The sequence below is a fragment of the Neovison vison genome, chromosome 11 (genome assembly GCF_020171115.1).
Source record: "Neovison vison isolate M4711 chromosome 11, ASM_NN_V1, whole genome shotgun sequence".
Classification (NCBI taxonomy): Eukaryota; Metazoa; Chordata; class Mammalia; order Carnivora; family Mustelidae; genus Neogale; species Neogale vison.
In genome coordinates this window covers 135,063,852-135,134,954 of record NC_058101.1, presented here as the reverse complement: position 1 = coordinate 135,134,954, position 71,103 = coordinate 135,063,852, and the positions used below count along the sequence as shown (strand labels likewise).

Genomic DNA, 71,103 nt, shown 5'->3' with positions numbered 1-71,103 from the left:
CATTTAAGATTTTAGAAAGGAAAGCAAAAAACACGCAGCTCACAGGTCAAACATAGTGGCCAAAAATCATGTGAAAAAATGTTCCACCTTATTTTTTTTTAAGATTTTATTTACTTATTTGACAGAGATCACAAGTAGGCAGAGGCAGGTGGGGGGCGGTGCAGGCTCCCAGCTGAAGCAGAAGGCCTGATGCAGGACTCTGATCCTAGGACCCTGGGATCATGACCTGAGCTGAAAGCAGAGGCCCCAACCTATTGAGGTACCCAGGCGCCCCAATGTTCCACCTTATTACCCATGTGGGAATAGAAGTTAAACTGGGTATACTGCCAGAGAGGGAGACAAACTGTAAAGCCTCTTAACTAGAGGTTCATATATGTTGATGGTGTTGGATTCAGCTGCCTCCCCTTTCTTAACTCCCCTACCTGTTCTCCAACTGACCAATACCCATAGCTAGGGACATTTCTATAGCCCTTATTCATCAGAAAGACATTACAGAAGATGAAACCTTCCACCTACAACAACCTTAAAGATATAAGGTCAAATTTGTTCGGGGAGGAAGCGATGAGGGAGCAGAAGGCTAGCTAAAGACAAAGACTAGGCTGACACCATGCAACCTCCCCCTCTCCCTCCACACTCCTGGGTGGGACAAGTGTGAAGTTCTACCAGAATCTCCCAACTATCTTAATGTTAATGCCTTGCTAGAGGGGAAAACAATCTTAACTTGACAATAGCAGGGCCTCTGGTATCTTGTAGGTCCTCTAGCATATGAAAGTTCTTTCGAGGGACGCCTGGGTGGCTCAGTTGGTTAGGCAGCTGCCTTCAGCTCAGGTCATAATCCCAGCGTCCTGGGATCGAGTCCCACATCGGGCTCCTTGCTCGGCGGGGAGCCTGCTTCTCCCTCTGCCTCTGCCTGCCTCTCTGCCTGTGCTCGCTCGCTCTCCCTCTCTCTCTGACAAATAAATAAATAAAATCTTTAAAAAAAAAAAAAAAAAGAAAGTTCTTTTGAAAACCTCACTTTTCCTTACTTCCCCCAACCCTGAAGTGCATAATTAGCCACCCCTCTCACAATTCCCGTGCAGCAGCTCTTTCTGCCCATGGGTCCTGCCTCCGTGCTTTAACAAACCACCATTTTGCACCAAAAGGGGGGGGGGGCTCTTAACTATAGGAAACAAGCTGAGGGGTGCTGGAGGGGAGAAAGGGGGGCTGGGGTAACTGGATGATGGACAATAAGGAGGGCATGTGATGAGCACTGGGTATTATATACAATAGATAAATCACTGAACTCTACTTCTGAAACTAATAACACATTATATGTTAGTTAACTGAATTTAAATTAAAAAGAGCAGCAAGAGTGGGATTAGCAATACTAATTTTAGCTAGAGTATGCACAAACGGATATATCAATAATGGTCTAATAAGTGGAAAAACATTCTAAGTGGTAACTTGACCTAATAATTTTGACTCCACCTTTCCTACAAAATTATTCATGTGTGAAAAGTTATATGAGTGAAGGTTTACTTCATTATTTTCTTTTTTTTACAGATTTTATTTATTTGAGAAAGAGAGCATGAATGGGGGGGAGAGGGAGAAAGAGAAGCAGATGCACCCCTCAGCACAGCAGGGAGCCTGATGCAGTACTCAATCCCAGGACCCCGGAATCATGACCTGCCCCGCAGGCAGATGCTTAACTGAGTCTCCCAGGTGCCCCTACTTCATTATTTTCATATTGAGTATATGAAATGAAATGGATTCAGTAGGTGAATCTTTAAAGAAGTTATGATAGATTCATGGCATGAAACACTCAGCAACATTGGCTCAGTGGGTTGGGGCCTCTGCCTTCGGCTCAGGTCATGATCCTGGGGTCCTGGGATCGAGTCCTGCATCGGGCTCTCTGCTCAGCGGGGAGCCTGCTTCTCTGTCTGTCTCTGCCTGCCTCTCTGCCTACTTGTGGTCTCTGTCTGTCAAATAAATAAATAAAATCTTTTAAAAAAAATTTATGTATATACACATAGCAGCATGAAATAATGCCTCTAATATATTGTTAAGTGAAAGAAGCATGTTGTTCAACATAGTTGTATAATGTTGTGGCATTCCAATTAGGTTAAAAATTGTGTGTGTGTGTGTGTGTGTGTGTGTATGAAAGAGAAAACTGAGACAGAAGGATATAAAACAAACTTAATAGTTCATACTGTAAAGATTGTGTAACTGTGGAATGGGAGAATGAAAGGTAGAAGGGTTGAAGGAGAGTAAAATAAAGAATTTTTGGCTTTTTATTCTATTTCTATATTCAAAATTTTTAGAGTGACTATTATTTTCTAATTAATAAAGAAATATTCCATATATAGTAAATTAAAAATGTAAGTTACAAATCAGTATATTTAGTACAACTGCTTTTTTTTTCCTTTTTTTATGATTTTGCTTATTTGAGAGAGAGAGAGGGAGAGAGGGAAGAGAGGGAGAAGCATGGCTCCCCAGCTGAGCAGGGAGCCCAACATCGGGCTCCATCCCAGGACCCAAGCTAAAGGCAGTCGCTTACCTTACTGAGCCACCCAGGCACTCCTACAACTGCTTTTTTAAGTAATAGTGCATGCTATACATACAAAGAAAAGATGGTACTTGAAAGAAAAGATGGTGGGAATACACAAATTTCCCATGTTTCTTCCCTAAACCACACTAAAATAGTAAAGAATTTGTTAAGCATGAACTCAGAGTGACTGAAGAATAGGAGAGGAAACAATTTTTTTTTTTTTTTTAACATAAAGCAGCAAAACTCTTCCAGAGTGTTGCTATTTCTGCTCCAAGTGTGATCTCTGGTCTGGTGCTGGCACCTGCAAGCAGCCCACAAGAAGAGGAGGCTGGAGAGCCAAGACGTAAATCAGCTCTGTCAGTAAGCATTAAGATCAGGGGACTTTTTTTTTTTTTTCCATAGCAAGATTTCTGAATCAGGAAGCAGTGTGCTGATTTAAATTCCGGTGCAAACTCCTTATCTCCTAGAGGACTAGTAACTCTCTGTTAACGGTTCAAGGACTGGCTACCTGAGCGGCAGTGGTTTTCCTTAACTGTCTTTACTCCTTTGCTTCTCTCTTGAACCCACACTTCTGTCTGGCTTTTGCTTCCATTACTCCCCAGAAACTCAAATAGTTGACTAGAGGCTTCCATGTTTCTCGATCACTACTCACCCCTTACTGTCTTGGATCTCGAGAGCATCTGAGTTCATCATGGCCTTCCTGCCATTATTCTAGTCTATTCTATTCATCTATTTATTTATTTGACAGAGACAGAGATTGAGCATAAGCAGGGGGAGCCAGCAGCAGAGGGAGAAGCAGACTCCCCACTGAGCAGGGAGCCCGATGTGGGACTCAATCCCAGGACCCTGGGATCATGACCTGAGACAAAGGCAAATGCTTAACCGAGAGAACCACCCAGGCGCCCAACCTCCCTGATATTCTTGCTTTACTCAGCTACCAGGTCACCATAAACTTTTGGCATCTTCTCACATTCCTGGTGATTTCTTCTTAGTCTCCTTTGCTGTTTCCCCATTTTCTAGACCCAGTGCCAACAGTTATATACAGCAAAATTCATGTTTAGTATGATGTTCTGTGATTTTTTTTTTTTTTAAAGAACAGACGGCACGTGGGTGGCTCAGTGAGTTAAAGCCTCTGCCTTCAGCTCAGGTCATGGTCTCAGGGTTCTGGGATCGAGCCCCGCATCAGGCTCTCTGCTCGGTGGGGAGCCTGCTTCCTCCTCTCTCTCTCTACCTGCCTCTCTGCCTACTTGTGATCTCTCTGTCAAATAAGTAAATAGATGTCTTAAAAAAATAATAATAAAAAAAAATAAAAAGTACAGACAAAGTTGTATGACCTATACCACAACAGTAATAAGTTGAAACTCTGGGGAGGTTGAGATGAGGTGAAGGGGGGGAGGGGAGGTAGTTTCTCTCTCTTTTTTTTTTTTTTTTAAGATTTTTTTTTTTTTTAATTTATTTGACAGAGAGTGATCACAAGTAGGCAGAGAGGCAGGCAGAGAGAGAGGGGGAAGCCTCCCCACTGAGAGGAGAGCCCGATGCTGGGCTTGACTCCGGGATGCTGAGATCATAACCTGAGCTGAAGACAGAGCCACCCAGGCACCCAAGATTATTTATTTATTTGTCAGAGAGAGCACAGCAGGGGGAGTGGCAGACAGATCAGGCAGAGGGGGGAAGCAGACTCCCTGCTAAGCAGGAATTTGATTCCAGGACCCTGGAATCAGGACCCAAGCTGAAGGCAGCTGCCTGACTGACTGAACCACCTTTCCCCTCTATGTTACAGTTTAAAAAAAAATTTTTTTTAATTTGTAAGTAAACTCTACACCCAATATGGGGCTTAACTCAAGACCCCGAGATCAATAGTCACATGCTCTACCAACTGAGCCAGCCAGACACCCCTAGATGAATGTGGTTTGCATATAGGACACATGGGAATCTTTGGGGTCAGAGAGTGGGCTGTGGTGGACAAGATAACGGACCCTCTCCAAAGATGTTCTTGTCTTAATTCTAAGAACCTGTTTGTTAACTTACATGGCAAAAGAGACTTGCGGGTCTAATGAAATTAAGTCTCATGAATGATGGAGAGATTATCTGAAAATGCTCGTGTTGGTCCAGTGTAATCACAAGGGTCCTTAAAAGGGGAAGAAGAGAGCAGAAGAGTAAGAGGCAGTGAAGAAGGGACAAGGGAAGCAGAAGTCAGGCATGTGATGTTACACTGCTGGCCTTGCAGACAGAGGGATGGTCATGAGCCAACAATGGAGGGTGGCCTCAAGAAGCTGGAAGAGGCAAGAAGAAAACAATCCCTCCCTTTGTTTCCTAGAGCCTCCAGAAGGAATGCAGCCCTGCCAATACCTTGATTTTAGGACTATGGACCTCCAAACTGGAAGACAGTAAATTTGTGTTGTTTCAAGCTACAGAGGTGTGATTCATTTGTGACAGCAGCAATAAGAAACTATTACAACAATCATGATAAATAACTTCATCAGCCCTTTCCCCCCAAATATCGAATTCTATATTCCCTTTGTAATTAAACCCTCCCCTGACTATTAACCACTGACGAGGATCAACCCGTTTTATATCTGTATAGTTTTGTCGTTCCCAATTATGTTGTATAAATGGAATCATATGGTATGTAGCCTGCCTGTTAGGTCTGTCTTCTTCTTTTTTTTTTTTTTTAAGATTTTATTTATTTACTTGACAGAGAGAGATCACAAGTAGGCAGAGAGGCAGGCAGAGAGAGAGAGAGGAGGAAGCAGGCTCCCCGCTGAGCAGAGAACCCGATGAGGGACTCGATCCCAGGACCCTGAGATCCTGACCCGAGCCAAAGGCAGCAGCCTAACCCACTGAGCCACCCAGGCGCCCCAAGGTCTGTCTTCTTTCACTTAGCTGGTACATTTGAGATCCATCCATGTTATGATTATCAACAGTTCATTCTTTTTTATTGCTGAATAGTATTCCATGAGCATACCAGTTTATCTCTTTCTCAGCTGAGACATTTGGGTTGCTCCACCTTCAAAGGTTCTATGAATAAATCTGCTATAAACACTTGCATTAATTTTTTAAAAGATTTTATTTATTTGACAACAGAGATCACAGGTAGACAGAGAGGCAGGGCAGAGAGAGAAGGAAGCAGGCTCCCTGCTGAGCAGAGAGTCCTATGCGGGGCTCCATCCCAAGACCCTGGGATCATGACCGGAGCCAAAAGCAGAGGCTTTAACCCACTGAGCCACTCAGGCGCCCCTGCATTAATGTTTCTGTGTGAACTTTGTTGAAACGATATTTTCATTTCATTTGAGTAAATACATATGAATGGGATTGCCAAGTAATATGGTAGGTGTATCTTTAACTTTGTAAGAAATTGCCAAACAATTTTCTGAAATTGCATTCCTAGCAGTACCACAATAAAAATTCTAGCTTCTCTGCATACTTGCCAGAGCCTGACATTATTACTTTGGAAAAATTTTACCTATTCTAATAGGTGTGTCATAGTATCTTACTGTGTTTATGTTCATTTAACCAGCCGCTACAATCTTAACCATCTTTTCATGTGCTTATTTGCCATCTGTTTGTGTTCTTCAATAAAATGTCTGTTCTAAACTTTTATCCATTTTTTTACTGGGCTGCTTGCTTTCTTAGTGTTGATTTTTAATTCTTTTCATATCTTATCTGTCCATTGTGCAAACCACTCCGGAGTTGTCTGGGACTTCTTGAGGGTTTGCATTGTAGTACATTTCTCAAAGCATTTCCTTTCCTTCTTTGGGTTGTTTTCTTATGCTCAGCTATGGGTGAGCCTGGAAATATTCACAGAAAGGGAATTCCCTTCTCCTCCTTTCCTCCCCACTTTCTTGACTCCCTTTTCCAATTATCTGTGGCCAGATAGATGGGGTTTTCTTGCAAATTTAACTTCTGTGCAATTGTGCCTTTCTGTACAAATGGGCCTGCACTACGGACAAAGCAATCAAGTAACAGCGGAGGGTCCTCTACCACTCCTTCAAGTAGGGGTCTGCTTTCCTGGTTCCCACTGCCTGGGAGTGCAGATCCCCAACTGGAATTAGGTCTGGCTTCTGGGCAAAACTAAGAGGGAGAAAAAAAAAATCCTCTCCTGGGGCCTTTTTTCTGGCCCTCTCACAGAATGGATTGCTCTGAGTTTTTGCTGTCTTTGATTCATTATCTCACTCAGATCAAAGCTGAGAGATAAAAGGAGAAACGCCCCAGGAAGTCACAGAGACCAACTTACAGGATACTCTTCAAGTGTGTCTGTGAACACTGTCTGCTATTTACTTTTTGGAGTCCCCAGATAATTACTTTTATATTTTGTCCGGGTTTTTAGTTGAAATCAGAGAAGAGATACGCTACAGCAGGCATCTTGGTTGACATCCATTTTCTCTCCCTGGATTTTCAAGGTTGGAGAGCCCAAGGGTTCAGTCCTGGGCCCTTGTCTCATCTCTCATTACACACACTCCCTTCCTGATTTCCTCCAGTGTCACTGCCTAAATGATTCCCCAAATTTATATTGCCAGGCTTTCTCCTGAACTCCAGAACTGCTGGTCCAATTGTATGGTTGACACTTGGATATCTTATAAACATTTAAAAATTAATCTTTTCAAAACTGAACTCCTGATCTCCCCTACCCCAAACCTGCTCCAACCATCTTCCCCATTTCAGTAAAGGCAAGACCATCCTTGCCTTTGTTCAGGGCAAAAAAAATTCATGCCATCTTTAATGTTTGAGAGACATAAAGAATCAGCACTTTGTGCATTAAATAATATATAGAACACTACGCTCAAAGGGAAGAAGATTAACTTGAGAAAAAGTAACATGCGTAAAAAAGGAAAAATGATTAGAGGAGAAAAAAGTGACCAGAGCATTCCCTGTCATAACTTAAACACTGACTATTAAGTTAACAAAAATTAGAATAAAAGTAAATGGTAGATTTGGATGAAAAAAGACTGCATGTGTGAGTTGGGATGGAAAGGCAGGCTGGTAGAAAGTGGCTATGCAATAGAAGAATGTTATTAAGAAATATGGAGATATGGGGTGCCTGGGTGGCTTAGTCCTTAAGTGAGTCTGCCTTCAGCTCAGGTCATGGTCCCAGGGTTCTGGGATGGAGCCCTACAACAATGTGCTCCCTCCCCACTGGGCAGGAAGCCTGCTTCTCCCTCCCCCACTCTCCCTGCTTTTGTTCCCTCTCTTGCTGTGTCTCTCTCTGTCAAATAAATCTAAAAAGAAAAAATGGAGATAAATGCCAAAGTCACTCTGAAGGGCTGAAAGTAGTTATCTCTGAGAAGAGAGGTGTCGGGGACACTTGGGATTGAGGTTTTTTAGAAGTTGTGGAGAACTTTTTGGCTTTGAAGCATATACATGTATAACTCTAATAAAATAAAAATGGTGGAGGATACATACCAAATTGTTAAGATAATAACAAGCGTTCTTTTGTGAACTTAGCCTTTCATTTACAAATTATATATTTCTATTATACCTGAATTTTCGTAAGGAGCATATATTATAGTTTTATTTTAAAAAGCACAAAGTGGGGGCACCTGGGTGGCCCAGTGGGTTAGAGCCTCTGCCTTCAGCTCGGGTTGTGATCCTGGGGTCCTGGGATCAAGCCCCGCATCAGGCTCTCTGCTTGGCGGGAAGCCTGCCTCCTCCTCTCTCTCTCTCTGCTTACTTGTGATTTCTGTCAAATAAATAAATCTTTTTTAAAAAAAAAAAAAAGCATAAAGTATATTAGGGATCTTCAAACAGGAGGTATCTATTTTTTTTTAAAGATTTTATTTATTTATTTGACAGAGAGAGATCACAAGTAGGCAGAGAGGCAGGCAGAGAGAGAGAGAGAGAGGAGGAAGCAGGCTCCCCGCTGAGCAGAGAGCCCGATGTAGGACTCAATCCCGACCCCGAGATCATGACCCGAGCCGAAGGCAGCAGCTTAACCCACTGAGCCACCCAGGCACCCAGGAGGTATCTATCTTCTGTTAGATACTAGGTCATCTGTATAACAGAAGATATCTGTATCTCTTAAGATTCCTAATATTAAAAAAAAAAGATTCCTAATATTAAAAAAGATATGCTTTGTTTTTAAAAATAGAATATATATGATACAAATCATCAATGTATTATCATACATATTATATATAGAGAGGAGATATTATATAGAGAGCAAAAAATATATATAGAGAGAGAGAGAAGCCACATATTTTGAGGAACTGGCTTTGATCATGGAGGCTAAGTCTGGTGACCTGCCATTTACAAACAGAAACCTAGCAAAGCTAGTGGTGTGATTCCGTCTGAATCCAAGGGTAGATAAGAGGTGTGGCAATCCAAGTAGACAGAAAAGAAGAGTGAATTCTTTCCTCTGCTTTTATTCATTCTATTCAAGCCCTCAACAGATTGGATGAGGCTCACCCACACATGGGGAGGTCCATCTTCTAGTACACCCCGATTCAAATGCTAATTTCCTCTGGAAACACCCTCACAGTCACACCCAGAAATGTTTAATCGGGGTACCCTATGTCCAGTCAGGTTGACATATACAATTAACCTTAATATGATCTTAAGAAAATACTGGGTAGCGAATTTGCAATCTTGGTACAAGCATCACTTTCTAAGGACCTGAAACTAGAATCCACAAAATTTTAAGTGTCTTTCAGTAATTTATACCAAGAAAGATTTTTAAATAAATATTATTAAAATGAAAATATGTAGATTAAAAACAGAACCTCTCAGCTGGGAACTCCCAGCTCAACTTCTATAATGTACTTCATAGACCCAATCTCATCTGTAGAGGCACTTTTAAGCAAACAGTCTTGGGCGATGGAATGCAGAAAGGGTCCACAGCAAACACCCCCCCACACCCCTGTTGAACAAATAGGCCCATGGGGGACCCACCTCAAAATAGCCACAGGCTCTTACTGACCCATGGGCTACTTACAACTAGGCAGTAACCAAAAAAGGGATGATTCCCATTGTCCCCAACCTTTTCACCAGCCCCTACTTCCTCCAGGCCAACAGCGGTCCTGCCCACCATTCTCTAGCACTGCATTCAATCAACTTCTTCGTTCCACCTCAGGCGAACTCTTTCACCTCTTGCCACCACTTTCACTGCCCCACATTTAGAGGCCCCCATCTGACTGAGACACCACACCACCCATCCTCTTTACCCTCCTTTCAAGTCAAGATATTAACTGTCAAGATCAAAGACTAAATATTCCCTCTAAATTTTAAGGGAGTGGTTTTCATCTTTTACTCAGGACCCCTCTACACATGTAGGGGGGAAAAATAAACTTCCACCTATCTTCCTAGTTCTCGCTCCTCAGTCTTCTGTTGGCTTCTCGGCAAGTCCTATGAATTGTCATTTTCAAACTATATCCTTTCTCCCAAGTTTTCTTACCTACTCCCAGTGCTTCAGTTTCTAAGCATTTACTGAGGACTCCTAAATTCAGATCTCCAACTCACACCACTAATCTGAATGTCAGAGTGATATGGCCAGTGAGAAATCTGCACCCAGTTCCCGGATTCAAGCCCCTTAGTGGCTTCCCATTTTTACTTAAATCCTAATATACTTGCATGGCTCCTTACAGTCTTTCTTCCCATCTTTTCTGCCCCTAATATTGGCCTTGTTACAAATTAGTTCACATAAAAAGGACTTTATATATACACTGATTTATGTATTTAGTCATCACTACAATTATACACAAAAAGGTTAGTGTTGGGCTGGCAGGAAGGGTTACTTAAGATGGCTAAAGTTCCCGCCACAAGACCGAACTCAGACAGGAGAACAAAGGCCCAAGCAGGACTCTGAGACCCCACCCCGGCTCCAGGGGACCAATGGGATCCTGACGAGCAGGCGAGATATCCGAATAAGGGAAACTTGCCAAAAGATCCCTGAGCTTTCCCCAAGACCTCTTAAAAGCCCCCTCCTCCCTGCCTTGGGCACGACTTCCGCCACTCTGGAACCTCGCCCAAGGGTGCCCACCTCCTCCTGGTTTAACTTTCCTGGCTCCCCTTCTCCTGAGCCCTGAAACTTCGCTGAAGAGTGTTTTTAATAAATCTTGCCTTGAACCCTTGAACACTTTGCCTGGTGTTGTGTTTATTTCATCGGAAAAACTTTAGTTAGCACTGTTAATGTGTGTACATGGAAGGTTACACCAATAATTTCTATATGCCTATCATTTTAATTGGAGTAACCATGTTGTATTAATTGGAGTAACCATGTTGGAATTTGCCAAAAAAGTTGTTCAGGGTGCCTGGGTCACCAGTAGGTTAAGAGTTGGTTAAGAGTCCTACTCTTGACTTCAGATCAGGTCATAATCTCTGGGTTCTGAGATCAAGCCCCATGCTGGGCATGAAGCCCGTTTAAGAGTCTCTTCCCCCTTTTTGCCTCCCCACCCCCCCATCTCCCTCTCTAAAAAAAGTTGTTCTATTGAAAACAAAAGGACAGCAAAATGTAATCTTGAGAAGTTCATCATAGTTCATATATATAAAATTAGGCAACAGACAACAGAAAAGCATCTTTTGTTATACTACTGCAGTAAAAAAAATACAAAGCCAACAGAGAGAGCCCACTTGAACAGACAGGCCCATCAGGCCACCCATCTGAAAGGTACTGCTCAGAAGATATCCAATTTGCATTCTTTCTAAGGAAATGGGCAATTAATATTTGTAGTTCAGTAACAGCCCATTTTTTCATAAACTTTGAACTAGCCAAAATCAACATAACTGCTTTTAGCAAGATGGAGGAATAAACAGTTTCATTCAACTGCAAACGCACCCTTTCAAACTTCAGGGGGGACCAAAAACCTTACCCCAGAACACAAACGGAAACCACCTTTGCTTGTTCTTTTTATTTTAAAGTAAGTAATAGAAAGAGCACATGAAGTGAAATGTCCATATACCACCATCTAGATTCAATCAGCATTTTGTCACATCTGGCTTCACATTTGGCTTCATTTATTGCACTTTGTCCTCCCTTTTTTTTTTTTTTTTTTTTTTGCTGGTGTTCTTTATAAATATAAATTATAAAAACAAAATTGCACCGATTATATTTCACCAGAATCTCTAAAAAGGACATTTCCTGAATCGTGTATTTTTAAGCATATCTTTAACATGCCACCATATTCCCACTTCCCTAAGTCAGAAATGTCTTTTTTAATTGTTCAAATCAAGCTCTAAAATATGACTCACACATTCATTATGTCTATTTTCTTAAAAAACATAAAGATTTTTGGTAGAAGGAAAAAAAAAGAGGAAATGATGTACAATTCAGAACAGGGAAAGATATGAAAGTTTGGAGCATACACACATACATATAAAATTTTGTTGTCATGCAAAGTAAGTATTATCTACAACTTGTAATTAGTTTAAGTCCATCATAGAAAATGAGCAGAACCTAGGTCCTTCTGGTGAATTCAGTAGTGTCCGGGAGTTAAACAGGAGCAGGCATCCTTAACAGCGTAGCATTTGCTTTGAAAAAACGGTTAACTCCTGAGACACAGTCAGGGATCAGTACAAATTAGTTATTACACTTTTAAGAAAATGCTGAATAAAAATAAATATGCCATCATTCCTGAGTAGTTTTTATTACCTGGTCATCCATTTTATTCTCTGGCATGGTATCTAACTATATCTGTTATTACTAAGACTTTCCAATTCTCCACAATGCCTAAGAACAAAGAACTAGGGGCACCTGGGTGGCTCAGTCATTAAGGGTCTGCCTTTGGCTCAGGTCATGATCCCACAGTCCCAGTATCAAGCCACCCATCACGCTCCCTGCTCAATGGGGAGCCTGCTTGTGCTCTCTCAATAAATAAATCTTTTTAAAAAGGGGGGAGGCAATTTAGAATGAAATGAAAACTATGTAAAGGGGTTTCTAAGAAAGCAGATGTAGCGATGTAGCGAGTGCCACCAGCAGCTGGCCCCTTGGGGTAAGGGGAAAAGCTGTCAAACCCTGGTATGTTAAAGGCTCTCTCTGATGCCCACCCCCAACCCCTTCAAATTGAGCGCTTAGAGAAAACCAAGGTTACAATCGGCTCCTGTCTAGTACACAACTTGTACATGGCAGAAAGAGCAGTGTGTTTTTTTAAGACTTTTTATTTGACAGATCCTGCAAGTAGGCAGAACAGCAGGCAAAGGGAGAGGGAGAAGCAGGCTCCCTCCTGAGTAGGGAGGCCGAGACAGGGCCTGATCCTAGGACTCTGGTATCATAACCTGAGCGGAAGGCAACCGCTTGACTAAGCCACCCACATTCCCTGAGCACAATATTTTAATAGCACAAGTTCAGAGCTGAGGCTACTAAGGTGACCAGTTGTTTTGGTTATTAATCCCTTGCAAACTCCGTCTACACTCTGACAAACTTACCATCCATAGACCCAGCAAACCCCTTTATTCCTAGAGAGAGGCATTACTGTTTTCTAGAGAATTGGTGAAACAAAAATAAAACTTTCTTTTTGGATTAAAAGGAGAAAGATAAAAAAACTGGGGAAAGTGGAAAAATTAGCTTTAGTGGCATATTAATACAATAGCCCATCCACCTTCCATTCTTTAAAGCTAACTACTAAGATGATCCAGGCAGTTTTCCCTCACAATCTGTCCCCATACAGATCCTGAGAGGTTTTGAATCAGGTCCTACATAGAAATAAGGCCTAAGAGGTCTAGTAAAAGTGTCAGTGAAAGTATAGATGTGAGATTTTTCAGTCCTGTTATAAAATGAGATCTCACCCAGCTCATAGTCCAAGAAAATGCCAATGCCTCTGGGGTTCACAGCCAAAAGCAGCACGGTTGCCGTGGCTCCCACCACCTCATAGCGATCTTCCTGCCGCTGAATCACCCAGCAGCCCTGCCAGGCCTGCGGAGATCTCCTGGCCTTAGGGGGAAGGGAGTCTTTGCAAATCCCCACAGCCCATTCAGATTTGTCTTCCACGTCTACCTCCCAGTAATGCCTGCCAGAGTAAAAATATGGAAAACCCAGGACAACTGTGTTGGCTGTAAACCTTTTTGGAAAATGAGGAACATTCTGTTTTCTCTTCGAAAACGTCACGTATTTCTTATCCTCTGAGACAATCAAGTTGGGATGTGCCGTCTCGTGGTCTAGGATAATGTCTACTCTGAATTTGTTTATAATTTTCTGCAAAGCAGAATACTGGGGAGGAAAGCTGCAGCCTTCCCTTCTTAACTGGATTGAGAAAATTGATGGACTGATCTCATCCTCAGACCTCCTGTAGAAATTTTTAATTTGTGACAGCAATTCCACTTCAGACAGCACACTGTTCTCAACTACTTTACTAAGCAGACCTCTGAGTATGGAGATGTAGTTTGAAAATGCGGTGATGTTCGCATTGAGTTTCTGTTGAATGTCTTTCTCTTCATCAGCTAGCCTCAAAAGAACGGCTTCTTGATCACGGTCTAAAAATTGCTTCAAGCACTCAAATTCAGAGAGTAATTCCTGCCTTTGATTTTCCACCTTCTCTTTCAGCTCTAAGGGTTTTTTGCTTTGAATGTTTATTAATTTCTGAACATTTTCCATCTGCTTCTTCAAGGGCTCAATGTAACGGCTGAGCCTCTGCCTGTGATGAGAGGCAGCCTCCTCCATGGGCCTCACCAAGTGGCCCTGGTGGTCAGGGGGCTGTGTGCACTTGGGACACAACACCTCGAGGTCCTCCTCACAGAAAAGGGTCAGGACCTGGTTGTGCTTCTCACACAAATGTTTCTCTTCCGGCCTCCTCTTCTTGGTCCTGGTGATGTGGAGGAGCTTGGCAATGTCAATCATCCTTCCCAGCTGGGTGTTGCTCCTCAAGTGCCTCTCCTGGCATGCGTGACGGCACACGGGGCACGGGAACCTGTCCTTGAGATCAGCCCAGGACCGCTGGATGCAGCAGCGACAGAAGTTGTGCCCACATTCGGTGGTGACGGGGTCTCTGAGGTAATCCAGACAGACGGGACAGTTGGCTTCTGCCTGGAGTCCTGCCAGGGCTGCTGGGACTGCCATTGGGCTATGAAGGAAGACCTGGACTGAGGTGGGTTTTCTTCAGGAGCGTGGGCCCCACGCTCAGTGGGCCCAGTATTCAGTGAGAACTGGATACACCCTAAAATCTCAGGCCTCACTCTACTGCAATCTCCTGAAGTATGATCTTCAGGCCTTTAAATTCCAGCTGCCACCAGGAGCTCCTCTGCGTCTGTAATCAGTCACAACTCAGCTAGACAACTACTCTTCAGCCTCTGGAAATAGAAAATAAAGCCAAGCTAAGCAGCTCTCCCAGGAGAATTGTTTCCTCACATCATTAATTACTACAGAGAAGTTATTACTTCCTTAAAGCAAAATAAAAAACTCTGGATTTGTTTCAGGGGATCCTACCCACTTACCAGAGTCTAGTCTGATTATCCTTTACTAACCCCTGTCTTTTGTTCCCATGCCTTTATTTTTATGCCCCATCTATTCCTACCCACCCAGTACCACAATCTCTGCATCCCATCAACCTCCCATTAACCCCAAGTTGGGCTGTGGAAAGCTCAGGAGTTCTGGGACAGGAAGATAATTTAACACCCAAATTAAGGCACAGCCTTGGTCACCTTGGTGTAACTTGGAGGAATTCATTTTACATGCCATTAGTATGTGAATTATTTAGAGATAAAGGCAATCGAGACTCAATCAAAAAAGGCCTTTTACCTCCATCCTGACTGGCTTCAAAAAATAATTTCCCGGGCGCCTGGGTGGCTCAGTGGGTTAAGCCGCTGCCTTCGGCTCAGGTCATGATCTCAGGGTCCTGGGATCGAGTCCCGCATCGGGCTCTCTGCTCGGCAGGGAGTCTGCTTCCTCCTCTCTCTGCCTGCCTCTCTGCCTACTTGTGATCTCTCTGTCAAATAAATAAATAAAATCTAAAAAAAAAAAAATAAAATAATAATAATAATTTCCCCATTCGTGGGGGAAATCTGCAATTATAAATAAGGAATTTACATTATATGAGGTCCTTAGTAAAAAGAGAGCTATTACCGGAGGGAACTTTTTCATGTAAGAAACTTATGTGTGTAACATAACAACCTTTGTTTACCACAGATTTTTTTTTCCCACTCATCTTCCTAGGAGTTGCCTCCCTCAATGCCAGAAGTCCCAAGGCCCTAACTCGTTTCCTGATCTCTGGATGGTATGAAGTCTCAATCTCGTGGTGGTCTTTTGAGTCTATCTTTGTGACACTCCCGTGCACAAATACATAATTAAATTTTTTCCTGTTAATCTATTCTACCTCCATTCTTACACTAAGCATAGAATCTAAAAGCACAGAGAGAATTTTTCTTCCCCTATAATCCCCAACTCTTAGAATCAGGTAAGTAGAACTCTAACAACACTATAAATTTTTGTTTTATGAGATTATAGAATTTAAGGAAACCTCCTCAATTTTGAAGCTTGAAACATAGTTTCTCTGATGGTTCAGAATTCACATATACCAAATTTGGTTTGCTTTTTTCATCCTTGGTCCTAGAGGGGAGGAAATACTATTTTCCTTCTATCTTCCCAGGTTCTTGGCCAACACTCCACACTAATCAAGATATGTATTATCACAAAAAAACACGTAATATATACATTATATTATATTTATAATATATTTATAATATACATACATCCTGTACACAAGGGAGATACTGAACAAAACTGAGTAACTCCCCAAAATGGCCCAAGCCACCACCTTAGAAACCATCCCAGGTAGACAAAAGATGGTGGGGGTGGGGGCCAGTTTGAAGTTATCAGACTAAGCAGAGTAAACAAGGTCAAGGTTAGGCAGATTTGAATCCTAGCACTCTCCAAAGATAAGGGTTTCCAGAGATTTAGTCCTGCCCCTCTTCCTGATAAGAGATTAAGAAACCCTTACAAATGGGTATTTCTCTGAGGAATTTCAATTTCCCTCACAAAGGGCAACATCTATTCTATTTTTAAGGAAGGATTCTCCAGCATTTGCTTTGAAGTGATTAGCTTGAACAAATCTTCACTTGAAAAAATCTTGACGCTGTGAAAAGAGCGTATTTTGGGATGGGAAACCCAAACCAAGTAAAACAATTAAAACCATCCTTTATAGGTTATAAAAAGCTTCATGTCAGACGAAGTTTTGCCAAGTACATTTTGCACCAAATTTATCAAAGACTTATTTTATAGCTTTCTGAGTTTCAGACTTGCAGACACTTCAGGATGGCCATGCGACCTGGAGCGTGCGGGAACTGTGCTCCCGGCATTTCTGCCTCTGCTTATTACACAGGTGCAGGATTTAGAGTGCTCAGTTACCCAAATCCTTTACTGGGCCCACAAGACCCCTCCATGGTCTGACCCTTTATCTGCCACCCTCCCCATGCCCCAAGCTAGCTCCAGCCTCAGTTCTTTACTTTCTCCAAGGTGACCAACCTCTGGCCCCACGACACTGGCATACTGCTGACTAAGGTCCAGCAAAGCTCTAGCCCATTTCCTCCTCTTCCCTCAGATCTCACACATCCCCGTCTGTCCTCAATACCCTAGGTTCAAGGTTCTTATCAGACACGTCCCTCTGGAAATCTTGGTGTTGTGGTTTGAGGTCACGCTGTCTTCCACACTAACCACCAGAAACAGTAAGGCTGTATCCTTATTTATCCTAAAGGACCTTTGAAAATCCAGCTCAGGAACTCATTAGATGTTTATTTTAGATTCCTAGTGCTCCCTTTACAAGCTGTGACTTGGGGTAAACTACTTAACCTGAGACTTAAGTCTGCTCTGTTAAGAAAGCAGATTGGTTAAATTAAGACCAAGGCCACGCGGGGCTTCAAAATCAGGCGTACAGAGGCCCATGGCTCTTAGCCCCCCACTTTCCCCACCACAAACCACTTTTCACCAAGACATCCAGTATAGAGAGTTCCACGTTCAATGTCAGACCCACCCCTCTCTGGGCTTTCTCACACACAGATATTAATTCCCCTTTAGGACAGGGTGGGACCTGGGTACTATGTGTGTAGCAAGCATTTCAGGTGATTCTGTACAAGGTTGTTTGAGAGACAGGGAACACTTAACACATGTTTTGAAATAAGCCAAGCTCCAGTGTCATTCCTGACCAGGTGCGCTCTCTAGGCACAGTCTCTTGCAGGTACTAACTCAGGGGCCCACAGATCTTCCCGCTCCAGCCTCCTGTGCCCACATCCTCCCATCTCCAGGCTGACCTGCAGCAGCAGCCTCCACTAACACCCCTTCATTTGAGCAGAGAACCACATATAGGAGGGAAACCTGCATTAGCTGTGGGAAGGGGCAGCGGAGAGGACTCTAGCTCACAAAGGCGGTTCTTCCTCTAAGTGTGAGGGGCATGGACAAGGGATGGAATGGATGGATGGAGGTATGGAGGGAGGTTCCTGCGATTCTAAGCACTTAAAAGTGTCTTTGGCCTAAGAACTTGAGTCTTCCTCATAGTAACCACGCAGGGCATTTTCATTTCATTTATTTACTAATTTACTTACGTATTTTTAGAGAGAGAAGTGGGGAGAGGCAGAGGGAGAGGGAGAGAGAATCTCTCATGTAGACTCCCTGCTCCTACTTGAGGCCGGAGCACTTTAGGGCTCCATCCCAGGACCCTAAGACCATGACCTGAGCCAAGGAGTCTAAGGCTTAACCAGCTGAACCACCCAGGATTCCCATTCACTCATTTTTATTTTTTTTAAAGGTTTATTATTTCTGTATTTGAGGGTGACTGAGCCTGTGTGAGAGAGGAGCAGAAGGAGAAGCAGAATTCCCTCTGAGCAGGGAGCCGGAGCAGGACTCCATCTCATGACCCTGAGATCATGACCTGAGCCAAAGGCAGATGGCCCAACCGACTGAGCCACCAGACACCCCTAGACAAGTTTCTTATTAACTTCCTTGAATCTTGTTTCTCTCATCTGTATTACGAAAACACACGTACATAAATAAGAATACATCACTGGGCAGATCTTGTTTGGACCCTTTACCCAACAAATCAACTGTAAAAAAATAAAAACTGTGAGACAGCTTGGAAAATCTGAAAATCTGATCTTGGTGTTAGGTTGAATTTTTTATGGGTGGGGGCACCTATCTGGCTCAGCCACAGAGCTTGATCTCGGGGTCATGAGTTCAAGTCCCATTTTGGGTGGAAAGATTACTTGAAGAGAGATAGGTACTGAAGTTCATTCAGATGAAGTGATAGGTCTTCAAATAATATATTATTTAAACATTATCTAAGTGAAGAGAGGAGAGGCAGAACCAGAGTTGGAAGATAAAACAAGACTGGCCACATGTGGATGACGATTGAGAATTACTGCTTATGAGCATCTGTTATCCTATTCTCTTTACTTATGTATATTTTTAAAAATTCTTATAATTAAAAAATATGGGAAAGATACGGATGTGTGTAAGGAGCTTCATAAATAATTTGAAATACTAATATTATTGCTCCAATGTCATAGTTTAAAAATACCTACATAAAATGAAGTAATTCTATTATCAAGAAATAATCATATTCTGAAATATGAATATCCAAGACTTTTTTTTTTCTGTATGGTGAGAACTACAGACACTATCTATGTGGACTCTCCATTCCAGTAACCACTCAGGAATTTGACCAAACTTCAACTTGACTTCTAGCAGCTTATGGCCCTGTACTAGGGATGACCCAGCCCCTTTTTTGAGTGCCTATCTGAAAAAGCTCAAGGCTGTCAAAATCCTCCCCAACCCAAAGATTCTTTTAGAACATTTCATTGTTATTTTCTTTGTCTTGATACATAGATGCATTTTAAAAACAGATCTTTCTACATTCTTCCTTTGGTTTCCTGACAAGGCAGGAAGGAGATGAGAAACTTACTCAGTGTCCCTGAATCCTTCCCTCTCAGGAAGGTTAAATTACTCACCCCAACAAGCTTACACAGCCTGAAGAAAGGAGTAAGAATGCAGCCCAACCCAAGTTAGCAACTGAATTCAAACTGTCACTTTTCCTACAAACCACCCCCCCCCACCCCAGCCACCACGGTCAGGCCCAGACCAGTGATTTCAGGCACTCAGGGTGTGGGCAGGGAAGAGAAAATGGAGACCGGAGGGGTATGTGGCCAGAGTGTGGGAAGGACAAACCTGCGGCTAATGTGGTAAGAGGGAGGCAAGAGGCTGGGCAGAATGTCTTCTCACCCACAGAAATAAAAGCGTGGGCTGTGCAGCCTGTCAGGGTTAAGGGCACATGTTAATTGCCTGAAGGCATCTTCAGATTCTCGCTACCTGAGGAGTCCACACCTCTTTCCCCCAGGGGTCAAAGATTTTCCCTCTGAAAGGTCATTGTTTTCTCGAGTGCCCTGGGCTCCTGTGGCATCATTTTGATCATGTAAGATGCTATGCTAAGGCTCCGGTCAAACGTAGTTTGAACAACTCAGTCTCTGCTTTCCCTGAGTTTCCAGTCCAAGAGGCAATTTGTCACTGAGTCCCAGAATGGGCACGACCTAAGCCAATTCACCAGAAGTGCTGTTTGTCAGATGCCAGAACAGGAGAGTAGGCAGCGGGTGACAGTCTCACCACCCCCACAGCATGCAGGGGCCACTGAGGAGGTAATTAAGGTCAAGCCAAGTCCAGTCTCCGCAGCAGTGATCCTGGCAAAGGAGAAAGGACAGTCCACTCCCGGCAAAGTGAGCGACTTAAGTTCTGGGACAGAAAGGGACAGGGGGTGGCTGGAAGGGCAAAAATGCTAGTAGGTGTGCAGCCCTGGTAAGAGGACCTGGCAAGGGCAGTGTGGCTTCAGTGGGGCAGGGGCCCAGGAGAAGGTCAGATGGTCCGAGTCTTTCTTTTAGGCCAGGGAGGTCAGGCTAGAGCCAGGCAAGCCAGAGAAGGGGTCCCCCAGTGTCCCAGGGAGAGTGGATCATAATCCAAGGACTGAGTGCAGCACACAGGCCACAGGACATGCTGAAAGCGGCTGTGGGGAGTTAAAGGAGACAAAGCAGAGATACCACTAGGCTTTTGATCTAGCTCTGAAGAAACAGGGGCTGCCACTGACTGAAAGGGAGAAGATGGCGGGAGGGGGGTGGGGGGGGGGTTCTGAGAAAGGCAGATCCAGGAAGGGTGGGGAGACCAGTTCTTCAGCAGATACCTGTTCCTAGTGCACCTGGTTCACAGCTGAGGAAAGGACCTTCCAAACTGCCTGTCCCCACATCCATCTGTCTCCTGAGGAGCAGACTGAGGCTCAAGGCGGTGGAGGAGCTTTCCCAAAGCACCAGATGCTAAAGGGGAGCTGGGTTTTACTTATTGGCAAAGATTTACTGAGAGTCTATGAAGAGCCAGTCACTAAGCCAAGAGCCTGCTAGTACAATGATTCAGTTCCTCTTCCAAACTTCTTTGGTTCTGTTTTGTTTGTTTTTTTTGTTTGTTTGTTTTGTTTTTTAAAGATTTTATTTATTTATTTGACAGAGAGAGAGATCACAAGTAGGCAGAGAGGCAGGCAGAGAGAGAGGAGGAAGCAGGCTCCCTGCTGAGCAGAGAGCCCGATGCGGGACTCGATCCCAGGACCCTGAGATCATGACCTGAGCCGAAGTCAGCGGCTTAACCCACTGAGCCACCCAGGCACCCTGTTTTGTTTGTTTTTATAGTTAGACTTTACGTTTTAGAACAGCTTTAGGTTCACAGCAAAACTGCAAGGAAGGTTTAGAGACTTCCCAAATACCCACTGCCCCAACATGTACACAACCTCCCCTATTATCAACATCCCCCACCAATGTGGTACATTTGTTATAACTCATAAACCTATGCTGACTTACCATAATCACCCAAGGTCCATAGTTTAGAGCTCACTCTTTTTATTTATTTATTTATTTTTTAAAAGATTTTATTTATTTATTTGACAGAGATCACAAGCAGGCAGAGAGGCAGGCAGAGAGAAAAGGAAGCAGGCTCCCTGCTGAGGAGAGAGCCCGATGTAGGGCTCGATCCCAGGACCCTGAGATCATGACCTGAGCCAAAGGCAGCGGCTTAACCCACTGAGCCACCCAGGCGCCCCTAGAGCTCACTCTTGATGTGGTACATTTTATGTATTTGGGCAAACGTATCACCCAACAGAAGAGCATACAAAGCATTTTCACTGCCCTAAAAATCCTCTGTACTCTATTCTTCCCACCCTCACCCCAACCCCTGGCAATTGTTCCTGTCTCCACAGTTCTGCCTTTTCCAGTGTTGTATTTGGAATTATACAATATGTAGCCTTTCCAGATTGGTTCCATTCACTTAGTGCTGTGCATTTAAGGTTCCTCCATGTCTTTGCATGGCTTTACTGAAGGATAATTGGAAGAGAGGTAGGCAGGGACAACAGCCCCCCACCCTCACAGGAAACCACCCTTAAAAGGATCTTCTATCATTCTAGAAAGAGCCCACAACCCTTCCTCACGTGATAGGTAGATGACAAAAACCTGGATGGGTGACAGATGCATGGCGGGTTAATCAGATTAACGCAGCCCCCCAACAAGCTCCTAAAAACTCCTAGATCTAATCTCCGAACTGGTAACCCTTTTGGGTCCCCTCCCTCTTTAGGAGCTATGTATTACCGCTCATTAAACTTTACTTTGCCGCCTACCACTCTGTCTGGTCTACCTCTTCCTTCTCTGAAGAGATGTGCCAAGTACCTCAGACACAAAAGAAAAAGACAAGTAACAGCTAAATAATTTACTTCTTTTTGACACTGAAGGAGTCCCTCTTCGGGATGTGTCCCGGTTTATTTATGCACTCACCTACAGAAGAGTATCTTATTTATGCACTCACCTACTGAACAGTAAAACTTGTTTCCAAGTTTTGTTACTGATTTGAGAGACAAAAAAGAGTGCCTGGCAGCAGATGGAGGGGCAAAGAGAATCCTCAAGCAGACTGCCGGCTGAGGGTGGAGCTTGCTGAGGCTCATCCCAGATCCCAAAACCTATGAGATCACGACCTGAGCCAAAACCAAGAGTTGGAAGATTTTAACCAACTGAGCCACTCAGGCACCACCAATTCTTTTGCTTTTAAAAGAGTGTATCATTTAAAATAAAGAGGTGGGTGATTGTTCCCACACAAACCCTATTTCCTAATGGATCCTCCCCACCCACGTAACTGGCTTCCTTAACTCCTCTTCCAGACGGAGGTCAAAACCAAGTTTTCACTTTCCTACTTGAAGCTACAAACATAAGCTTCTAACTATTACCCCCTTTACTCCATTCCCTTTACCAATTCCCTAATTCTATGCTTTCTGAACTCAAATATAATACTATTATTGTTCCATTTCAAGCACTGGAATAGCTTTTCAATAGTCTCACAATAATGCTCCGAGGTCACCAACATCTCAGAGAACTCCTATTTTCTGGCTCCACATATCTTTCCTACCACACAACTCAGCGGAGATTTTACATTTATTTTTGTTAAGGTTTGGTTAATGACACGACATTGGAGTGTATAGTTCATGATCTGAATTCTCCCTTGTTTTCCCTCAAAACTGTACCACCTATTCTTATTCTTATGGCTATTCGTTGTGTAGGCTGAATTAAACAGGAAGCTAAAAGTAAGTCTTGTGGTAGGTTCCAACAGCCAAGATTCTCCTTGCTGTGACCTTACTTGATACTTAACATATCTGAGCAAAATATCCCATCTGTAAAATGTGAATGATAGTTCCTTACCTGCAAAACCCCTGTGACGGCCAGAGGATGGACCAGTCTGCCGGGGAGATGCTGGCGCTGTTGGGGGTGAATCTTCCCCTAACAGCCCCAACAATAATGCCGTCAAGATCTCCTTGCTGCTTCTCCAACAGGCCAGAGACGGAAGCTCTTTGGAAGTCCAGTCAACGCAGTCCTAACACCTCCACTAATGAGTCTGAGGGAGAGCCTGGGAGTCAGTATTTCTTAAAAATGCTTTCGATGAGCCTGAGAAAACTCAAGTGTGGACAAGCCGCAACCCCGAGTTCTAGAGCCCAGCGGATACTCAGGAAGCCTCTGCTCAGCCAAACCTCAGAAAAGGCCTTGCTTGGCCCGTCCTCCTGCCCTTTTGTCTGACCTGGAGCACGCAACTCAGACGTCCAGGAAACGGACAACACACGAAGCTTGCACCAGCCTCAGAGAAAGAAAGAGACGCCGACACACCCTCAAGCCGCCAGCTCCCGGGCTAGCGGGGCTGATGTATCCTGCTTGGTGGTTGGCTGATCCCCTGGAAAGGGGTTGGTTGTCGGCTTGCGCATGCTCAATGACCCTGCTCGGAAGATGACCCGGTGAAGAGTACTTGAGGCTGTGCCCTCCCTCAGCCGTGATGGCATTGTTAGCTTAGGTTGGGCATCTAATGTCCAATGGCAGGCTTTTCAGATTCTTAGTATTTTTACTCCTTTGAGCAAGTTGAGGGTCAAACTAAGGTGTATTCCCTGGAGATTAGTTTTAAAAGCTTCACCAGCACTTCCTCTTCCAAAAGGCGAGGGAGTGAAGAGTTCTGCACTGTAACAGCTTCACCTACCTTGGGATCACTGAATGGAGAAGGTGGTAAGGGTTGTAAGGTGATATGGCTAACCTTGAAATGAAAGGAACGATCACTTCTTTTTTTTTTTTTTTTAAAGATTTTTTATTTATTAATTTGACAGAAATCACAAGTAGACGGAGAGGCAGCCAGAGAGAGAGAGATAGGGAAGCAGGCTCCTTGCTGAGCAGAGAGCCCGATGTGGGACTCGATCCCAGGACCCTGAGATCATGACCTGAGCCGAAGGCAGCGGCTTAACCCACTGAGCCACCCAGGCGCCCCAAGGAACGATCACTTCTTTAATCAGTTCACATCTCATTAGGTGAGTGGGTAGGTCTTTCTCACCCTATAGGTTTATGCCCCTCTGTGGTTTTATTACTTTTTTTCCCACTTGCCAAAAGATAGTCTTGTCATTCTATTTCTAGAAAATTACCTGTATTGTGGTATTTGCTATGCCTATTTTATAAGGGAGGTATGAAAATCAATACAAACTCTTTCACAATTCTAAAATGATTACTCAGACTTAAAAAAAAAAAAAAAGAACCTACCATAAATCTAAGTCTCATTCAGGCTTTTCATAAGAAGCTATAAAAGCTTAAAAAAATAGATGACATCAATCTACATAGATGGATATGAAAAAAACTCCAGATATATTCTAGTGAAAAAAGCAACATGCAGAATACTGCACAAACTTCCTCCTATTGATATAAATACAAACTAAAGGGTGTTTCTTTGTATATTTATATACGTATAAGATATTGGTGTAGGAATATTGAAGGAACTTAGTTATAATGCTGGAGAAAGCCAGAGAAAGTAGTGTATTTCACATCTCCTTAGTCGCTTTTGATCTCGAAGAGTTTCGAGTCCATCTGTCTGTTTCATAACATTGATCTCTTTGAAGAGCAGAGGGTAGTTATTTTGCAGATAGGTTTGTCTGATGTTCCCTCACGATTTGATTCAGGTCTGCCTCTTAGCAGGATTAGCAGAGAAGTGATGCTAAATACTTGGTGAACCACATCAAAAGACACGTGCTGTTGGTGACCATCACTACTGGAAACAGAAACTGGGGTCACTTTGTGAAGACGATGCCTGCCAGGGGACTCTCCACTGTAAAAATTGCTGTTATTCTTCTAAATTAATCTCCACAAATTTTTCATTAAACATAGGGATAGACTGAAGACTTGCATTCATGCAAGAACTCCAAACTTTTCTGTCCCACACTTCATTCCTCTGGAAGCTGCTGAAAAATATAATCCACCAGGGCAAGGGACTGGCCTCTGAAGGAAAAGCACCTGAGAAGCTGGGAAAGAGAAAGCACCTCAAGGGAGACACCGAAGGACTCTTCGAGATGACATCTGGGCAGCAGCCCAGGGAGCAGCTCCTCTGGATCAGAGCAGGTCGGAGGCTCCCCACAGGGCTCCACCCAAGTGCTGGAAGGCCAGGTGTATGTGAATGAATTAAGGGAGTGTCCAGACAATTTTGGATATAGTTTAGGAATAAAATAAACACAAGGAGGTGGAGAAAAAAGAAGATACATGAGACAATGATAAACAGTGGAAGAATACTGTGTGCACAGAACAGGAAAGTAATCAGTGTATCTTGCATAGTTCAGATTTGAATAGTCTTCAGATATGTAATGGACTGAATTATGTGTTCATCCCCAATGCATATATTAAAGCTCTAACCACTAGTACCTTAGAATGTGACTATATATTAGAAAGAGGACCTTGAAAGAGGTAATTCATGTAAAATGGGGTCATAAAAATGCAACCTTAATCAAGTATGTCTTGTGTCCTTATAAGAGGAGGAGACCCTAGGGATGACTGTACACATAGAAATAAAGGCCAAATGTGGAGATGATGAGAGTCTGCATCTATAAACAAGGGGAGAGTTCTCAGGAGAAACCAAATCTGTTATATAGCTTGATCTTGGAATTTTAGTCTTGAGAGAAGTGAGAAAATAAATTTGTTTTACAGCCACCCATGCTGTGGTTTTTGTTATGTCAGCCCTAGAAAACTAATACAAAATACAAAAGTAATATAAAGATAGAAAATTAATTTTTTTAAGGAAATAGCTAATATAGGAGGGGTCAGAGACTGATTGTCCTAAATCCTCATTTTTCAAGTAGGATGTTAGAAGAAAATGCATCAGGGGCACCTGGGTGGCTCAGTGGGTTAAAGCCTCTGCTTTCGGTTCAGGTCATGATTCCAGGGTCCTGGAATCGAGCTCTGCTTCGGGCTCTCTGCTCAGCAGGGAGCCTGCTTCCTCCTCTCTCTCTCTCTGCCTACTTGTGATCTCTGCCTGTCAGATACATAAATAAGATCTTTAAAAAAAAAGGAAGAAGATAATGCATCAAACTCAATTAAGCATAGGTATCCCTATTAGTATATTTGGATTCTAAACAGGAAAGAAGGAAAGGGGGACAGAAAGAAGGAGGAGGGAAGAGGAAGGGAAGAGAAGAGAATAAAAAGGATGGAAGAAAATAAAGAAAAAAAAGAACAGGAGCAGGAGAGTGGTAAGTCATTGCTTCTTAGAAACTAGCAATGATTACAGCATTCATATGTAGGGCCTGTTTTTTGTAGTAAGCCTAGTAAAAAAAAATGGAAGGTTTATCTTCATGTGTATCTTTACTAGAAATGAAGGTTAGACATAAAGGACAAATACTGTTTCTCTGCTCATTATCACTGCTTAGGAGAAATCCAATGAGCCACAGTTGCTGGTTTGATGGCACTGAAATGCAGAGGGAGGGCTATCCCTGGAGCCTAAGGATGGGGGATGTGGATGGAAGTGTCCAACACTGAAATAGGTTCTACCTGAAGTTTTGTCTCTTTTTTTTTTTTTTAAGATTTTATTTTACTTATTTCACACACAGAGAGAGATCACAAGTTGGCAGAGAGGCAAGCAGAGAGAAGGGGGGAAGCAGGCTCCCGGCTGAGCAGAGAGCCAAGACCCTGAGATCATGACCTGAGCTGAAGGTAGAGGCTTAACCCACTGAGCCACCCAGGCATCCCTGAAGTTTAGTTTTTTTGATCTCTCAAGAACTTGATCTTGCTAACTGGCCTCAGAATGCACGTTCTCAATCTAACAGGTTACTCAGAAGTGGGGTGATTCCCAGCATCTCATTTAATAGCTCATGCATCAGACTTTTTATGAGCTCTCACTACATGTGAGGTACTAAACCAGAAGCCTGGGATGCAAAGATACCATTAGGAGTCCCCACCATCAGAGAACTGACAGTCCAGAGAGTGGAGAAACAGAAACTGTATATGGTTTATGGACTTCCTCAGTGTGTATCACTGTCCATCCATTCAAGGACAGAATGGAAGAGAAATTGCTTTCTCAGCCAAGGTCATCAGGCTGCTAAGCATTATGATTCTTAAGTTTTTTCTGGATCTTTCCGGGAACATACTATTAATGTATAAATATATACGAATAGGAATTTTTTGTTTCTTCATTTATGTTACAGTAAAACATGCTGTGTCTTTGCTTTTTTTATACTTATGCACATCTAGAGATATTTTTGATATATGCATATGTAGATCTTCTTCTATCATTTGATATATGCATATGTAGATTTCTTCTATCATTTTAAAATATTCACTGCCTCCTCAATGTAAAGACAAAGGGAATATATTTGTGGTAGTTTTTTTTTTTTTTTTTTTGGAAGAACTGGTAGTGTAAAACTTTTTTTTTTTAAAAGATTTTATTTATTTATTTGACAGAGAGAGATCACAAGTAGGCAGAGAGAGGCAGAGAGAGAGAGGAGGAAGCAGGCTCCCCGCCGAGCAGAGAGCCCAATGTGGGACTTGATCCCAGGACCCTGAGATCATGACCTGAGCCGAAGGCAGCAGCCTAACCCACTGAACCACCCAGGCGCTTTTTAAAATTTTTTTTAATTTTTAATTTTTAATAAACATATAATATATTTTTATCCTCAGGGGTACAGGTCTGTGAATCGCCAGGTTTACACACTTCACAGCACTCACCATAGCACATAAAAATATGGAACGCTTCACGAATTTGCATGTCATCCTTGCTCAGGGGCCATGCTAATCTTCTCTGTATCATTCCAATTTTAGTATATGTGCTGCCGAAGCGAGCACTAAAGGTTTTATTTATTTGACAGATCACAAGTAGGCAGAGAGGCAGGTGGGGGGTGGGGGGAAGCAGGGTCCCCCGCTGAGCAGAGAGCCCGAGGTGGGGCTCTATCCCAGGACCCTAATACCATGACCTGAGCTGAAGGCAGAGATTCAACTCTCTGAGCAACTCTCTGAGCCACCCAGGTGCCCCGGTAGTGTAAAACTTTTATTTGTAAATATTGGAAATGCAAAACCAATTGCAATATATTCCCGTACCTTTCCCAGAAAAATTAAGGAATCACAAATACATTATTATAATTTTAGAAAAAAGGTATGTCTTATGGTAGTTGGAAAACAAAAGCAAATATACCATGCTTCTTAGGATCAGAGTCTCCTAAGAATTAACGTGGGATTGTGTAATATTTTAAATACTGTTACAGTCACTGCATATAGACAGAAACCCATCCCATCCCTCAAAATCTGGCTTTGGGATCAAGATTGCTGATGCTGCTAAAGGGAAGGAAAAATTCTTCTCTATCCTCAGGGTCTTCCTTAGTCCACTAATTCTTAGTCCACTAAGAATCAAACTGACATGAGACAGATGAACAGGAGGAAAAAAACAAAATTTTATTTTGTGTGCATGGAGGCCCTATATTAAAATTAAATCCCAAAGACATGACCAAAGCAGATACTTTTTAAAATACATTTTACATAAGGAGACAATAAGTGTGTGAGGAGTTGACAGGACAAAGAAATCTTATGCTGGGGAGTTTCAATTAGTAATTCTAAACAGAATTTGGGCTGGTGAAAAGTAACCAGAGTTACCTTATACAGCCTTCTTGGCTTGAACTTTCCCACCTCTGGTGATAAGGAGGTCTCCTTATCTCCTGGTACAGGGTGGGTATCTTTCACAAGAGATTCATTTCCTCCTTTCAGAGGAACAGGAAAGTCCGAGTGTTGTCCTTGCATAGGCTGTGTTTTAAGTAGCTTTAATTTGAAATAATCAATATGCCATTTGGTATATTTTGGGGCGGCTTGCCCTCGCTCCCAGGCCACAAACACAGCAGGAGAGTATCAGATGGTTTATTACTCACTTACTGACTTTATGTGGACACCAGGATGGCTACCAATCGAAAAATGGCCTGAAAGAAGGGAGAATAATGACTAGCTAGGGGTCTTTTGGTGGTTTAGAGGAGGTATGGAGGGGGTGGTAAAAGGTTCTCTGCAGTGGAACCTTGCTTCGTTAGAATCATCCCACCAAGCCCATGAAGGGACACCTAGTCTGTCCTAACAGCTTATCCAGGTGTGGGGGCAGAGGGTGAAGCCAGAGAGGTGAGGCTTAAAAGACATTAGCTTCAGGGGCACCTGGGTGGCTCAGCCAGTTGAGCCTGACTCTTGGTTTTGGCTCAGGTCAGTCTCGGGGTCATGGAACCAAGCCTCCACTACCCTCCACGCCCCACCTTGGGCTTTGAGTTCCGCGGGGAGTCTGCTTAGGGATTCTCTCTCTGTGTCCCTCCCCCCTACTAAGTTTCTCTCTAAAATAAATTTTTTTAAAAAGACATCAGCTTCAAACATCAAAAATGAACTCAGACTCTTTATTACAAGCATTTTCTATTAACATAGGAAGAAAATGGACCACATAGAATGCTTTACAAGGTGGTTCAGGATTCATCTTTGACTATACTTACTGAGAGTGATTCTGAAGAAGGTCTAATAGAGAAATAAGGGATAAGTTTTTCTGTAAAAACTTCACTGAATGTATATAAATGTGATCTACTACTCATATTGTAAAATGAAACTTCTCCTAACTCATAATCCAGAAAAATGCCAATCTGTCTTAGGTTTCCTGAATCCTCTGGGCCAAATGTACTAGTCCAGAACTGAATTTGCCAGCAGCCGTTGTTTGGGGTTGGGGAAAGAAGACCATTTCTGGGGAAGGATTCCTTACACATACCTAAGGACCATTCCCCTGTGCCTCTTACTTCTACCTGCCAAAAACGCCTGCCAGCATCAAATCCCTCACAACTCAGGACAGCTGGGTAAGAAGTAAACATTCCGGGATTGCTAACATGACTTGGTCTCATTATTTGAGATGTTGCAGTTTTCCTGTCTTGTGAGATAAGAAGAGTGTGGTGAGCAGTTTCGGGATCTAGGGTCAAATCTACCTGAAATGTGCTGATCATTTTCTGCAGGCCAAAATACTGTGGGGGGAGACTGCATACTTCCTTCTTTAATTTATATGAAAAGGCCACTGGGGGTTGTAGGCATTCATATGTGTTGTGGATACTTTCAATACCCATCAGTAAATCTAGGTCTGTCTGCAAACACTTCTCTATTATTTCACTAAGGAGAATCCTTAGTGTGGAGTGGTGGTCTGACATTTGGTTTTTGCTTTCAATTATTTTTTCTTGAACATGATTCTCTTCAATTAGTAACCTAATATGGACTGCACCCTGCTCCTTTCCCAAGAAATGCTTAAATTGTTCAAAATCAGCATGCAGTTTATGTTTTCGATTTTCCACCGTCTGTCTCAACTCAAGTAAATTTGAGACTTGCATTTCTAATCCCTTTTCAGTGTCTTCAACCTGCTTCTTCAAGGGCTCGATGTAGCTTTTGAGCTTCTTCCTGTGGTCAGCCGCAGCTTGCTCGATGGATGTCAGGGGGTGGCCCAGGTGGCCGGAGGAGACCTTGCACCGGGGACACAGCAGCTCCAGGTCCTTCTCACAGAACAGGGTCAGAGGCTGACCGTGCTGCTCACACAGGGCTTTCCCTTCCTGCAGTCTCCTCTTGCTCCTCCTGGCGGGAAGCTGCTGGACCAAATCGGTCACATGACCTAACTGCACGTTCCTCTTAAAGGTCCTGTCAGGACAGTGGTGGAAGCAGACGGGACAGGGGAGGATGTCCTGTAGGTCTTCCCAGCGCTGGTGGATGCAGGAGCTACAGAAATTGTGCCCACAGTCAGTGGTCACTGGGTCTCTCAGGTAATCCAGGCAGATGGGGCAGCTGGCCTCGGCTTGGAGCTCAGCCAGGGACGCTGCAAAGGGCATTGTGCAGGGAGGGGTCTGTCTGAGGAAACTCCCTTCACAAAGGCCTGGATCTGGGGCACCTGGATGGCTCAGAGGGTTAAACCTCTGTCTTCAGCTCTGTTTATGATCTCAGGTTCTGGGATTGAGTCCTGTATCAGCCTCTCTGCTCGGTAGGGAGCCTGCTTTCCCCCCTTCTCTCTGCCTGCCTCTCTGCCTACTTGTGATTTTTGTCTGTCAATTAAATAAATAAAATCTTAAAAAAAAAAAAAAAAAAGAAAGAAAGAAAAGAAAAGAAAGGCCTGGATCTCTGGGAGCTGGAAAAATTAAGCAGCTGATGACTCTTCAGTCTTCTCTCTATTCCTTCCAAAGCTGCCAGTGGTAGGTTTCCTGGATCTGCAGGAAACTGGCCACTCAAGCCTGTCTCTGCTCCTTTCCCTTCAGCTCTGCGGCAGCTGCCAGGAGTTATAGCCCCAATCAGTCTCTGCTCTCTGGCACTTTTGTAACCTTTCTTCAATGGCCGGAAATTGAAGCTTCCTTTGTATGTAAGCTTCCTTCCTTTTTCCTTTCTCTTCTTAGGAAAGAGTCACAACTCCAGGCGGGAACAGAAATCAATGATGTAGTTAGCAAAATCCAGATGTGAGCAACTGAGACAATTCACCAGTTTCTTCTAGAAAATAACAGGAAGGAAAAAATACATATGAAAGACATAAAGAGGATATATTTCATTGACAACATTTTACCAGGTTCATTGACAATATATTCAAATACATTTTTAAAAAGATAATTGTCGGGACACCTGGGTGGCTCAGTTGGTTAAGCCACTGCCCTAGGCTCGGGTCATGATTCCAGGGTCCTGGGATCGAGTCCCACATCGGGCTCCTTGCTCAGCGGGAGCCTACTTCTCCATCTGCCTCTGCCTGCCACTCTGTCTGCCTGTACTCACTCTGACAAATAAACAAATAAAATCTTTAAAAAAAAAAAAAAAAGATAATTGTCGTTATTTTGGTCAGTGGATATTTGACGATTTCTTAAAAAGGGTAATGTGATTTGGTTAATGAAGAGACTCTATACTTGGAAACAGTATAATATTTACATATAAGCCCTATGATATCTAGGATTTGTTTCACAGTCTGAGGGGTAGGAAGAGTCGGGGTATAATTTGCTGCGTGTGTACATGAGATATTGTTGGCCAAATTGTGTCCCCCCCACAATCATGTTTAAACCTTAACTCCCAGTACGTCAGACTGTGACCCTATTTTTCAAAAAAAGGTTTTTTTTAAAGTTTATTTATTTTTAATTAATCTCTACACCCAGTGTGGGTCTCGAACTAATGACCCTCAGATCAAGAGTCACACATTCTTCTGAGCCAGCCAGGCACCCCTGTGACCCTCTTTTGTGGTAAGGCCTATAAAGTGATAATCAAGTTAACATGAAGCTGTTCAGGTGAGGCCTAATGCAGTATGACTGTTGTCCTTGTAAGAGAAGGAGATATAGGCATGGGCAGGCATGTAGGAAAGGCCATGTGAGAACACAGAGGTAGGAGGCCATCTGTAAACCCAGAAGGCCTCAGGACACACCAAACCTACTGACACCTTGATCTTCAACTTCCAGCCTTCAGAATTGTGACAGAACACATTTTTGTTGTTTAAGTCAGGTGGAGTGTGGTATTTGATTATGACAGCCCCAGGAAACTATACATGGGACATCTGTTTTATAAGCTTAGCATGTTCTATATAAAAACATTTTTAAAAAGGCTAACCATTTTTTTCAGGGTGTTACTGCCCTCTGCCAGCCAAGCCAGCTTCTGTCTTCCTTCTTTGAGCCATAACCCTTCTCTCCCTCTGTCTCAAAGTGTCAGATCCCCTCTGTCTCTGTGTCCTAGGGAAACTTAAGAGATGAAAGCAGACTTAAAATACAGGATAAAAATATAGTTAAATTTGGCAAGGTAGATATCTAATTTAAAAAAAAAGAACCCTACTGCTGATTATTTTAGGTGGCAATAATGGTATTAGACATCTTTATTAAACAAAAAACAAACCTTGGGCGCCTGGGTGGCTCAGTGAGTTAAGCCACTGCCTTCAGCTAAGGTCATGATCTCAAGGTCCTGGGATCGGACTCTCTGCTCAGCAGGGAGCCTGCTTCCTCCTCTCTCTCTGCCTGCCTCTCTGCCTGCTTGTGCTCTCTCTGTCAAATAAATAAAATCAAATCTTAAAAAAACAAAAAAAAACCTGGGGCACCTGGGTGGCTCAGTAGGTTAAATCTCTGCCTTCGGCTCAGGTCATGATCTCAGGGTCCTGGGATCCAGTCCCGCATCGGGCTCTCTGCTCAACAGGGAGCCTGCTTCCCTTCCTCTCTCTCTGCCTGCCTCTCTGCCTACTTGTGATCTCTGTCAAATAAGTAAAATCTTTTAAAAAAACAACAACAACAACAAACCTTTTAGGGATGACTGTTTGGCTCAGTCAGTAGAGTATAAGACTCGGGGTCATGAATTCAAGTCTCACGTTGAGCATGGAGCCTATTTAAAAAACAATAATAAACTTTAAAAGATTATATGTATCTTCTAGGTAGACATACAAATAGTCAACAGACACATGAAAAAATGTTCTATATCACTCAGCATCAGAAAAGTACAAATTAAAACCACAATGAGATACCACCTCACTCACTTTGCCACAGAATGGCAAAAATTGAACAAGTCAAGAAATGAGAGATGTTAGCGAGGATGCAGAGAAAGGGGAACCCTCCTACACTGTTGGTGGGAATGCGAGCTGGTACAGCCACTCTGGAAGATAGTATGGAAGTTCCTCAAAAAGTTGAAAATAGAGCTCCCCTATGACCTAGTAGTTTCACAACTGGGTATTTACACCAAAGATACAAATGTAGTGATCCGGGCGCCTGGGTGGCTCAGTGGGTTAAGCTGCTGCCTTCGGCTCAGGTCATGATCTCAGGGTCCTGGAATCGAGTCCCGCATCGGGCTCTCTGCTCTGCAGGGAGCCTGCTTCCTCCTCTCTCTCTCTCTCTGCCTGCCTCTCTGCCTACTTGTGATCTCTCTCTGTCAAATAAATAAATAAAATCTTTAAAAAAAAAAAAATGTAGTGATCCAAAGGGGCACCTGCATGCCAGTGTTTATAGCAGCAATGTCCACAATAGCCAAACTATGGCAAGAGCCCAGATGTCCATCAACAGATGAATGGATAAAGAAGATGTGTACATACAACAGAATATACAACAGAATACTACTCAGAATACAACAACAGAATATATACAGAGGGGTGTGTGTGTGTGTGTGTGTGTACGCATACACAACACACTACTACTCAGCCAATCAAAGAAAAAAAATGAAATCTAGCCATTTGCAGAACCATGGATGGAACTAGAGGATGTTATGCTAAGTGAAATAAGTCAGTCAGAGAAAGACAACTATCAAATGATCTCATTCGTATGTGGAAACTGAAGAAAAAAACCAGAAGATCATAAAGGAAGAGAGGGAAAAATGTAATAATATAAAATCAGAGAGGGACAAACAGTAAGAGACTATTAAGCATAGGAAACAAACTGGAGGGGAGTGGGGTGGAAGGATGGGGTAACTGGGTCATGGACATTAAAGAGAGCACATGATGTAATGAGCACTGGGTATTATATAAGACCGATGAATCACTGACCTTTACATCTGAAACCAACAATACATATGTTCATTGAATTTAAATAAAAATAAATATATATTTAGGGCACCTGGGTGGCTCAGTTGGTGAAGCAGCTGTCTTCAGCTCAGGTCATGATCCCAAGGTCCCCGGATTGAGTCCCACATCAGACTCCCTGCCCAGTAGGGAGCCTGCTTCCTCCTCTCTCTCTCTGCCTCTCTACTTGTGATCTCTGTCACATAAATAAATAAAACCTTTTAAAAAAAGGTAACTTCTACTACCTACCTCCCTTGAGCTTTCCTTCCATCTCAAAGTCCTCTGGTCCCTCCAGACCTATTCTCTGTGATCCACACTTGCTCACAGTCTCTTTCCATACCAAATCCCCCACCTTCCCTATCCCCACTCCTCTGCTGGTTTTAAATAATAAGAATTTGGTGTGACACTGAATTCCAGTGTCTGTAAGTCTCTTCCTTACTTGGACTGCTTCGTGATAGATTTCCTGATTATTCTCAACACTGTTCTCAAAATTAGATCAATATTGGATAAAATCACGTTAAAGTCCCTAAACTTTAGGACTAACACCTAAAGTCTTGCTTTATCACCAAAACAAATTCCATGGCTGATCACAACATAAAAAGAAATTGTATGTGTGTCTATATGAAAATATCAACAAATATCTAACTGGTCTTCAGTTAAGTAATCACAAATCTATAAAACTGTGACCAAAGTTCGCCAAGCAGGTCCTCACACAGAAACCCCTGGGACGTTCCCACACCTCCCTCAGGTGTGGTCCAAGTGAGCAGCTGATGTTGGGTCCCACACAAACCCACAGCTGCAGCCCTTCCCTACCCCTACTGCCTCCTTCTCTGAGCTCACTACATCATCCACCCTGCTGCCTACAAGAATCTTTTGCGAATGAATGCAACGGAGACGGCTGACCTCTCTGAAACCTCCCAGACCAGACCAAGTGGGTCAGGTCAGCTCCCGATTTACCGCCCTCAACCACGGTGGAGAGGTGCCTGCACGGGTCACCCCAGCCCCCCATCCGACGCTTGGTCGACCCTCGCCTTTGCTCCCGCTCTGCTGCGCCCTTCATTCTGGTCCCTTCCCTGAATCCCCACTCACCCGTGGCCTAAGACGCGCTCAGCAGCTCACGCTCGGCTCAGGTCTTGGCTCTGCGCTGGATGGGGAGCTGCTCTGAGTTCTTAAGGCCTCAAGGGCGCTTGACTCCACCCACCCGGAACCACAGGCCCCTCCCTTCTTCGCAGACACCCTGGTCTTCTCTGTTCCAGGTGGGAATACACCACCCGGCCCACGTTCTCTGTTTACTATTACATTCAGAATCCGACCCGTTTGGTTTTATACTCTTGTAAGGAGTTTCCTTTCCCTTGTCCCATTGGACAGACTCTGGATGCAATCATCCTCAGGATGCAGGCTCCTGATACTTCCCGTCGTCCTCTCTGATTGCATCTTCTGGGCGCAGGCTAGATTTGATCATCCTTTGTTCCCACCTCCTTCCACTCTGCACTTAACCTCCTCTCTAATTCCATCAGTGAACTGGTTTTCCGGCTCCAGCGAATGCTTTGGAAAGTCCTCCTCTTGTTTTTCTCAATTAGTGAGAGACATAACTTGTTGAGCAGTCTTGGCCTATTCTTTCTCAGCCTATTTTAGTATCTCCCACCCTTTGTTTATTCATTTTTAGAGATTTATTTATTTATTTACTTGACACAGAGAGAGAGTGAGCACAGGGAGGGGGGACGGCAGAGGGAGAGGGAGAAGCAGGCTCCCCGCTTAGCAGGGAGCCAGATGCGGGACTTGATCCCAGATCCTCCAGATCATAACCTGAGCCAAAGGCTGACTTAACGGAATGAGCCACCCAGGTTCCCCATCTTCAGTCCTTTAAAGGAGATGTTTCCAGAAACTGTCCTTGTGTCTGCTTTCTAATTCATAAACTCATTCTGTAATTCTTTTTTTTTTTTTTCTAGATTTTATTTATTTATTTATTTATTTGACAGAGAGAGATCACAAGCAGGCAGAGAGGCAGGCAGAGAGAGAGAGAGAGAGGAGGAAGCAGGCTCCCTGCTGAGCAGAGAGCCCGATGTGGGACTCGATCCTAGGACCCTGAGATCATGACCTGAGCCGAAGGCAGCGGCTTAACCCACTGAGCCACCCAGGCGCCCTCATTCTGTAATTCTCAACTTCCACAGGCTCACAAGTTTCACAGGCAGACAAGCTCTCAGTGGCGTCTTCTTCCTTTTTGCTCATTCAGGAGGTGGGGGTCTTTTAGGGGATTTGATGAATCTTCCCAAATAGTCTATACATAATAAAAGCAAATGTTTATATGCTTTATATGTGTTTTTGTACAGAACATTTCTCTGTGTATCTCCAAGTGGGAGCAACCTGTATATTCAATAGCTGTTTTTCTTTTGTTTTTACCCTGTATTAGCACATATACTTTTTTTTTTTTTTTTAATATTTTATTTGACAGAGACACAGGGAAAGAGGGAACACAAGCAGCAGGTTGTGGGAGAGGGAGAAACAGGCTTCCTGCCGAGCAGGGAGCCTGATGTGGGGCTCTATGCCAGGACTCTGGGATCATGACCTGAGCTGAAGGCAGACACTTAATGACTGAGCCACCCAGGCGCCCCCACATATACTTCATTTTTATTTTAAAAAATATTTACTTAAGAAATCTCTACACCCAACTTAGGGCTCGAACTTATGACCCCGAGATCAAGAGTTGCATGCTCTTCCGATTGAGCTGCCCAGATACCCCACACATGTACTTCATTTTAAAATGTGTTGGCAAAGGGACGTCTGGGTGGCTCAGTTGGTTAAGCCGCTGCCTTCAGCTCAGGTCATGATCCTGGGTTCCTGGGATCGAGTCCCGCATCAGGCTTCTTGCTCGGCAGGGAACCTGCTTCCTCCTCTCTCTCTTCCTCCCTCTCTGCCTGCCTGTGCGTACTCTCTTTCTCTGACAAATAAATAAAAATCTTAAAAAAAAAAATGTGTTGGCATCTTTAAGAAAAAGCCTCAGTGGGAAATATAAACATGAATATTTTCTGAAGAATCCTCTCCCTCCCCCTCTTCCTAACATAAAAGAAGCTTGAATTTTGTGCTGAGGGGCTGAGGGAGATGGTTCTTTGGAACAGTAGTCTGCCATTGGCTTGGTTTGCTTTGCTTTTCCTGCTTCTCTACAAGCTTGGACTCCGTTACAAATTTAGCAAGCCAGCTTATGGCCAGCAGACCTGTCTCAGGGATTCTTTTTTTTTTTTTTTTTTTTTTTAAAGATTGTATTTATTTATTTGACAGAGAGAGATCACAAGTAGGCAGAGAGGCAGGCAGAGAGAGAGAGGAGGAAACAGGCTCCCTGCCGAGCTGGATGTGGGGCTGAATCCCAGGACTCTGGGATCGTGACCTGAGCCCAAGGCAGAGGCTTAAACCCACTGAGCCACCCAGGTGCCCCTGTCTCAGGGATTCTTCAGGGAAGTCCCTAGCAACTATCAGGACAATTTGTTCCAGGGGCTTCTTCTTTTATTTGATTTCTTTCACTGGCTACCCCTGCACCAGGCTTTTGAGGCAAGAATTCAACAAACGTCTCTGAGTCCACAGACCCAAAAGTAGGGTAAGTCATTCCTACATGCACAACTAGGAACTCCCTTCCCCTGTATTAGGGCTTTTCCTTTGGGAGAAGCCACTTTGCTTGCTTTTGTACCCCATACCCTGTTGGAGAGGGGAATTCTTGTTAGAATTTTACCTGATTTCTTTATGAACCAGTTCATTTGCATTTGGTTTGTTTGTTGTTGCAGATTTTGGTATATTGGTATATTAGTATATTTTGATATATTGGACAAGACTTGCACTATTAGATGTGTTTTGTAAAAGGGAGATATTTGGAACTTGGGCTTTTGGTTATCTGTACAAACATGAGTGACTCTTAGCTTTCTTCCTCCTATTTGGTTGCCTCCAACCAAATAGGTTTGGCTCTCTCAGCTTGTCTAGAAAGCCATTGAGATCTGTTGATGAGGAATGAATATTCACAGAGGTACTCTGGCCTTCATTTTGTTTGTTGCTGCAGCTTTTGATATCTTTGGACAAAACCAGCCATGTGCTAATTGGAAAATGGGAAATGACTAATTGATGGATCCATAAATTATAATACTATCTTGCAATTAGATTTGTTTTTGAAAAACAGATATTTGGAAATTGGGTCTTTAATGTCCTATCCACAAATATTAGTGAAACAAAGGCTAGTTTTATTTACATCCTGTTTGTGTGTATGTGTTCATATGTGCTGTAAATGTGAGATATTTCCTCTACCACCAGATGGTATCACTCAACATTAATTTAGAAAGGAGCTCTATTTAATTGGTTTAAAGTCAAGCACTTATAAAAACTGGGCATTTTAGGGGCACCTGGGTGGCTCAGTGGGTTAAAGCCTCTGCCTTTGGCTCAAGTCATGATCTCAGGGTCCTGCGATAGAGTCCCACATTTCTGCTCTCTGCTCAGTGTGGAAACTGCTTCCTCCTCTCTCTCTCTGCCTGCCTCTCTGCCTGCTTGTGATCTCTCTCTGTGTCAAATACATAAATAAAATCTTAAAAAAAAAAAACAACAATAACAAACTGGGCATTTTAAAACTCAGAAAGACAGAAAGTGACCAAATGTTTTCCTTTTTTTAAGATTTTATTTATAACCAAATGTTTTTCAGATTCACATAATTTGGGAAAATGTTTGGTAAACTAAAATTCAAAGGTGTTCGTTTAATTAAAATAGATGTGTCTTTAGGTTATCAACATTAAATATAAAACTTTTATTCTACCAAGGTTTACTAAATGTCAAACAGGCTCATGTTGTCTTTGTTGCAATTTGTCAGTAAAAATGACTTAAAAATGGTGGTTAATTTTTTGTCTACAAAGTTTTCATGGATGATTGTTAAGAGCAAAAATGTTAAATAAATTTAAAAGGTTTACAGGTAAAACTTTAAATAGCTTCAAATTTAAATTTAAAACTTTAAATAGGGACCCCTGGGTGGCTCAGTTGGTTAAGCAGCTGCCTTCGGCTCAGGTCATGATCCCAGCGTCCTGGGATCGAGTCCCACATGGGGCTCGTTGCTCAGCAGGGAGCCTGCTTCTCCCTCTGCCTCTGCCTGCCTCTCTGCCTGCCTCTCTGTCTGCCTGTGCTCGTTCTCTCTCCCTCTCTCTCTGACAAATAAATAAATAAAATCTTAAAAAAATAAAATAAAATAAAACTTTAAATAGTTTTGGTAACCTGAAACTTTGAGATTTTGCCAGGTTAAATTGTAAATTGAACTGAATTCACTGGATATTTAAGTCTTTTTTTAACAAGATAAAATACTGAAACATGCACCACTGAATGTAGATTTATCTGCTTTTGGCTTCTTATTATAGAGAAACAAAAGATAAGTCTGGGTCTGCTAGTAAACATGTTTTATGCTTTATTGAAAGTTATACTATGGGGCGCCTGGGTGGCTCAGTGGGTTAAGCCGCTGCCTTCGGCTCAGGTCATGATCTCAGGGTCCTGGGATCGAGTCCCGCATCGGGCTCTCTGCTCAGCAGGGAGCCTGCTTCCTCCTCCTTCTCTCTCTACCTGCCTCTCTGCCTACTTGTAATCTCTCTCTGTCAAATAAATAAATAAATAAAATCTTTAAAAAAAAAAAAGAAAGTTATACTATGAAAACACATTTCTAGAAATTATGAAATATATCCATAAATTTGCCAATTCTTTTTTTTTTAATTTATTTAATTTATTTATTTGACAGACAGAGATCACAAGTAGGCAGAGAGGCAGGCAGAGAGAGAGAGAGGAGGAAGCAGGCTCCCAGCCGAGCAGAGAGCTGGATGTGGGCCTGGATCCCAGGACTCTGGGATTGTGACCTGAGCCGAAGGCAGAGGCTTAAACTCACTGAGCCACCCAGGCGCCCCAAATTTGCCAATTCTAAATTTACCAGAATTCTAAAGAATTCTAGTGTAGTAGTTCACAGTAGTTACTACTTAGCTTTCACTGGAGACTAGGATTTTAAAAGTTAAAATTCTAGTAAATGTAGACTCCAACTCCCTCCCCTTCCCACTCTTCCTAACACGAAAGAAGCTCCAATTTCATGCTGGGAGAGACGGTTCTTTGGGACAATAGTCTGCCATCTCCTAGAATTGCTGGCTTTTCAAATAAAGTCACTTTTCCCTGCCCTAGCATCATGCTTCTCGACTTTCTGGCCTGTCATGTGATGTGAGCGCAGGGAGCTTGGACTCGGTGACATGATTACATTTTACTGAATTAGTAACCATGTTATATGCCCTTTACAAGTGTTTTATTTTTCAAAAGACAGAAAGGCAGGCAGAGAGAGAGGGGGGAGCAGGTACCGAGCAGAGCGCAGGGCTCAATGCGATGATGACCTGAGCTGAAGGCAGAAGCATAACCCACTGAGCCACCCAGGTGCCCCTACAAATGTTTTATTTAAGTATCTATTGAATCTCTGTAGCCTCTTCAATTCATGAAGCAGTGATTGCCATTATCTTCAATATATAGAATTGGGAAATGAGCTTACAATGGGTAACTTATGCAAAGTCCAATATGATTGAGATCTTATAGAACAGGAAGAGACACTGGATGCGGACATACAGAGATAAAGCCATGCAGGGACAAACGGAAAAGCAGGCCATTTGCAAGCCAAAGAGAGAAGCCTCAGAAAGAACCAAACCTGTAATACCTTGATTTGGATTTCTAGCCTCTACAACTGTGAAAATAAATGTCTGCTGTTTAAATAGCTCAGTTATGGTATTTTGTTTGGCTGCCCTTGATCAATACAAGTATTGTCACTCTTGAATACTGCTTAGCTGGTGTGATATGGTATCACAGTTGTAGTGTGTGCAATTTAAAATGACAATCTCCTGATTACTGATAAACTTCCTCATCTTTTTATGTATTTATGGGCTGTTTATGATTTCTCTGCTGTAATGCACCTTCAGTAATACACCCATTTTTATGTTAGGCTTTGCTTAGCTCTGGCTGCTATAACAAAATACCATGTACCAGTGGCTTGAACATTTATTTCTTACAGTTCTGGAGGCTACCAATCTGAGATTGGGGGCCAACATGTTCTGCTTTTTTTTTTTTTTTTTTAAGATTTTATTTATTTATTTGAGAGAGAGATCACAAGTAGGCAGAGAGGCAGGCAGAAAGAAGGAGGAAGCAGGCTCCCCGCCAAGCAGACAGCCCGATGCGGGGCTTGATCCCGGGACCCTGAGATCATGCATGTTCTGGTTTTAATGAGGGCTCTCTTCCTGGCTTGAGGATGGCTTCTTTCTCACTCTCAGCTTGGATGGCCTTTCCAGGTGCCAGATCCTGGGGAAACAGATTTCTCTTTTTTATAGGAGCCCTAATCCCATTTTAAGGTCTTCACCATCATGACCTCATCCTAATTAACTCAACCTAATTAACTTCCAAAGGCCCAACCTCCAAATGCCATCATATTCCAAGTAAGGGCTCAACATATGAATTTTGGGGAGAAACAAATATTCGATCTACAACAGGCTTTCTTTTTCTTATAGACTAATAATAAGTTTTTGTATGTCCTAGAAATGAATCTTTAATTATATACAATGCTGATATCATCTGATTTTTGTAGCTTCCCTTTTTACTTTTTATGTATCTATGAAAAAAAAATTCGGGGCGCCTGGGTGGCTCAGTGGGTTAAGCCGCTGCCTTCGGCTCAGGTCATGATCTCAGGGTCCTGGGATCGAGTCCCACGTCGGGCTCTCTGCTCAGCAGGGGGCCTGCTTCCCTTCCCCTCTCTCTGCCTGCCTCTCTGCCTACTGTGATCTCTCTCTGTCAAATAAATAAATAAAATCTTAAAAAAAAAAAACACACAAACATTTTAAAAAAAAAAATTCAATTTGATAGAATGTGTCAATTCCTTCCCTTAGAAATTACATTTCTTTCATTGATTCTATTTTTCCCAGTCAGATTTTTTTTTTTTTTTAAGATTTTATTTTATTTATTTGAGAGAGAGAGACAGTGAGAGAGAGAATGAGCGAGGAGAAGGTCAGAGAGCGAAGCTGACTCCCCATGGAGCTGGGAGCCTGATGTGGGACTCGATCCCGGGACTCCAGGATCACGCCCTGAGCCGGAGGCAGTCATTTAACCAACTGCGCCACCCAGGCGTCCCTCCCAGTCAGATTTAAAGAGATATTCTCCTTCCTCAGTGAGATGACTCTGCCCTCACCCCAACCTCAGTCTATGTGGGATACATCTGACTTGGGCCCAGTGCTGTTACATTGAGAAAACTGGAACATTTTGGCTTTATGTATGTTTGGTGAGACCAAACACATCAGGAAACAATTACCATTGAAAAGATAGTTTATTATTTACAGTGCTCAAGAATGGAGGTCATGCCACATCATGCAGGGTCATGCGGGAATTACCAGTCTGTCAACGGGCAATAGAAAAGCATGCATAAGCCTTTATTGGGGTTTTCAAAGGAATGAATGGTTGAGGCACCTGAACAAATTTAGGCTTGGTACATTCTGATGGGGATGATTATTTGTCTGGTGACTGGGGGTGACTTAGGGGAGAGCGTTCTTAACTTCAAAAGCCCGGAATAGTAGGGGCGGTTGGCTGTAGTTGGTTTACATATCAAAGCTATAGCCACAGGCTATTTGTTTGCTCATTCTAGGGATTAGCTAACCAAAGCGGAGGCAGTCCCTTCCTGGATTTACATACACACACACAATGAAATATTTTTAAGTCACTAAAAAAAAAAAAAAAAGGAATCTTATCATTTGTGACAACATGGATGAAACTTGAGGGCATGTCTGAAATAAATCAGACAGAAAAAGACAAATACTGTATGATGTCATTTGTATGTGAAATCTTAAAAAAAAACCCAAACTCCTAGAAAAAGAGATCAGATTTGTAGTGGGGGGGCGGTGAGGGGGGAAGCCCATCAAACGGTACAAACTTTCAAATATAAGATACCTGAGTACTGGAGATGAAATGTACATCATAAGGACTGTGTAGTCAACACTGCTGCATGAAATATTTGTAGTTCAGAGAGTTGATTCTGAGAGTTCTCATCACAAGAAAAACATTGTTTAAATTCTTTTTTGTTGTGTTTATGTTGCAGGATTGCAGGGTTCTTGTCTCCCACAGTCGAAGACTGAATCTCATGGGCACTAAAGGGTGAAGTGAAGTGAAAATTTATAAAGGGAAAGTGAGAACAGAAAGGAAAGAAATGGCTCTCTAGAGTGAAAGGGGTCCCGAATGGGTTGCCACTGAAGGTTTTTAGGATGGTCTTTTATTGAAAACTTGACCAGGCAATTTGTGAGCTTGAGATTCTTGTACCTTCTTGGTTTGAGGAAGAACTATTGATGACGCCCTTAATGACTGACTTCTTTGAGGTTTGGTCATTTTCTGTGATTGAACTGTAGCTGCCAGAGACAAACACTCTAACCGGGGCCTGCCGGGTGGTCTGGTCTATTCCCTTATCTCTTGTTCACTCTGGCTTAGTGCTTTCACCTGCCAGGAAAAGTTTCAGAGCCTCCAGAGTGGCCCCCTACCTCTCCTACCTATACCTTAATCCTTTCCTTTCTCATTTATGATGAGGGAACAGAAGGCAAGCTGAGGACAAAGCAGAAGCTGACACCCCACAAACCACCCCCTCCATGGATATATATGACATTCCTCAGGTGCTTCTGGCTATCCTAGAGTTAAGGAGAGAAAAAACAAAGAGTTAACGTCCAGAGATCACAATCCTGCAAGACCTGAGTCTCCCTCAGTTTACAAATGTTTTAGCAATCTATAAGAACAAAGCATTCCTATCAATAACCTAGCTTCCAGAAAGAAATGTAGTTACAATTAAATGTCCTTATAACCTGTAGCCTATTGACAGATACTGGAAGCAGGCAGAAGGTAAGGTTCCTCCAGGAAGCTCCCAAATATCTTAATGTTAAAGTCTTGCTAGAGGGGAAAAACAACCTTAACTTGATAATGGCCAGGCCTCCGATATCTTGAAGGTCCTCTTTAACATATGAAAATCCTTTTGAAACCTCCCTTTTCCTAATCTTCCACCGACTGCCCCCCCCCAGCCCCTCTCTCTGGCCACGGTCCCTCCCTCTGTTTTAATAAACCACCATTTTGCACCGAAGACATTGGAAGAATTCTTTTTGGTGTCAGCTCCGGACCCCACCTATTTTCCAAAACCACATCAATTTATAGGAGATGGTAGATATTAACTAAACTGACTGTGGTAATCAGTTCACAGTATATGTAAATCAAGTCATTATGCTGTATGCCTTAAACTTACGCAGACTGTGAGTCAATTAAATGTCAAAAACTGGGGAAAAACATGATTAATAAAATTACTAGAGAAATTAACTACAGTTTAATAAAACGAGCTCTCAACAAAATAAGATAAATTCTCAAAACTGTTTTACTCTATGCTTACCTAAAATAACAGTTATGGGGGCGCCTGGGTGGCTCAGTGGGTTAAGCCGCTGCCTTCGGCTCAGGTCATGATCTCAGGGTCCTGGGATCGAGTCCCGCATCGGGCTCTCTGCTCAGCAGGGAGCCTGCTTCCCTCTCTCTCTCTCTGCCTGCCTCTCCGTCTACTTGTGATTTCTCTCTGTCAAGTAAATAAATAAAATCTTTAAAAAAAAAAAAAGTTATGGGTGGCTCAGTGGGTTGGGCCGCTGCCTTTGGCTCGGGTCGTGATCTCGGGGTTCTGGGATCAAGTCCCGCATCGGGCTCTCTGCTCGGCGGGGAGCCTGCTTCCCTCTCTCTCTCTCTATCTCTCTCTGCCAGCCTCTCCATCTACTTGTGATTTCTCTCTGTCAAATAAATAAATAAAATCTTAAAAAAAAAAAAGTTATGAATAGCAAAACAATACACATATCTATTCTGTAGTTTAAGACGACATAATTAAAATGATAGGTTAATACAATGTATACAATACAGGTTGGCCATTTTGCGAGTTAATCACTGGGTATTATGTATGAAATATGATACAAGTAAACCAAATACTAAAATGTATGCCATTTTCATTTTTTTAAAAGAATTTATTTTTAAAATATTTATTTATTTGAGAGAGAGAGAGAAAGCAGGAGCAGGGGGAGAGGCAGAAGCAGACTCCCCTCTGAGCAAGAAGCCCACCTGGATCCCAGGACTCTGGGATCATGACCTGCGCAGGAAGTTGCTTGACTGACTGGACCACCCAGGTGCCTCAAAATGTATGCCATTAAAAAAAAAAAAAAAGTACATTTCAGGAGAAAAACAGTATTATAATTTTTATTTTGCTCCAATTTTACAAATTTTGCTGGGGTGTAAGCCTCATACCTGTGAGTTGGTTGGGAAGATTAGTCACCCAAACTCTGTAAATGTCCTAGTTATTAAGTTTAGCTGCCCAGTTCCAGCTTGGTTAGCTGTGTGAAAAGAGAATTTTTTGTCAGCCTTTTTTGGAGGATCCCAGCCAGCACCACCATATTACTGACTGAACGTCCACTCCACAAACACCCTCCTACCCTCCTCATTTCCTTCTGGGTGAGGTGAGTTTTTTTTGTTGTTTGTTTTGTTTTGTTTTAAGATTTTATTTATTTATTTGACAGAGAGAGACACAGCGAGAGAGGGAACACAAGAAGGGGAAGTGGGAGAGGGAGAAGCAGGCTTCCCACTGGTCAGGGAGCCCGATGTGGGGCTTGATCCCAGGACTTTGGGATCATGACCTGAGCCGAAGGCAGATACTTAATGACTGAGCCACCCAGGTGCCCCAATGAGGTGAGTTTTGAAATAATGGTCCAAACACTTCCACAAATTCAGTTCCTCCTGATTCCCATTTCTGCAACAACACAGAAGGTTGAAGGTTGAAGACTTCTGTCTAAATAAAGCTCTTCTATTGTCAAACATGGACTTTCAAGACTCTTATGAAACTGGTGTATTTACAGGACACATGTAGATATATAGCATTAGGTAAAGTCATAAAACATGTTTTTTGGTGTTGATAAAACAGGAATGGTAAATAAAACATGCTCAATTTGAAGTCTTTACTTTTAGAACTGCAAAATTGTGGGATGTCTGTGTGACTCAGCTGGTTAGTATCTGCCTTTGGCTCAGGTCATGATCCTAGGGTGCTGGGATCGAGTCCTGCATCGGGCCTCCTGCTCAGTTAGGGAGTCTGCAGCTCCCCCTGCTTGTGCTCATTCTCTCTGGCATATAAATAAATTAAATCTTAAAAAAAAAAAAAAGGAACCAAAAAATTGCAATTTCTAGTTGACTCCCCTTCATTTCCATGAAACAACACAAATTCTGTATTATCATTAGTTACTGATATAGAAGGACAAAAGGTAACTCTCTTGCTATTGAAAATATACTGTAACTCTTAAAATTGTGTTATCCAAAACTTAACAGAGATTATACACTATCGTAAGGACATTTCATATTATAGAAAAAAAATATATAATAATACACAGGGTTCCAAGGAGTTCACTCCTCGTCTGTGATTTTTACTGGTAGTAAGAGAACTTGAAGTGAGTCCAACAGAGATGTAAGGCCAAAGTGTCTCTATGAAAGTACCAGTGAAGATTTAATTATAAGATGTATTACTCATATTATAAAATTAAGTCTCGGGGCACCTGGGTGGCTCAGTGGGTTAAAGCCTCTGCCTTTTGGCTCAGGTCATGATCCCAGGGTCCTGTGATCCAGCCCTGCATTGGGTTCTCTGCTCGGCGGGGAGCCTACTTCCTCCTCTTTTTGCCTGCCTCGCTGCCTACTTGTGATCTCTGTCTGTTAAATAAATAAAATCTTTTTAAAAATTAATTAATTAATTAATTAAATCTCTCCCAACTCATAATTCAGAAAATGCCAATTCATACGCTTTGGACTGCACTCCATGACCCACTTGAATGCTGAGTTTGCTAGTAGTAGCCTTTTGGTATTTGGTAGGGCGAAAAGCATTTCTGGGGGAAGAGTCTGCACAAACCTATGGAAAATGCCTCTTTCTGACTACTGGCATCAATCCTTCCAAAACTCAGTAAAGGGGAGTAAAAAAGTAAATGTCCTGGGATTATATGGGAAGTTTGCATCTTTCCATATCTTATACTTGTTTGTTTTCAGATGAAATAAGTTTGGGGTGGGCAGTTTTCGGATCTAGAGTTAAATCCACCTTAATATGCTGATAATATTTTGCAGGACAAAAATCTTTCTTTAATTAATAAAAAAGACTCCTTTTTTTAGGAGCTTTAGGGGCTTTTTAGGTTTTTATATCTGTTATGCATATATTCAATACTTATCAGTAAATCTAAGTCTGCCTGTATACACTTCTTTGCTATCTCACATAGCAGTTTTTTTTTTGGATAGAAATATGATCTGAAATATGCCCTTGGTTTTCAATTTGTTTGTTTGTTTGTTTTAAAGATTTTATTTGTTTATTTCACAGAGAGATCACAAGTAGGCAGAGAGGCAGGCAGAGAGAGAGGAGGAAGCAGGCTCCCCGTTGAGCAGAGAGCTGGATGTGGGGCTCCATCCCAGGACCCCAGGATCATGACCTGAGCCGCAAGGCAGAAGCTTTAACCCACTGAGCCACCCAGGCACCCCTTCAATTTGTTTTTGTTCAAAATCCTTCTTTTCCATCAAAAATAAATTTTATAAAAGAGGATCCTGTTCCTCTTCCAGTAAATGCTGAAGTTCTCCATATTCAGAGTGCAATTCCCCCCTCTACTTTTTCCCCTTCCACCTTAATTCAAGTAATTTTGAGGCTTCGATCTAACACCCTCAGCATTTCCCACCTGCTTCTTGAGAGACTTGCTGTATCCTCTGAACTGCCTTTTGGGACCAGCTGCAATTTGCTCAATGGGCCTCACGGGGTGATCCTAGAGGTTAGAGGAGACCCCGCCCTGGGGAAACAATAAATAGTTCCAGGTCCTTCTTACAGAATGGGCCAGAATCTGTGCTTCTCACACAGGGGTTTTGTTAGCGGAAACTGGGTTTGCCTCTTGGTGGGTGTTGGGCCCAAAGACACTAACAAGCCAAAGAATAGGAAAAGAAAAGGTTTTCCTTGCACCAAGTGAAAGAGAGCACCAGGGACATTTCCAGAAGCAGTGTCTCCCTCAACAACAAGATTAAGGAAGTTTTAAACTAGGGGTGCATGCGTATTCATGAAAAGGGTTGGCAAAGGGGCGCCTGGGTGGCTCAGTGGGTTAAGCCACTGCCTTCGGCTCAGGTCATGATCTCAGGGTCCTGGGATCGAGGCCCGCATCGGGCTCTCTGCTCAGCAGGGAGCCTGCTTCCTCCTCCTTCTCTCTCAACCTGCCTCTCTGCCTACTTGTAATCTCTCTCTGTCAAATAAATAAATAAAATCTTTAAAAAAAAAAAAAGGGGGGGGCTGGCAAAGGAGAGTTCAGTGTAAAATTGGGGCAAAAGTCATCCTAAACTGACAGAGGCCAGGTCCTTGTACACAAGGGCCAGCAAGGGTCATCGTCATCAGTTCTCCACTCCAGTTAGTCTGGAATTTGAGTGTTCAAAGGGGTTTAAATCCTGCAGAAATGACTCACGAAAGTGTATTAGGTAAATCTTTACTTTTGAAACTGCACTGGAAATTTTATCATAGCTTATTGTGTCTGATAATGTTTAGGCTATTTCCTGACCTGGTAGAGACTGGTCATTTTTGCATTTTCTCTGTTCCCTTCAAATCCTTAACTACTGAGGTTTTTGCATTTTTTTTTGTAATCCCAGTGCCTCGTAAGAAATTCTGCAAAAAGGGTGCTAGAGCCAGTCAGGCCTAGATCATAAAATGGCTGGAGGCCTAAAATGTCTTCTTAAGTCAGGAGAACTATGTCTCTTTATTTCTTTGTCCAGGGACCCCTAACTTTCTGCTTACAAGTTTCTTTTCCTGTCTTCCTTCTGTTCCTCATGGTGGGAAGAGGCTTACAGTGCCATTCAGGAGACAAAACTGGCGTTCTTCTTTAAGTCCCTGTCAGGGGAGTTGGTGGAGGCAGCTAGAACAGGGGAAAATGTCATCTAGATCTTCCCAGCACTGGAGAAAGCAGGAGCCACAGAAATTGTACCTGCAGTGGAGGGTCACTGGGTCTCTCTAGAGGGTAATTCAGGCAGATGGGGCAGCTGGCCTCAGCTTGGAGCCATTATACAGGAAGGATTTCTTTCTGAGGTTTCTGTATTAAGAAGGGATTGATTTCACAATCTATATGAATCAAAGCATCCATCATGCTGTATGCCTTAAACGTACACAGTGATGTGTGTCAATTATTTCTCAGTAACACTGGAAAACATTTCTAAAAGGTCGGGAGAGGGAGTGCTGATTCTCTAGGGGCTAAGGAAAAATGAGAAGCTGGTGAATCCTCAGTTTTCTCCTTTTAGAAATCAGTACATAGGAGGCTACAGTCCCTTAAGTTTGGCTCAGTCTCTTTTCCTTTATTTCCAGAGGAATCTTCCAAGAAGAGCCACAGATCTCCACGTAATTACTGAACTTCCTATATTCACTGGCCCAGATGAATTGAAGGTCACTATAGAGTCTTCTCAGTCAGAAAAGAACCCAAATTACTAGTGCTATGTTGTTCCTAGGGACAAGATATCCCCCTCCCACTTTTAAAAAAAGATTTACTTATTTGAAAGAGAGAGAGAAAGAGAACGCTGAGGTTGGGGGGGGGTTGGGTCAGAGACGAGGAAGAGAGAAATTTCAACAGACTCTGGGTTGAGTGCAGAGCCCTACTCAGGGCTTAATCTTACAACCCTGAGACGGAGACCTGAGCTGAAACGAAGAGTCAATCACTCAGCTGACTGTGCCACCCAAGTGCGCCAGCCCAAGATATTCTCCTTTTATTTTAATTTTATTTTTTAAAGATTTTAATTATTTAATTGACACACAGAGAGGGAGAGCGAGAGAGAGCAAGAGCACAGGCAGGAGGAGTGGCAGAGGGAGAGGGAGAAGCAGGCTCCCTGCTGAGCAGGGAACCCCATGCAGGGTTCCATCCCAGGACCTAGGGATCATGACCCAAGCCGAAGGCAGAGGCTTAACCCACTGAGCCACCCAAGTGCCCCAATATTCCCCTTTTAAAAAGATGCCCAGTGGGGCACCTGGGTGGCTCAGTGGGTTAAGCCTCTGCCTTCAGCTCAGGTCATGATCTCAGGGTCTGGGATCGAGACCCAGATTGGGCTCCCTGCTTGGTGGGGAGTCTGCTTCCCCCTCTCCCTCTGCCTGCTGTTCTGCCTACTTGTGTTCTCCATCTCTCTATCAAATAAATACATAAAATCTTAAAAATAAGATAAAAAGATGCCCAGTGAAGAATTTATTCTTCCTTTTTGACGTGAACAGCACTTCATGTTGGTCAAATAATAAGACAAGTTGCTACCAAAGATATATTCCACTAATATTTAAATTAAGATAGAAGGGGGACATCCGGGTAGCCCAGATGGTTGAGCATCCGACTCTTGGTTTTGGCTTGGGTTGTATGATCTCAGGGTCATCCAACCCCGAGTCGGGCTCAACTCAGTGCAGAGTCTGCTTAAGATTCTCTTTCTCCCTCTCCTGCTTTGCCCCTCCCCTGCTCGTGCTCTCTCTCTCTAAAATAAATACATGTTTTTAAAAATATTTTATTTAGGGGCACCTGGGTGGCTCAGTGGATTAAGCTGCTGCCTTCGGCTCAGGTCATGATCTCAGTGTCCTGGGATCGAGCCCCGCATCAGGCTCTTTGCTCAGCGGGGAGCCTGCTTCTCTCTCTCTCTCTCTCTCTCTCTCTGCCTGCCTCTCTGCCTACTTGTGATCTCTCTCTCCATCAAATAAATAATAAATAAAATAAAATCTTAAAAAAATATTTTATTTATTTGTATGAGATAGAGAAAGCATGAGACTGAGAGCATGAGCAGGGGGAGAGAGGGAGAGGGGGAAGGAGACTCCCTTGCTGAGGAGAGATCTTAATGTGGGACTCCATCCCATGACCCAGAGATCATGACCTGAGCCAAAATCAAGAGTCAGACACTTAAATGACTAAACCACTCAGGTGCCCCAATAAATACATCTTAAAATACAAATAAAATAAAGGTAGAAGACGATTACCATTTTGCAACCCCAAATTTATTAGTGGGTCTGGGCAATGACCAGCATACTATTAGCATCACAAAGAGTGAGGGAAAAAAACAAGCATATTAGACCTCCTGAAGAGAGCAGGCAATAGAGTGAAAGATTTTCCTTTAATTAGGAACAAAAATGCCTGCACCCCAAAATACCACTTTGAAACTTCTTTAAAAATAAAATGGTGGGGTGGAGGCACCAGGAGGGTACAGTTGGTTTATCATCCCACTGTTGGCTTTGGCTCATGTTGTGATCTCAGGGTTGTGACATTGAGTCCCAGGGCAGCTCTGTGCTCAGCAAGGAATCTGCTTCAGATTCTTTCTCTCCCTCTAAAGCCTCTCATGCTTGCTCTTTCTCTCCTATAAATACATCTTTAAAAAAAAATTAAAATAGTCTTCTGAGGGGTGCCTGGGTGGCTCAGTCATTAAGTGTCTGCCTTGGGTTCGGGTTGAGCCCTGCCTCGGGTTCCCTGCTCTGCAGGAAGTCTGCTTCTCCCTCTTCCACTCCCCCTGCCTGCTGTGTCTCTCTCTGTCAAATAAGTTAAATCTTGAAATTTAAAAAAAGGTCTTCTGAATGTCATGAAAACAATTCATGAGTGAAAAGTTTTCCATAGTGACTTTGTGTGCACTCGTCACTTCCCTAGAATCTGGACAGTACTGGGAGCAGCTTCTTGTGCACACCTTCCAAATAACCTGTGCATATGAGAGTATGTATTGAATGAATGTGTGTATGTATTTAAGAAATGGGAGTATTCCGTATGTTCTGTAAATTTTTCTTTGAATATTTTATCTGAGAGATTGTCCATGTCCTCACATATAGTTCATTCTATTTTAAAATGTGTTGCAAACTTGGGTAAATGTCTACATGGGAAATATAAATGTAATGAATGTTTTTTGGAAAGCCTGTAGGCTGTCCTTTCCTCTCCATTATTATTTTCCCATTATGTTTCCTTCAATTTGTTAGCTAAAAATACCTTCCATTTACTCAATGGATTATATTTAAAGGATACTGAAAGATATGAATCAACAGCCAAATGAAGCAAAACACAGGACAAGACTCCAAAGCGTTCCTGTCCTTATGGAGTCTGGGGCCCAGCATGGTGGCACAAAGGAACTCTACTTCACCAATCTGGAAGCTCTCCAACTCCCCTCCTTTTTTGCTCCTCCCACTCCCTCTCCCCCATCTCCTCCTTCTTTTTAAAAAGTTTTTTTTTTAAATTTATTTGAAAGAGAAAGAGCACACACCTGAGAGACAACACAAACAAGAAAGCACAAATGAGGGAATGGGGGGTGGGGGAGAGAAGCAGGCTCCTCGCTGCGCAGGGAGCCTGACACAGGGCTTGATCCCAGGACCCTGGGATCATGACCTGAGACAAAGGCAGATGCTTAACTGACTGAGCCAGCCAGGAGCCCCTTTTTTGTTTTTTTTACGGAGGTTTCATTACTTAAACATGGCTGATTAAATCATTGGTCATCGGAGACTCATTTCACCCTCAAGTAGTCTCTCTCCCCTCTCTGGAAATCAGGGTGGGACCAGAAGTTCCAATCTTCCATTCTTGGTTATTTCTCTTGGCAGCCATGTCCCCCAAATCCCCTAAAGGGGGCTGCGGTGGTTGAAAGGGGCTTGTTATAACAAAACACCTATTTGACCTTCCTACAGTGAAGGAACTGAGGACAGGAAAATTATTACAAAAAGATGCTCCCATTACTCTTAGCAGCCATGAAATTACAAAGGTTTTGGGGGGTGTGAGCCGGAAACCATGGGCAAAGACCAAATATGTATGAGAAATTTATTTGGGTCGTCTGAATGATGACCTCATAACAGTAGATTATTCTCCTGAGAATCCAGCCCTATAATTTCAATTAAAAAGTGATACATTAATTTTTTGATTTCTTCTGCAAATATTAGCCTCTTAGTTATAAGAGTTAAGAGGCATCTTAATTACTGATTGTTCACCCTTGAAGATTTTATCCTCAAGTTGGCCAAATGACTCACCTTAAAAGACACTTCAAGGAGAGACCTGGGTGAGCCTCAGTTGGTGGGGCGTAATCTATAGAGTGGGACAGACCCACCCAAACATTCACTGAGATGCAAATTGATCCAAACAGGATTGTCCTTTCAAGGCTAACCACCCCCTCACCTTCAACAACCTGTAATCCTACACCAGGTGAAATGGTAGTGGTGCCAAGCTCACTCCTTCACGGTCTGCAAGGAGGATGGGATGTTGAAGATTTAAAAAACTAGCCTGCAGTATGGTTTGGCCTTACTTTGGCTCTCCAGTTTCTCACAGGAATAAAAATATTAATAACCCAAGTTACATCGGGACTAAATGACCTTGATCACTGAGCCTTACAACCCCCGTTAGCCTCAGGGTCTCTTCCCCTGCTTCCCACTACGGGGTCACTGAGCATGCGCAGGTCCCACACAGGCCCACTTGTGGGGGAGGGGCACGGCCAATCGCAGCACAGAACAAATGTGCGCCTCTGACGAACGAACTCACGCCCTCAGTAGCCGGTTGGGGTTCGTAGCAGGCCGTAGCCTGTCAACTTAGGGCACAGTCTTTCGCTTGAGTAACTGAGCAGCATACTCCAGGTAAGCTGGGAGGGCCTCAGAAAGGGCTAGGCAGCTGAGCAGAGGATGCCTGAGTATCTTCTGGCCTCCTGATTTCAGGGTCCAGGTTTGTGTGCGACTGGGTCTCCTCAGACTCTGTCTCTGAGAGAAACACAAGATTCCCTCTCCGCCAAAAAGCCTTTTATTTATCTTTAAATATTTTATTTATTTCTTAGCACAAGGAAGGGGACCGGCAGGCAGAGGCAGAAGCAGGCTCCAAGCTGAGCAGGGAACCTGACGTGGAGCTCGACCCCAGGACGCTGGGATCATGACCTGAGCCAAAGGCAGACGCTTAACTGACTGAGTAACGCAGGAGTCCCAGCTAAAAATTCTTTTATTTTTTTATTTTTAAAATATTTTATTTGTTTGACAGAGATCACAAGTAGGTAGAGAGGCAGGCAGAGAGAAGGGAGGGGAAGCAGGCTCCCGGCTGAGCAGAGAGCCTGATGCTGGACTCCATCCCTGGACCCTGGGATCATGACCTGAGCTGAAGACAGAGGCCTCAACCCACTGAGGCACCCAGGCGCCCCTAAAAATTTTTTTTTTTTTTTAAAAAGAAGTAAAGGGATGCCTGGGTGGCTCAGTCAGTTAAGCGTCTGCCTTTGGCTCAGGTCAAGATCCCAGGGTCTTGGGGTCGAGTGCCGCATCAGGCTCCCTGCTCAGTGGGCAGTCAGGTTCTCCCTCTACCTCACCTCCCCTGCTTATGCTTGCTGGCACTGTCTCGGGAGCGTACATCCACGTGTACCCTTTCTCAAACTCATAAATCATCATCTTTTTTTTTTTTTTTTTTTTTTTAAAGTATAGGGTCCCTGGCCTGAGCACTGATGGATCTAGTCATAATGGAGGTGGTGTGACTGCCTGAAGTGGAGAGATGTTTACTGGAATGCTAGATTGCAAAGTGGCCACGTGACCTCCAAAGGAGGATTGTTGGTGTGTTAAGGTAGGATCTTCCAATTTCCAGTACTGGCACCTGCCTGGTGAAGTCAGTCATCCTGTATTTCTGATTTATAGGCCTTGCAGGTAGGCAGTTATCTCACCCCCCCCTCCCCCCCCCCACCCGCCCATGAGGTGAGGCTTTAATACCATGAAGTCAGGTCCCTGGAGTCCAGTCTTGAAACGTGGAAATCTACAAGTTTGTATATTAGCCTGATACTTCGGAGTTCATACTAGCCAGTAATTTTCAGCAGCCACAAGAATAAAATAGGTAACACAACTTTGAGGAAAAATAAAGAATTCAGACCACGAGTTATACATTCCCATGTTATTAACCAAAAGTTAACAAAAAATAAAGGTAAAACCACAAGTATGATCTGTGCTACGATGGAAAAATACGTGGAGTCAGGAAATAAAAGTAGGGACCAGATGTTGGTGGCCTCAAAGTCTTATTCTTACAGTAATGAAAAAGTTTTGCTGTGGAGTTATGAAACTAACTGAATAGAGAAGAGATAGTCAAAATAGTAGGCTGTTTGTAAATTGGACTGGGAAAATGGCCCCGAAAGTTGCTTATTTAATTTCATGGCTTGAGTCTGGGGTGGTGAGTTAGAGGACGTAAGTATGTGGGAAAGGAAGGACCCACTAGGAACCTGGATATGGGTAGCAACACCACCCACCTCCTTTTTATTTTAATTAAATACTCTATTTAGGGGCATGTGGGTAGCTCAGTCAGTTGAGTGGCGGACTCTTGGTTTCAGCTCGGGTTGTGATAACTGGGGTCCTAGGACTCAGTCCCCAGTTGGGCACTGAGTTTAGTGGGGAAATCTGCTTAAGGAGTCTGTCTCTGCCCCCTCTCATGCACACACTCTCGAATGAATGAATCTTTTATTTATTTATTTTTTTTAAAGATTTATTTATTTGACAGATCACAAGTAGGCAGAGAGGCAGACAGAGACGTGGGGCGGGGAAGCAGGCTCCCTGCTAAGCAGAGCCCAATGTAGGGCTCGATCCCAGGACCCTGAGATCGTGACCGGAGGCTAAGGCAGAGGCTTAACCCACTGAGCCACCCAGGTGCCCCTGAATGAATCTTTTAAAAAATAAATGAAATACTTTAAAGCCATATAGCTGTTTTTTCTGATTTCAAGAAATTCCATTCCTATTTGTTTAGCTATAAACCTTAGGCAATACCCTTAAAACTTCCCTCTCATATTTACCCAACCCAAAAGTATCCATAAAATACAGAACATAACTTTTTTTTTAAGCTTATGTATGTAATCTTTATATCCAGCATGGGCCTTGAACTCGACAACCCTGAGATCAGGCATCCCTCACTCTTCAAACTGAGCCAGCCAGGTTCCCCAAAATACGGAATTGTAAACAAAGGTTAGGGATCCTTGTGACAGTGTTACTCATAAAAAGTTAGATTGGAAAATCAGAAGAATTAGAAGACACATTATCATTATTTGTATTTCTTTTTTATTGTGTGGGAGAGGAAAAATAATTACCCCCCCAATCCCTCTAGGTTCTTGGCTGAAACCCTCATCTGTAATAAAAGAGGAACAGGAGAAACAAAATTATGTACTCAAATCTGTATATAAGGGAGACTTACAAAGATGAAACTCAAAAAGGCAGTGAGGTAGTTCATCCTGAACTAAGGAAAGAAGATACGGAAATAGGGGAGGAAGGTAGTTCACAGGACAGTGAAAAGAGAAAACACGGTGAACAAAGTTTGCCCTGACAAGGATTTAGTCTCCCAGATGAAAAAGTTGTCTATACTAGTTCTCTTCCAGGCGCGGGCCCCTTGCATTGTAAATTGCCCCTTCTCTGAGCTTCTGTGTTTGCTGTTTCTCAGAATAAATAAGCTGAAAATCATCTTTATGCCAGAGAGACATATTTTGGGATAGTGTATCATGCTACTCTCCAATCGCAATGTAATAAAAATGTTATAAAAATGTTTAATGTAGGGGCGCCTGGGTGGCTTGGTTATGTCTGCCTTCAGCTCAGGTCATCATCATGGGGTCCTGGGATCGAGCCCCATATTGGGACCCCTGTTCAGTGGGAAGCCTGCTTCTCCCTCTCAATCCTTTTACTTGTGTTCTCTCTCTCTCTGTCAAATAAATAAATGATAAAAAAAAAAACTTCAAAAAAATTCTTTAAGAAATTTATTTTGAAAGACTGCGCACTAACCAGGGGAGGGGCAGAGAAGCAGCCTCCTCCTGAGCAGGGAGCCTGACCATCCGATCCAAGGACCCTGGGATCATCACCTGAGTCAAAGGCAGACCATTTAATCTATTGAGCCACCCAGGTGTCCCTTAAAAAAAAAAAAAGTTTAATGTAATAATACCATATTCTTTTTTCAAAATTAGAATCTATGCGGGCGCCTGGGTGGCTCAATTGGTTGGGCAACTGTCTTTGGCTCGGGTCAGGGTCCTGGAGTGCCAGGATCGGGCCCCACATCGGGCTTCCAGCTCCATGGGGGAGTCCGCTTCTCCCTCTGACCTCGCCTCTCATGCTCTTTCATTGTCTCTCTCTCGAATAAATAAAATCTTAAAAAAAAAATTAGAATCTATGCACTTTCTCTGCCAAACTACCATGAGTAATATCTTTTTTTCACTCATGAGAGGGGTAAGACATAGATAGTGGCTTATAGACTAAAATAGTGCTATAATGTAATATATTACATGATACAATATTGAGATAGTTGGGCTGGATTTCTAGAAGCTTTACAAGATTTTCTAATAATACTTGTGTCTGTGGGTTGCCAAGACTACCTTACATTCAGATACTGCTATAAGGACTCAGAGTTCAGCATAAATTGTACTCACAGCTGTGATTGATTATAGTGAATGGACTCAAAACAAAATCAAAAGGAAAAGTGCATGAGATTCAAGTCTGGAGGAAACAGTGGCAAACATTCAACAGTTCTTTTCCAGTTTCCCAGTTCTTTCCCAGTCCCGTAGGACCCATTTAATTCTTTCAGCAACACATTATGATTAATACATGTGAAATGTCCACCAGGGAAGCTCTGTTAGAAGCTTTTATTGTCCAAGGTGCTTTTTTTTTTTTTAAAGATTTTTATTCATTTATTTGACAGATCACAAGTAGGCAGAGATGCAGAGAGGCAGAGAGAGATGGAGAAGGGCTCTCTGCTCAGCAGGGAGCCTGCAGTGTGGGGCTCGACTCCCAGGACCCTGGGATCATGACCTGAGCCCAAGGCAGAGGCTTTAACCCACTGAGCCACCCAGGCGCCCAAGGTGCTTTTCCTTTGGGAACAGATCATGAGGTCACTCTCTGCTTAGGCTATATCAAATTTCTAGATTATCAGAAAGAATGCTGGCAGCTAGCATAAACCACATTAGTTGTACCAGTGTTTTAGACTTGGTGAGCCATTGTTACCAGGGAATTGTGGGACCCCTCATAAAATCCAAGCTCTGAGACTGGAGTCAAGGGCCAACCTTGCAAGCCCGGCTTTCTAAGGATGGCAGTCTTAGGCCTCTTACAGTCCCTCTTCTCTGCACAATACCACTTACTGAGCTGCTGTTCTGGGCAGGTATTGCACGCCATCCCCAGTGCACTTGGATATGTTTGCCGAGTTCTCTAAACCTCACCATTAGGGGTTTTTACCCAACTCTCACTGCATTTACAGGGTTGATTAAATCAACTGGCCATCGGTGATAGCCTCCATCTCCGGGGCCTCTCCCTAGGAGGATACAGAGTAGGGCTGATAGTCTGCAACCCTCCAATCTTGCCTGGGTCCTTCTGGTGACCCACCTCCATTCTAAAGCTACCTAGGAGTGCTCAGCCGTCACTTATCTCATTAGCGTGTAAAATGCACTCTTACCACTAGAGGGTGAGTTTAACGGTGTTAAGAGCCCTAGTCAGGAACCTAGGCCAAAGACCAAATAGGATTTCTTACTCCTGAGTACCAAGAAAAGTAGTGTGCAAGAAAATTAGTGTGCTTAATGGTTTAGTATGCTAGTAGTTAATAGCAGGCAGTTTTATGACTTTGGATAAGCGTATTCTCAGTTCTCATAAATAAGTTCGTTTCACAGCTGTAATTAAAAATTTTAAGTCCCCCACAGTCAAGGCTAAAGATTTCACCCTACTTGAAGCTTAGCCTGTTGATATTTCATGGTTGCTGCCAGATGACACAAACTCCTGGCTCAGAGACAGGACTCAGTGACTACTGGCACCGTCCATAACATAAGCATCAGGTTGGCATCAGTTCCACGTATCTCCCAAGTCTCTCATACTGAATGTTGTGTACACCATGGACTTGTCACGCCAAAAAACTCTTTTGAGTTAGTTTTTAAAGATTTTATTTACTTAACAGATTGAGAGTACACAGGCAAGGAGAGTGGCAGGGAGAGGGAGAAGCAGACTCCTCACTGAGCAAGGGAACCCGGTATAGGGCTCCCAAGCCAAAGACAGTTGCTTAACTAACTGAGCCACCCAGGTGCCCCATTGGCGGACCCACTTTTATAGCAAGCCTGTTCCTGGTCCACCAAGAAGACTTTACCTCCTCTTTCAGGGAAAGAGAAGTGGCCTCAGTGAAGAGCCATGAAGGCCCTGCATTCTTGGCATACCCAAGAGACCATGCACTGATATTCAAGGCCTGTGTGAGAGCGCCTCTCCCAGCATTAATTGACAAACTTTGGAGGGTTTAATTGAGGAGAGTCAGTGACTGTGGAAGGCACTTAGCACAGTGTTTGACCCACCAGAGACTTCTGGGCTCTCTCCAGGAGCTATGTGGGTCAGGCTGTGTTGAAAACACACCTTTTACCAGCCCATTCCTGCCATTTATACACACAGGACATGAACCCTGCTGTCCCCACGCATGTGTGGATGACAGTGGCCCGAAGATCTGGCAACTTACTTGGATTCAAGGTATGTGTTAGATGAGGTGAGTAGAAACCATTTCCCTGAGGAGGTAACATTTGAGAAGATCAGAAGGAAAAAGGCAGAGGTACACAAAGATACCTGGGTAGAATGCTTATGCAGTTACCTCAGCATGTTCAACCAAAACAATTGTCAACTGCAGTGAATCAAGAAGAATGATAGAAGTCAAGCTCAGAGTGACAAGTATGGTCAGTTTTGAATGTGTTAAGAAATGGGAATCTGAATAACATATAAGGGACCTCTCTATACTATCGAAATTCCTGCGAATTCTGTTATTTCAAAGTATTAAAGTTTTAGAGAAATTACTTTAAGGCTCATCCAAATGTTTAACTCAAATGGAAGTGGCATAGGGTTTTGTACACGATGTTGAGGATCTAAAGTACCTTTAGAAACTGGAGCATTTGGGGGTGCCTGGATGGCATAGTCCGTTAAGCATTTGCCTTTGGCTCAGGTCACGATCCCAGGGGCCTGGGATTGAGTCCTAGGTCAGATTCCCTGCTCTGGGGGCTGGCCTCTCCCTATCCCTCTGCCGCTCCCCCCACTCAGGTTTCCTTGCTCTCTCAAATCTCAAAAAAGAAAGAAATTACAGGATTTTAAGCTCTAGAAAGAGATGTTATGAGTTGTGTATTTGAAGAAAGTTTGTATAACTTGGGATGGCAAATGGATGCAAGGGAGCAAGAATGACGGAAGTAGGCTGACTGGGTCGAGGGGTGGCACCGTAATTCTCTTGAGACCTGATTGCAGCTTGGACGAGGTTAAGCTGCCATATTAGGTCCGAATGTCTTAAAGGGTGGCAGCCTGCCCAAATGATAAAGACAGTGAGTAGAAAGAGCAGGGAACATAAGCAATAAATTGTGTGTCCCAGTGCTCTACAAAATGAACTACACCTCTCCCTTTGATCTAAACACTTAGATGAGCCTGAAGGTGATTTTTTAAAAACTTAAATACTTTGGAATAATTCACAGGAGTTTAGAAAGACTACGGAGAGGTCTCCTCCGTATTCTTTTTGTCATCCAGATTCCCATGTTTCTTAATGATACTGCATCAAAACCAGGCAAGTATGTACATTTTTTTTAAAGATTTTATTTATTTATTTGAGAGAGAGACAGTATGAGAAGAGGGAGGGTCAGAGGGAGCAGCAGGCTCCCTGCGAAGCAGAGAGCCCGATGCAGGACTCGATTCCGGGACTCCAGGATCATGACCTGAGCCGAAGGCAGCCGCTTAACCAGCCCAGCTGAGCCACCCAGGCGCCCCTATATTTTGTTTTTTTTCAAGTTAATATTTCAGAGTAATATTCAAAGATCATGACCCCTTCCTCTGTAAATACTTAGCACACATTTCCTAAATGTAAGATATTTTCTGTAGCTGTGATGCAGTTATCAAATCTGGGAAGTGTAATTTTGGTGTTACTATTTAATAGTGCATATTAAAATTTTTGCCATTCTGTGCTATCAGTTTTTTAATTAAAAAGAAGATTATTTCATTGACAGAGTGAGTTCACATGCAGGGGAGGGGCAGAAGGAGAGGCAGAAGCAGACTCCCTGCTGAGCAAGGAACCCATGTGGGACTGGATCCCAGGACACTGAGATCATGACCTGAGCAAAGGCTTTAATGACTGAGCCACCAAGGCACCCCCATGCTGTCCACTTAAGAGCAATTTATTTGCTGTCTAGACTCTAGATACCTAAGATTACAAATTTCTCTTAGTAGTTTCTTTAGTCTCTTAATGCAGAAATTCTCCCATTTTTTTTTTTCCCAGTGCCATTGCATAGAGTTAAAGACCATCGATTTGCCCGTGGTTTAGATTTTAGTGATTGTTTCCTTGTCATTAAATACAGGTAAATTTCTTTCTTTTTGGGGGTGGGGCAGAAATACTCTGATGTTTCCTCATTGCAGGCCATCAGTTTGTCCTTTCTTGGTCATGAGGAATTCTTCAGATCTCTGCATTGTAGAGGCACATATTTTTCCTCTCTGTAAATAAAATACAATCGTTAGACTGATACTTTGAGATTTTGTGAACATACTACTATGCAGGAAACTTCACTGAACAGTTTTTACAGTTACTGATGATTCTTGCCTCAATTAATTACTATGATAACAAGTCTAGGAGATTTTTGAAAATTAAAAACTTTCTCATCCACAGGGGTGATTGCTTCCTTGGACCTGTTGCTACTTGCCTGAAGAAGGAAGTCATTAATCTTAAATGTAGGAGGTTTCCTCTGTGAGAGAGCTGCAGGCAGGAATCTTTGCCCTCAAGCTAAGGGGCAAGACTTCAGTGGCTGCCCTCTGGGAGGCGTGCTGGGCCAGTGAAACCTAAGTCTGTGAGGCCTGGGGGAGGATATCTGCTCACTGGGTCTTGAGCTTAAGGCAGGCCTTGCCAAGGGGAGCATTCTTATCCCCCACTTTTGTTGTCGGCTCCATGGAATTTGTGACAGGCCTGGTGCACCTCCAAGAGGAGTCTAGATGCCCCATCTGTTTGGATTACTTGAAAGACCCAGTGACTATAAACTGTGGGCACAACTTCTGTCGCTCCTGCATCAACATGATGTGGAAGGATCTAGATGATACCTTCCCCTGTCCTGTCTGTCGTTTTTGCTTTCATAACAAAAGCTTCAGGAGCAATCGCCAGCTCAGTAATCTGACTGAAATTGCTAAAAGACTGCAGGTCCGAAGGAGCAAGAGGAAAAGGCAGGAGTATTCTATGTGTGAGAAGCACAATCAGTTTCTGACCCTCTTTTGTGGGAAGGACCTGGAGGTTCTATGTACACAGTGCAGTTTCTCTGTTCAACACCAGAAACACTATATTTACCCCATTAAGAAAGCTGCCACCTTTCACAGGAAAATTCTAGAATATAGCATTGAGCCCTTGAGGGACAATGTGGAACGAGTTGAAAAAGTGTTAAGTCTTCAAACCAGCAAAAGAGTGGACCTGAAAAAGAAGGTCGAGGACAGGAGAGAAGAAATCATTTTCGAATTTGAGCAAATCAGACAGTTTCTACAGAATCAGCGAGAGGCTCTTCTTAGGCAGATGGACGATGAAGAGAGGGACATTTTAACAAAACTAAATGAGAACCAGAGAACATTTTCAGGTCACGTTTCCACATTAAAACATCTGCTCAAGGAGGTAGAGTGCAGGTGTGTGCAGTCAGAATTGGAATTACTGACCCATGTTAAGGGTATCTACAACAGGTATCAAAACCTAACGTATCCTGAGCTCTTCGTATTCCAGTTAAAGAAATACGGATTTAGTCTTCCTCCACAGTATTCTGGCTTGGACAGAATTATCAAGCCATTTAGAGCAGATGTGATGCTTGATCTTGAAACAGCACACCCTCAGCTTATTGTGTCTGAGGATAGAAAAAGTGTGCGATATGGAAACAAAAAAAAACACCTTTGTTATAACCCGAGGAGATTTTATCTTTGCCCTGCTGTCCTCGGTTCGAGGAGCTTTAATTCTGGCCGGCATTACTGGGAGGTAGAAGTGGGAAACAAACCTAAATGGACCTTGGGGGTGTGTCGAGACCGTTTTCCCAGGAATTGGAGGACTTGGCCAGTAGTTGAGGGTGGATTCTGGGCAATTGGGCGATACATTGAAAGCATTTATGTTATACTGGGTGGTAAGAGAACCCAACTTCTGCCTGTAGTAAGACCCAGTAAAATCGGCATTTTTCTGGACTGCGAGTTGGGTGAAGTTTCCTTTTACAATATGAGTGATAGATCTCTTCTCTATAATTTTAATGATTCTCTTATAGAAGCTGTGTGTCCCTATTTCTATATTGGAGTAGATTCTGAACCTCTTAAAATCTCTTCAGTAACAGATGATGAACGATGAAGTACCTGGGAAACACTGTCATTTCAATGTCTCGGGGTAACTTAGCCAGTAAATTTAGTCTCAGTAATTCTGGACTCTTAACGGTTTACTGTTGAAAACCAGAATAGATTTTTCTCCCATTTTCATCAACTATAAAAACATGGTAGTAATGCCAATTTTATAGATGTTTTGGATATCAATGGCCAAGTGCTTTGAAGTTCTTAGAGTATTTGAGAATTAAATTACTTATCAAATTCAAGAAAATATTTTCTGTTGAAATTGTATGTAAGTTGCCTTTTAATGATAGTCATTCCTTTACAATTGTGTAAGTTTAAGTTATCTTAACAGATAAACACCCTTAATACATACCTACCTTCAGTGGATTCTTTGGTTTCTTTCCATAATTCTTGATACCATTTTCCTCTTCTTCACTGTATATGTCTATTAGTTGACACAGTTGACTGAATAGGTACTTAACGATTTTGGCCTTTTAAAGGCCCTTTCCCTACACACTTTTTAAAAAAAAAATTATTTCACAGAGATTACAAAGAGGCAGAGGGGCAGGCAGCGAAAGGGGGAAGCAGGCTGCCTGCTGAGCAGAGTCCAATGTGGGGACCCTGAGATCATGATCTGAGCCGAAAAGCAGAGGCTTAATTCATTGAGCTACCCAGATGCCCCTCCCTACACACATTTATACATATAAATGTATGTGTATAATCTGAACAGTTTTTTCCTGGTGAACGTGGTTCTTGGTCTCACATTCCAATCTGAATGAGCTACCTATATATATAGCTGTCTGTATACTATCCACTGTCTTGAGAATTGTCCTGTGTTCTTAAGTTCATTATTGGTTTAATCCCACGTCTTCCTGCTTGTTTTATCTTTTCATTTGGAGTGTCATCCTACCCCGGATACTTTAAAATTGGGGGGATTTTGCATGTTTCACTTTACTCGACCTCTGCTGAGGTGACCGTTAAGCCAAATATGCATGGCTACATTGGAAGTCATACTACCTAATCTTCAAAAGATACTATTCTTTCTAAATCTGGTCTACTAGTTGATATTTGAGTACCATTTTTTTCGGATGTTTTACTAATTTTTTAATTTTAATTTTTAAGATTTTTTTTTTTTTTAATTTGACAGAAACAGGGAGCAGAAGCAGTGGGAGAGGGAGAAGCATATTTCCTGCTGAGCAGGGAGCCCTGATGTGGGGCTCAATCACAGGACCCTGGGATCATGACCTAAGCGGAAGGCAGACACTTAACTGAGCCACCCAGGCGCCCCACTTAGCATGTTTTAAAGACCTTTTTTACTCTTAGTGTTCTGAGTTTTTATCCATTTATTTTGCTGAGTGGTGAGATACTCTGTCAGGATTCTTAAGAGAAACAACCAATAAGATGTACATTTTTAAAGAAGGGTTTATCTTAAGTGGTTGGCTCAAACGGTAGTGGAGACCGAGAAATCTGTGAAGACAGGCATGGCAGGTTTTAAAACCAGCTACCTAGGGATCCAGGGAAACTGACTGCTGCAGTTCAAGTGTGAAGGTCATCTCCCAGTAGAACTCCGTCTTGGCTTGTGATAGGTCAGACTTCTGTTTTGTTTGTGTTTTCAGTAGATTGATTGAGGCTCTCCCACACAAGAGGACAATCTCCTTAAAGTCCACCAGTTTAAGTGTCAGTCTTTTCCCAAAATCTCCCTCAGGGGAACAATCAAATAAGTATAAGAAATTGATTCAGCAACTTAGAAGCTAAGAAAGCGCTATGGGTACAGGGAAGAGTAAATCGGTGACCAGGGGATAAAAGTACTGAGAGTGTGTGTGTGCGCGCGCGTGCACACATGTGCATGCAGGGGCGGGGTGGTGGTTAGCTGCCTGAACTTGGGTGGTCAGGCAGGCATTTTAGAGAACACAGCAGAAATTCAGATTAGGGAATAGCAGTGGTAGCAGGGAGAAGGGCTCAGCAAATGTTACAGGGAAGGGATTGGCACACCAGGGACAGCTCAGAAGCCTGGGAGTGGAGTGAGTGCAGGGGGAGTTTGTGAGGTCAGAGAGGTGAGTTGTGGAGAGGGGAGAACCACCAGCCCTTGTAGGGTCAAATAGGCCATGTTAGGATTTTAGTCTGTGAAATAAATGGGTCCTTAGAGACTTTGAGGGAGAGAGTAACTTCATCAGATTTTCCTGTTAGAGAATCTCTCCTTTCTGTATACACTGGCCTACTTGCCCTTATTGGAACATAGTCGGTGTAGCAACCTTTCTTAGTATACTTGTTTAAGAATTTATAGCTAGGGGCGCCTGGGTGGCTCACTGGGTTAAACCTCTGCCTTTGGCTCAGGTCATGATCTCAGGGTCCTGGGATCGAGCCCTGCATTGGGCTCTCTGCTCAGCAGGGTGCTGCTTCCTCCTCTCTTTCTCTCTCCCCACCGCCCCCTCCTGCCTCTCTGCCTACTTGTGATCTCTGTCAAATAAATAAAATCTTTAAAAAAAAAAGAATTTTATAGCTAGTATTTTTGACTGTTCTTTGCTTCCTATGTTTACTCCTCCAGATTCCTCCTGGTTATTCAGTCTGTCCTTCATGTCAGACATTCCATGTTAAACTGATAAATGTTTCTTCATAACTATGGGTGAAATAACTAGAAACCTTACTGGAAACTGCACCTACTTGCATTTTTATGAATTTTCTTAATAATTGGTTTACTGCTGTATATTGAACCTTTTTGATAACATATTTCTAGTTGCCAACCCCTGACCCTCAGCAGAATTACCATGGTACTCTGGTGCACCTGGGTGGCTCACTTGGTTGAGACTGCCTTTAGGTCAGGTTGTGATCCCAGAGTTTTGGGATTGAGCCCGGAATCTGGCTCCCTGCTCTATGGGGAGTCTGCTTCTCCCCCCTGCGTGTGACTTCTCTCTCTGATTGATAAAATCTTTTAGAAATGTTATTCCAGTAATGGTATGTGAGGGTTATCTTTGCCCATCTGATATGGTATAGTTCATTGTAGTATACTGCATTTTTAAAAGGTACATGTAATGGCACCCTGGAGCTTTTCTGTGATGTGTGGTCCTTGTACTGCCTGGGCTTCGAGGTCCTGATACTAGAGCTGATAGCATCTGAAACATAGTGTCATTGCATCGGTTAATGAAAGACAGATACAGGCAGCCGACTCTGCCTCCCTGCAACACCCAATACCTGGGAAAGGATGTTGGGCTCCTGGGACAGCATATCTCAAGTTCCCATCTGGTTCCCCAAGGTTGACTTCTCTGTGGTCCTTGAGAGGAGCATTCATTGGCCCTGCGATTCCTCACCAGTGTCACTTTGGAGCACGGAGAAATGCGGGAGAAGGTGTCTGGGGAACTATGGATGAGCATCTGGGCTCAGGGTGAAAAGATCTCCAAGCTGCAGAACGTCCTAGTTGTTGCAGAGAAGACTGACATATGTACAGAACAAGTCCAAGGACTTCCTAAAAAGACCTCAATACCAAAGGTGAAAGAACGAGTAAAAGGAGACCTCCAAGGCAGCCTGCAGATTGGGGGGGCCCATCTGGGTGCCCAAATCCATGTGCTGTTTGGCTTCGACCAGGTGCAGTTGCTGGTACTGGTTGGGAGAGAAGTGGATGGGCTCTGCCTCCAGCCGTTAATGCCAGACTTGAAGGATGGCTGGGGGGGTGAAACTCAGACCATTAATTGGATTACTGTCGTCTTCTGTGCCATACCAGGACTCGGGATTCTCTGATAAAGGTTCCTCTCTGGCTCGTGGGGGGTGGTGAGAGGTGGGGGGTGGGGAGGGTGTGTGTGACTTGTTACCTATTTCTGGTCTCAATGGCTACTTCTACTGCCATCCCTCAAAAGTGTGTTCCAGGAGCCGAATAAACTTGATGCCAGCAAGTAAATACGCATACGAGTAGCTTCAAGTTTATTTTTGTTTCAATTACTCCCTGTAGTGATACTTCAATATTTATGTCAGATCTGTTTATCTATTATTGTACGTATGTAATCTGTATGCTCACCTAACCTGTATGTACACATACAATACATAAACACAAATGGACTTCCATAATGTTTGTATACATCATACATATATAAGGGAGTGAACTTTGTTGCTAGTATTTTCCATAGTTGAAATTGCTTTTAACCTTTTGCCAATGGTTTGCTTTTGCTATAAAGAAGTCTCATTTATATTGGGGCGCCTGGGTGGCTCAGTGGGTTACAGCCTCTGCTTTTGGCTCGGGTCGTGATCCCAGGGTCCTGGGATCGAGCCCCGCGTCGGGCTCTCTGCTCAGCAGGGAGCCTGCTTTCTCCTCTCTCTCTGCCTGCCTCTCTGCCTACTTGTGATCTCTGTCTGTCAAATAAAATCTTAAAAAAAAAAAAGTCTCATTTATATTGACTTGCCAACCATTTTTAGTTGCTTTTGATCAACGTTAATCTCCAGTCTGTTTAAAACATTCCCAACATTTTACAAACTTCTCTGATGTCTAACATTTCAATAACCTTTCTACTACAAGATTGTATATTTAACAACAAAAACCTCACTCTTTGTTTTTTTGTTGAGCCATGGTTGACAGTTTGTGAATAATTTTTCATGTTAAATACAAATGATTTATTTAAAAAAACTTGTGTATTGTGTGTATAGTATTGCAGTTTTAAAATCTGTCTTTTCCTTTGTTTTATGACACTTGGAGCCTTTATGAGTCATTTCCACAAGTGGATACTAGAGTCTCTCCTGTGTTGGCTTTTAAATGTTTTTATAGTTTAGGTTTCTGTATTTAAATGAACTGAATTTTATGTATAGCACTAAATGGAGTCCAGTGTGCATCTGGATAACCAGTTGTCCCCAAACCATTTATTGAAAAATTCTCACTGATCTGCATGGGAGGTTTATCCCTCAGCCAGTTTCCATGTGTTTTACTCTGTGTCTGGATTCTCTCTTCTGTTTTGTGAGTCTGTTAGCCTATCCCTGCACCAGTACAACAGTTTCATAATTACTAAGACCTTATTTAATAATTACTATGTTGATGTCAGGTAAAATGTTTGTTTTGTTCCTTCTTTCTGGAATGTCTTGATTCTTCTTGGTGTTTTGTTCTTCAGCTTAATCTTAATGCCATTAAAATAACATCTGAGGGGACGCCTGGGTGGCTCAGTTGGTTAAGCAGCTGCCTTCGGCTCAGGTCATGATCCCAGCGTCCTGGGATCGAGTCCCACATCGGGCTCCTTGCTCGGCAGGGAGCCTGCTCCTCCCTCTGCCTCTGCCTGCCATTCTGTCTGCCTGTGCTCGCTCGCTCTCCCTCTCTCTCTCTGACAAATAAATAAAATCTTTAAAAATAAAATAAAATAACATCTGAGGATTGTATTGGGATCACCCTGAAGCCATAATTTTTTTTTTTAAGATTTTATTTATTTATGTGACAGAGATTACAAGAAGGCAGAGAGGCAGGCAGAGAGAGGGGAGGAAGCAGGCTCCCTGCTGAGCAGAGAGCCCGATGCGGGGCTCGATCCCAGGACTCTGAGATCATGACCTGAGCGGAAGGCAGGGGCCTAACCCACTGAGCCACCCAGGGGCCCCTGAAGCCATAATTTTAATTGGCATCTTTGCTACATTGTGTGTTGTCATGCATACCTATGGTGTCCTGCATTTATAAAGGTATTCCTTAATTCCGTCCCCTGAATATTTGATTTTCTTCACAATATGTATGTACTTTAATTTCTAGCTATTTAATAATTTTTTTCTATCTAATATTTGATGCAGTTATAAAACTTGACTAAATACACAGTGTTGCTATTGAATATACATTGATGAATATACAGTGTTGATGAACAATGTTAACATTAGTTTAAGGGACACAGCATAGTGATTCGATAAGTCTCTGTTACGCTGTGTTATCACAGGTGTAGCTGTCATCTGTCACCATACAGCACTATTCCAATATCATTGACAAATTCTCTGTGCTGTACCTTTTATTCCTGTGACTTACTCATTCCATAACTGGAAACCTGTATCTCCCCTCCCTTCACCCATTTTGCCCATCTCCCTGCCCCTGTTGCTCAATTCTCTGCATTGAGTCTATTTCTGCCCCTTTTTCCCCCACCGTCATTCATGTGTGTGTTTTTTAGATTCCACATAAAAGTGGAATAATATTCTTTAGGTCCATCTGTGTTGTTGCAAATGGCAAGATCTCATATTCTTTAATTGCAGAATAATTCCACTGTGTGTAGTATATATGCCACACCTTTATTGATGGACAACTAGGTTGCTTTCCTATCTTGGCTACTGTAAATGATGCTGCAATAAACGTAGGTAAAATTTTCATTTCTTAAACATTGTTAATTTTTTTTGTTGCCCACATACTGATACACATTACATACACATTTCATAATAATGCTGCTATAAATAACCCTCAGGAGGCTGGGTGGCCCAGTAGGTTAAGTGTCTGCCTTGGGCTCAGGTCATGATCTCAGGGTCCTGGAATTTATCAGGCTCCCTGCTCCCCCTTTACAACACCTCCCACTAGCTCTCTTAATCGCTCTCAAATAATCTGTAAAACAAAAATAACATCATTTTACCTGGGTACCTGTGAATTGTCTAAAAGACAATTATGTTCTTTTGGGGTTTTTTTGAAGATTTAATTTTTTTGATAGAGGGAATACAAGCAGGGAGAGGGGGAAGCAGGCTCCCTGCTCAGCAGGGACCACCCCACCAATGAGGGACTTGATCCCAGGACACTGGGACCATGACCTGAGGCCAAGGCAGATGCTTAACCGACTGAAGCACCCAGGCGCCGCAAGATAGTTACGTTTTTGCAGATAATACCTTAGTTCTCAATCTCCCTAATTTACATAATCTTTAAAAAAATTTAAAAATAACCCTCAAGATTTTATCTGGATTCTTGTGAGTCTTCTAAAAGACAATTACATTCTTGCAGGTAATACCTTTGTTTCCTTTCCATGCTTAAGACGTTTTCGGGGTCACCTTATGGAGCTGGTTCCAGCCTGTATAATTGGGCTGCTGGACTGTCATCACCCTAACCCACTGACCAGTCATAACATCACTAGAGCAGACAGCTAG

At 43.0% G+C, this 71,103-nt stretch overlaps 3 protein-coding genes and 1 non-coding gene across 10 annotated transcripts; 1 reads left to right on the top strand and 3 right to left on the bottom strand.

The window, feature by feature from the left end:
* Positions 1–12,967: 12,967 nt before the first annotated feature.
* LOC122919075 (putative tripartite motif-containing protein 75) lies at positions 12,968–23,575 on the bottom strand. The gene is made up of 2 exons (XM_044267843.1): positions 23,141–23,575; positions 12,968–14,737 (listed from the first exon to the last, which is right to left on the bottom strand). The coding sequence occupies exon 2, from the start codon at positions 14,505–14,507 to the stop codon at positions 13,077–13,079; it is 1,431 nt and encodes a 476-aa protein (XP_044123778.1). The 5' UTR covers positions 14,508–14,737; positions 23,141–23,575; the 3' UTR covers positions 12,968–13,076.
* Positions 23,576–27,956: 4,381 nt separating this feature from the next.
* Positions 27,957–28,063, bottom strand: LOC122890678. The gene has a single exon (XR_006381128.1). It is a non-coding gene; the product is annotated as a U6 spliceosomal RNA (small nuclear RNA).
* Positions 28,064–29,620: 1,557 nt separating this feature from the next.
* On the bottom strand, positions 29,621–31,158 carry LOC122919074 (putative tripartite motif-containing protein 75). Its single transcript, XM_044267842.1, has one exon. The coding sequence runs from the start codon at positions 31,084–31,086 to the stop codon at positions 29,701–29,703; it is 1,386 nt and encodes a 461-aa protein (XP_044123777.1). The 5' UTR covers positions 31,087–31,158; the 3' UTR covers positions 29,621–29,700.
* Positions 31,159–54,290: 23,132 nt separating this feature from the next.
* Positions 54,291–67,815, top strand: LOC122889551 (tripartite motif-containing protein 60-like). 7 transcript variants are annotated; one of them, XR_006380942.1, is made up of 5 exons: positions 54,291–54,387; positions 55,205–55,345; positions 60,151–60,225; positions 61,997–62,075; positions 67,295–67,815. XR_006380942.1 is itself a non-coding variant. In XM_044224793.1 (5 exons), the coding sequence occupies exon 5, from the start codon at positions 62,657–62,659 to the stop codon at positions 64,067–64,069; it is 1,413 nt and encodes a 470-aa protein (XP_044080728.1). In that variant the 5' UTR covers positions 54,291–54,387; positions 55,210–55,345; positions 60,151–60,225; positions 61,997–62,075; positions 62,381–62,656; the 3' UTR covers positions 64,070–64,459. The 7 variants fall into 7 exon arrangements, 4 of the variants coding, with proteins under 4 accessions (XP_044080728.1, XP_044080726.1, XP_044080727.1 ...); XM_044224793.1 differs by lacking the exon at positions 67,295–67,815 and adding an exon at positions 62,381–64,459 and having other exon boundaries at positions 55,210–55,345; XM_044224791.1 differs by lacking the exon at positions 67,295–67,815 and adding an exon at positions 62,381–64,459.
* The last annotated feature ends 3,288 nt before the right edge of the window (positions 67,816–71,103 follow it).

Bases quoted from the DNA above. Each gene is read 5' to 3' on its own strand.
- LOC122919075 (XM_044267843.1), bottom strand. From the start codon at position 14,507: ATGGCAGTCCCAGCAGCCCTGGCAGGACTCCAGGCAGAAGCCAACTGT.
- LOC122919074 (XM_044267842.1), bottom strand. From the start codon at position 31,086: ATGCCCTTTGCAGCGTCCCTGGCTGAGCTCCAAGCCGAGGCCAGCTGC.
- LOC122889551 (XM_044224793.1), top strand. From the start codon at position 62,657: ATGGAATTTGTGACAGGCCTGGTGCACCTCCAAGAGGAGTCTAGATGC.